This window comes from Lissotriton helveticus, chromosome 5_1 (assembly GCF_964261635.1).
Source record: "Lissotriton helveticus chromosome 5_1, aLisHel1.1, whole genome shotgun sequence".
NCBI lineage: Eukaryota > Metazoa > Chordata > Amphibia > Caudata > Salamandridae > Lissotriton > Lissotriton helveticus.
In genome coordinates this window covers 1,154,459,996-1,154,532,084 of record NC_136065.1, presented here as the reverse complement: position 1 = coordinate 1,154,532,084, position 72,089 = coordinate 1,154,459,996, and positions in this window count along the sequence as shown.

The following is a 72,089-nucleotide window of genomic DNA, read 5'->3' as shown; positions in this document are numbered from 1 at the left end:
AGTAAGTTAAAAGAAGGGGGTTAGTTTGTTAGTTTTAGAAAAAGTAATACGTTTGCAATATTTTCCAGGTAGTCAGAGGCCACAGACAACATAAATTGTTGCATTTGTACCAATAGTCTTTCTGACATGTCCTTACTTTTGGGGGATATACATGGGTGCAGACTACCTATTAAAGATTGTGCTATTCTCATTTCTTGGTAAATTTGCTCCTTCTTCAAGTTTTCCCAAAAATGATGAAGGTTTCAGTGGGTTTTACCGATAGATTTGTTGAAGAAGTTGTCTCATCCCTCAATGGCATTATGAATCTTTGCGCCACCCTCTAAGCAGGTCATGTAACAGTTCTACCAGTCAATAGGGGACTTTGGTTTCCTCCTGCGACCTGACCTGCTTAGATAGCCAATCCAGGAGTCTTCGAAATAATTTAGTAAGGGACCTTATTTCTCATTGGTTCATATAAAGTAGTCAGAATCAGTAATTGTTGTGTATTATACATCAACACAATTGGGTGGCACGAAGCATAAGGATGTTAGGTTCTTTAGTTGATATTGAAGTTCACTGTCTGACATATAATCTTCACCTAAGAATGTTTTTTGTATTATCCACCAATATGTCTGTGAAAAGTACAAGAAACATCCTTGAATGTGGGTTTCTGGGTATAATTTAGTAACAGTATTAATTATAGATCATTCAAAATCAATTATCACTTTCTCTGACTTTTGTTTAGTGTTTTAATTTTTATCACTGACAAAACTTCAGTGTACATTGAAGCTTGTTTATCAGGCAGTAAACTGTACACTAAAGGAACAGTGGTGTTGTTAAAGTTGCCATTTATATTGTATATTTGGCTGAAGGGATGGGGGGTGGATTTATACATACCATCAATCAGCCAAATATCACTACTCTCTAGTTTAGCAAGGTTACGTGGGGTGCTAAAAATTTGTATTAATTTTTAGAGGGTTTTCATTGTCATGCAAAATGAATGTTTCATTAGTAGAGGTTACTGTTAATTCCTCTGGAAGGTTGATGTCTGAGTAGATTTGTGGTGTAACATGTTGAGGGTTACTTGCCTGTTTTTGTCTGTGTATATTACAACACAGATTAGGAATAGTAGGCATGGAACTATCTACATGCATAGGTATGTTTTGGGAAACCTCCCTCAAAACTGAGCCACAATGGTTCATTATCTCGAACTTCAATCTCCATTGCAGAGAGTGGTTATGCTAGGTTGTTTTTTCATCATTGTCACCACTCTACCTATGCAATGGGATGCATAATACTGCACACACCTCCAATGACACCTGGGCTCAGGTAATCTCTCCTTACAATAAATGTAGACACCGTAACTCAGCAGTCTATTTCCCCTGCTTGATTTTAAATAGTTGGCTTGTTTCCTTGCTGCCATTCTTTTTCTGGATTTAGAAAGGAAAAATAGACTAAACTTTGTTTTAGTGATTTGGTGTATGATTTTTTTTTCAAATGAACCTATATGAAAAAAAAGAATGTTTATGAATTATTTTACATCCTATTATTTTTTTATTTTAACAAGGGTTTAGTTTCTTAGGCTTTGTGATGTTGGCTAGGAAATGTTTGCTGCGTTGATACCTTTGAGAAAAAAGGTTCTTTTTTTAAATTGTTGACTTTATGAAATATGTTACCTTTGATAGGGTTCTCTGTTGTTTGAATGGTAATTCCCGAAGCTGATGGTGTGGTGTTTTTGGATTCTTGTTCAATATGTTCCTTCTTTTTGGTGTTGTGTTATGGCTTGTTTGGTTCTGAAAGAAAGCAAATATATTCTTTCCATTTTTTGAATTTGACTAGTACTTTAAAAAATAGCCTCCAATGAAAAATGTTTTGTCATTATGTATTTGAAAAATTACATTTTTGAAATGGTTCCACAAGATCTTACTTTAAAGGCAATGTTATGTTTGCATGCAAATGTATTTTTTTCTTAACACCTGAGAAAAAAAGGTATTATTTGTCTTTATTGAATATTTTCTTCAATTTTACCTTGTATAGTATGGCTCGTTGTGTGCTCAGCTACTTGTGATGGTCTTGATTTGGTTGATTTTGTAGATGTGTTCCTTCGCACTGGTGTTGTGGTTTGGTTTGAACTGTAGAGAAATGAAAGGAAGAAATTACTGTACATTTCTCATTGTTTTGTTTTCCTGACGATGGTTGCTTAGCATTAGACCTGTAGAAATGAAAAAGGCTTTTTGTTCTGTAGTTAGTTGTGACATACTCCATTAATCCTGGTAGTGGTTTTTAATTTCAGTAATGGAGATTGGTTTAGGAATAGTTATACAGTTCCCTTTTTTTGGGGGCACAGTTTCAAAATCTTTTTGGACATTTTTGTATTAGATTTTTACCTGTCATTCTTTTTTCAATGTTCCGGCACTCCTGGGTTTTTGTTGCAGTGTGTTGTGGTGTCGTTGTTTGAAGCTTTGATTCTCTTGCAAATAATATTGCAGATCTGAAAAGAACTAGAAGAATGTAACAGTGACAAATAGGGGTCATTCTACATTACTGTATTAAATACCTGATGAAATTGATTTATTAATTTTAGTTCCCCACCACCATCCAGCACCGCCCCTGAGACAAGCACCTGTAGGGGTAGGAATAGTAAATTTGCCTGCACCACCATCCAGCACCTTTCCTGAGGCCAGCAGCTGTCAGAGTAGGAATAGTAAATTTGCCCCACCACCATCTAGCACATTCCCTGAGGCCAGCACTTGTCAGTGTAGGAATAGTAAATTTGGTTCTCGCAGCTGTCGCTCCTGTCTGTTCGGCCAGCTCTTTGTCTAGCGGCCACCTTGGCTGGGGTCCTGAGAAGGCAAAACCCTTGGATCCGACTGTTTGGTCTGAAGAGTCGGCAGTGGAGAATAGTCATGTCTGATTTGTGTGCACCGGGTGAATCCATCATGAATTCTTGGTAAGTGCGGCGTCATCTTTGTTAATTTAGTAGGTCTGCAGACCCTTGAGATACAGAGCGTTGTTGAATGTTCTGCCAGGCCACCTTGAAATTTGGTTTACCTTTGAAAAGGTCGGGCTAGAGCCTATCTTCTTGTCTTGGTGCAGTCTGAGGAATGACTTGTCTTGGCACAGTCTAGGGACTGTTTTTGAGAGCTATTTGTTTATGTGTGTGTTTGTTGATTAAGTGAATACGTGGATGTGCCTGATGGCAGGATGCCTTGTTGGAGTAAAGTGTGGTGTTTTGGGTGCTGATGCTGCTCTGTGGAACGTCACTTAGAGGAGCCGCAGCCTGCACCCCTGGAAGGCATTCCGAGTTTTGATATGTACTTGAAGCATTGTATTGGCCCTATTATGTTTTGTACATTGTGGCACTAGTAAAGGAGGGACAATGCTGAGCTTCAGTGGCCATGGGATGGTACCTTACCTTTGATGAACAAAAATGTAATTATTTACAGGATAAACTATTTGCTAGATTAAGTCGACAGGCGATATTTGATACTTCACAGGTATGGCAGAAGGAAGCTAAGCAGAGGCATATACGGGCTGAGAAGGAGTCTAAGAAGAAGACGAATGGTGGTGCAGAAAGTGGTAACTTATGATAAGGAAAGAACAGAGAAGGGTATTGAGTGTTCAGATAGGAAATTTCGATTACAGTGGCATAGGTCCTATGTTGTTAGAGAGAAAGAGGATTCTTTTGTGGAGGATTTGTTGGAAACTAACCCCCCACCTCCCCACACTCACAAAGAATATACCCTGCTGTTCTCCCATCTCAGTCGGCAGCTATTCCTTTGCCTTCCCCTGATCCCTCCACAGCCTCAACAGCTTCGGCCGTGTCCGTCTTTTCCCCGGTTTTGCAAATTACGAGTACAGTGACTGCGGGTACCCCTGTTGCAAGGATCCTGCTCATACACAGAACTGTGCACAGAGACCTAGGACATCAGTGAATTGTGGTGTACCAGAAACTCACCTCATTACCTAGAAAAACCCCAACCAGCTAGCATCAGTGTCACATTAGCTCTTTGTCCTATAGCAAAGAAATCAATGATTAGACAACCTAGAACATGCGATTTAGGACCATCTCAGGAATGGTGCGAAGTGAGAACACTCTTTTGTTATATCCTCATACCAGTCCACACCAGGAGAAAATTAGAGACACAGGTAAGGTTAAAATATTTATTTTAACGACGTGATCTCATGTGCAGTATCTTAGCCAACATAAGCAGACATATGATTAGAACTAATATGGGCAGCATTGTTACAATTCCATAAAATACAAAAGGAGAAATCGTATGACAATAATGATGAAAACAGGTCCTATAGCGCCTAGTTTTTACACCCTCCCTATATAGGAACTATGTATTATAAACTAAAAAAGGTCTCTTAGGCTTGTTTGGGGGACCCCATAACATTTCCGCTCAGTAAGAGTAAATCACATCTGGATCAGCATAAGCTCCCCGCATCCCTGGAAACGGAAAATCTTCCAAGTGTGTGAAATCATGGCAACTGTGCAATAATAAGGGCCCCAGAATCTCAGTTGGCTCACAGCTGCCAAATTGTTGTGTCTAAAAAGCGTTACTTGATCATGTCGAACAACAGCTACCATGTTATGATAACCTTGACGGCTTCAGCACTCACTGTGCAGACCAGGGGCACAATGTAAGTCTAGAGATGTGGAAAACAAACCTTTTTCCATGTGTAGGCCTTCACGAACCCTAACTTACAAAAGCAGCTATGTGCAGTGTTGTGTGCAAAAGCGGCAAAAAGTAAAATGGCGTTTAAATAATAAGCCATGCTAAAATAACATGCGTGCAAAGCAGGCCTTCGGCCACACTACACCCTCCCTTGATCGGAGAACGCACCATAAAGGGGGCAAGATTCATAGAATGCAGAGTTCAAGTTCGATTGAGACAGAACCAAGTTCAGAAATTTTGCCAAACTTGATAATTGGGAGTAAAAATCTGAATTAAAAAGTCACCAAGTCAGTAAATACATTTACGGGAGGCCATGTTGTGAATAAGACCTCAAAAAATAAATGGAGAAAATGTTAATACATCATTTAAATAAATCCACAAGTTCAGTACGTGTCAATGAAGCAGAAAAAATCTCACTTCAATCCAACAGCGTATAGGCACTGTATGTTGCACCCTCCTCCAACAGGAAGTCGTTGTTATCATCCGTGAACATTTCAGCCACCCAATTCAGTAATGGAAATGAACATACATGTTCTTCAATAGCCGGAGCCTCTAGCCCCATCAGAGGACAACTCAGGCTTACTTCCAGATAACTGCGTGCCAGAAAGTCATTGGCCGCAGTCCAAATGTTCCAGTTGCCCAGGACCCCATGAGCCGTTGCGCAGGCCAAAATCCCAAAACCAGAACAATCTATTTCGTGAGCAACTAAGGGACTCATTAGTAGATTAAAATCCGGGTCAGGAGACACCGTGATGCAGAGACACAAATCCAGGGCCCATGCAAATCCACAATCCAGGCAATGGAAAACAGGCTGCATGCAAGTGAAGTATGAGAACTGGAAAGATAAACCATATGCCACACTCAGAGTCGCCAGAAGTAGCGATCCATAGTATTCTAGCATCCGGTTACGAAGCTGGAGCAGCCAGGGCAGATCTTCGTGGGGCACAGAATGTGTATCCATTTTGGAGTAAACAAATTAACAGCAGTATACCCGCTCCCAAAGCGAGAATAAACGGGAAACCGCCGAAGACACTCGAAAAAATCGAATGAAAAAATGCTGGGATCACACCAAATATAGCTTGGAATGAGGTCACAAGGCCATAACTTACTACTTTAAAAAAGTGTGCCAGGCCAGTGGTTGATGAGGCAATAAAGATTGTGTGAATCAAAGCACCGAAATGCAGGGGCAGGTCTGTATTTAATAAGGCATGTACCTCAGTACGAGTGTTTGCAATGTGAAGGACGAATGTTTCACGCGCAGATGTAAGGGTGACTTCCTTCTGGGACAAAAGAGCTCTTATTTGACTTATCTTGTTGAACTGCTTTCAAGGTTGGGATAGAAGGCCAGATGGAAACATCGAGCCTCCCATGTGGAGGGGGAGACAGGACATTCTTACAGCATACTACACGTTGGGAAACTGTAACAATATATGGAATACCAGCAAGCATACAACAGCAATCTTCATTATTTAATATCAAATAACTACAGTTTGCAAGCAAAGTGAAAGTTGGTGTAATAGCCGGGGTGGGGGTGCCTTTGAAAACAGACGCAAGTTTCGGTGCCAGTGCATTACATGAAACGTGCAATTGCAGATTCCTAAAGACTTATGCGTGATCTGCTGTGGATGTGCAGTCTTCACCTTTAAAGTAAATTTCCTTTCCTTCTCTCAAGCACCTATATGTGAATGGGAGATTCCAGACTTCATAAGTATAAGCACCACCTAAAGGTTCAAATCTACCTATGGCATAGTGTTTCAAACATGACTCAAATTTAAACAGGGAAAAGGCAAAGTTATTAACCCATGGATGAGTCAAACTGCTGAATTCGACTCAGCTACTGAAAATGGTAACGGCTCCAGTTTTTCAATATGCAGCAGTAAAAACGTGGCATCTGTCATTGACATAAATTGTTGTGTAACAGTCAAATTAAAATGTAAAAGGGGGTGTGGCTTGGCTGCTGAGCGGAATGGCTACCTAACTTCGCAACTCCGCCGGCCGAGCACAAAATCCGTTACTATCCGATCAACGCATGCTAAATTCCGGACCTGCCTGGGGCCAGAGCTCGCTTGTGCACTCCGCTTTGATCTGTTGAGGTGTCGGGGGCATAGCGCTGACGGCCGCGGAGCTGTGGCCGTGAGACTGCTGGAGCGGAGGTGCGGCCCACAAGACAGAGAGCAACCGGGGACTCAAGTAGCGGAAGTCTCGAGGACAGAGTGTGCTGTAGCCCGGCGGTGACAAATGCTGCGCCCGTCTGAGTGGCGGAGAGTGACATCAAGGGAGGCTGCCCTGGGAGAACAGCTGTGGAACATTGAGAAACTGGCGAGCCCGCAACTGCGGTGCTGCCGATCGGCATAGCTGTGATCTACCGGGAGGAGTCCGCGAGGTATGGGGGGAGAATGCCGGCCAGCGAGGGCTGCTGCGGACTGTTGGGGAGCGGTTGAGAGGCCACGGCTGCTGTTGCGGGGCTGTGCTGGAACTCCAAGGACACCTGGGCACATGTTATGAATCAGTCACACGGGGGTCTGTTGTGGAGTGCAACTTTGCTGGCGAATCACCGATTGGGGTCATGGTTTTAGACCGCCATTTTGTGTCATCGAGGGCCGCGCTGCCATGAAACTTTATAAGGGGCTAAGGCGGCCGGACCAGTTGCTGAGGACATAGTGTAAACGAGTGCGATCCTTGTCAACAGGGCACTACTGGGTCTACGAGGAGACAGTAATACCAAGCGCTGAGAAGCAGAGACTGGCGTCTTGCTTTCTTGCCTGCAGGTGGGGAGGTAGCTTCTGCTACAATGGCTGCCTCGATCCCGCCATATTCCTATTTCCCTTGATATGGGACTCCATTTTGCATGGCCCCACACTTTTGACATCTACTGGTAGAGGGGCCTGAGCAGGCGGCTGCATTTGGGACCAGTGTAGTGAGGGGCCGGGGTGCGCGGTGTGTCACGAGCTCCGTCCTGCCGGTGCACTGCGCTTCCACAGGCTATACTACGGTGGCTGATTTATCTAGGAGAGGGTGAGTGGAGCTGCACTAGTTGGCCGCTACCACTACCACAGCTGTGGGGAGAGGTCTGTGCGGAAAGTGCCGCCTGTGAGTGTGTGCAACGGGGAGTGCAGAGAACTGTTGTCTGATCGTCAGCCCCACTACCTCTGTACTGTTTCGGGACCTGGCACGTGTCTGTAGTGGAGGCGAACCTGCAGTGCCCCAGAACTGTGCTTCGATATAGCTTTGTGGGGTACCTTGTGGCCGTGAGACATCAAAGTGTCAGGGCGGAAAGAAGTCTCCTCTACTGGTGAGCGCCAAGTGGATAATTCTGTATTTGACACGTGGACCCGCTCTAGAGGCATTGCACTGCGCCCCTGCAGTGCTGCCGGCTTGTGGAAAACTAGCAGGTTGCTGTGAGGCCAGGATATTTGGAAATTAAAACGTAAAAATAATGAAGTTGTGTTCATGTAATCCCAAGGCACCTTCCCAGATTTTAACGTCTGAAGAGTCCAGGCAACCTGCATAATAGAACGCAATTGATTTTGTCCATGGTACAGAACTGCAACGTTTTCTTGTACAATATCAACAACAGATGGAACAATATTATCTAAAGTGTGAATGCGGGAAGAAAGGTTGTTAATGCTATTATCTACAGCGGCAAGCACTTTTTCTAAATTGGCCTGATCAATAGCTCTGATTCTAGAAGCAGCTTCAATTTGGAACAGTTTCCAAACCTCGTTGTAATAAGCATATATCCATCTTTTCTATCTGCCTTCTGCAGGACCTTTTACAAAATCATTCAAATCAACGGCGTCAGTCAGTTTAGACAAATGTGATTTAACTGACGCTAAGGTAGAGTGTTTGAGCCAACTCTGACACAACTTGCCGACAGAATAGGTGGTGACCGAATGTTGACTCTCGAATCGGGGATCTACTCTAACCTCTGTATAGCCAAGGGTCAGACCCAGAAAACGGTGTTGGCAGGAATCAGCACTTTTTTGCCATAGCAATCAGCCTTCAAGATTAATGAGAGAAACAGAGGAATTTCTCAACAGGGCTTGTAAATCGCTAAGGGAACTACTGGTGTTATTATTCCAATGGGGGTATTCACCCAAATCAGGAAACGAAGGAGCATTTAAATTTTTTAGAAGTAGCCAATCCAAAGCAGGTGGTTTGTGAAATCATAGCATTCAGAAACAACATATGGCTCGGGATGAGACATGCACGATGCAAAGCCTCTGTGCCTTGCACTTGCCAACTTTTAGAACCCAAAATAGATTTAAAATCAATGGTATCTTTCACAGCACATAGCTCCCAACAGCCAACTGCTCAATAAAGGACTTTGAATCCAGTAATTTTGTGTGGGTAAGTCTAACCTTGGAAGAGGACTTATCAGTCGTCCTCGAAAATAAAACGCATCTGGGTTTGATTGATCAAAATCAGTAAAATAACACAACTTTTTCAAAAGCGTTTTAGAGTTGCATTCAACAGGTGTGGGGCAACGTGCCCATGTGTGTTGTTTACCACATTTCTAAATGTATTTGCGTTATGCAGGAAGTGATTTCCAAAATGCTGGTAACAGAATTATTCGCCATAGTTAGCAGAATCTAGATATAAATCTTCAGCATCAAAAGCAGCATAATATTTCAAATCAGAAAATAAAGCCTCTATGGCCTGGACATCCCAATCATAAAAGTGAATATTTTGTTCAGCTACATCCCCATAGAAACACGTAGTACATTGGGGACATTAATAACCTTTCTGGGCCCATGAATCTGGAACTTTACAGCATCCCATACAATCCCATCTAAAATGGGCCAAGCAGTTATATTAACAAATGTCTGGTCCCTCTTCATGATGTGCGAAGAGGAGTGAGGGTCTAAAAATCCATCAATTAGTCTAATTGAAGTTCTTTCTTGAACCTAGTGTAAAACGAAAAAATACACCACAAATCCGATGGACATGAATAAAAAAAGTGAAAAAAGTACCAGCCAAATGTAAGTCTAAGTGGGAATCAAAATATGTTTTTTAAACTAAGTAGCAAAAATTGAAACTTTTGAAGGGGACTTTGATGTGGTAGAGCCAGTGTCAAATGAAAAACGTGATTGATTAGCCCCACCGGGGTCTCCAAATCAGGCATAGACAAGTCAGTGGGGAATTATATTCAGTATCATTAAGAGGATCACCAGCAGGTGGATTCAATGAAGGATTCGCAACAGTATTCATCTCAATTGCAACATCAGGCCCGATGGCAGGATCCGGGGCCAAAACAGTGTGTCGCACCATTGCTGGACACAAGACCACAGGCATCATACTAAGAAGAATCGGCCACCCTGTGTAGTTTGACATTGTCAATGGAGATGTACCTGTTCCCCTTTCGCCCAGGAAGAGGAGGTAAAATTACTGTTATTGTACCCTGCACGCCAAGCAAGGGAACTGGAGGTCGATAGGAGGGACCAAATTCCTTCTTGTTGTCGATCTTCTCTTGGACCAGTTTTCCAACTTGGGGTGGCCAGCCGACTACCGGAATTTGCAACCCAGCATCAGATGTGGAGGGTAAATGTTCCTTTCCAAGACTGCCTCTGGTCTTTTGTAGGTTCTGTAAAAGATTAGAATGTTCATCTACGTAAAAGGATGCGGCCGCCGACACCATTTCTAGACCCTCAAGGTCCGGAACAAACATTTTGATGCCAAAGAGCATTTCATATGTGGTCCGCCCACCCAGAGACCTTCTAGAGAGATTATTTAGTGCGCGCTGTATGCTATTGAGGTGGGTTAGCCAGTCTCGGCCAGTACCCAATACCTTAGCTGTCAAGGGTTGCTTTAAGTCACGGTTCATTCGCTCCACAACACTATTACCCTCAGGCCGATATGGAGATGAAAATGTGACCTGGACCCTCAAAGAACTCATGGCATCCTTGTATGCCTAAGAGGCAAACGCTGGACCCTGTTCCGAATGGAAGGTACCACATGCAAAAATTCCCACAAAGACATGCAAATACCTTACGACTGTTCTGAAATCAGCACTGCGTTGCGGCCACAACCACACAAAGCATGTGCATGAATCAACTGCTGCTAAGATGTACTTATACGCAGTATCAGATGAGAAAGGACCGCTGTGATCTAAATAAACACACGCAAGCGGCCTATTAGATATGTACAACTGAGTTTGGGGCGGGCGAGCAGCAGTAGAAGGTTTAATTTGCTGAAAAATGCCACATTGAAGGACATAATCATGCGTTTGTTTGTACAAACCCCGCCACCAATATCGTTGCTGGAGAAGAGAAATTGTTGTGTCTAAAAAGCGTTACTCGATCATGTCGAACAACAGCTACCATGTTATGATAACCTTGATGGCTTCAGCACTCACTCTGCAGACTAGAGGCACGATGTAAGTCTAGAGAGAGGTCGAAAACAAACCTATTCCCATGTGTAGACCTTCACGAAGCCTAACTTACAAAAACAGCTATATGCAGTGTCGTGTGCAAAAGCGGTAAAAGATAAAATGGCATTTAAACTTCTAATAAGCCATGCTAACATAACATGTGTGCAAATCAGGCCTTCGCCCAAACTCCACCCCCATATTGTCAGCTGCTTCGGTTTTTGATTCTCCTCCTTCTCTTACACCTACCACACAGCCATTGTTGACACTGTCACCTACGTTGGCATCTGTCGTATTCCCCCTGACCATGTCACCCACAGTATTGAGTAGTGTTGGGACGCAAGTGCGATGGTCGAATGGAGGAAATTGGGCACAGGCATGGAAGCGATTAGAGGGGGTAATGATTCAATCTGATGTGGGTGAAGAAGAGAAAAGGATGGTTGCAATTCAGGCAACACAATGGGTCCGAAATGCAATTTATGTTTTGGAAGATATATGGAGTGTGATGAAGGATTTAGATCTGTTTGTGCAACAACATGCCCTTCAGCATATGTCTAATACATTGATTGGTCTGTGGGAACAGTGTATTGAAGGCAATGCTCCGCAAATGGTTTATGATATTCAAGATCGTGTATATTCTGCTGGTATGGCTCCTTGGAAGTTCACAGTAATGTTGGGACGTTACTCAGTTATCAGGGATAATTATATCACAGCACTCCAATTCCAGTATCCCACTTTCCGATTAGGGAAGTGCATCCCATTTATCACCCTGAGATTCCAGAGCAGCGTAATGCAGCAAACGTTGTTACTCAGCAGCGAGTAGAGGCTCTTTTTCAAGAGCAATGGGTTTATACCCTGTGAAAGAGAAGTGAGGTGCTTGCCCTTAGGAGTCAGTTTCAAGATCCTAGGAAAAATTCTACTGCATACTATAAAGAATTAATGGAAGCTGCCTCCTCATCAGTTATGACTTTAGCAGACATTGAGATATTTTTTGGGTTGTTAGTGCAGGTAGATCTATCGTGGCAGTGCATACACAGAATCACAGAGTGGAATTGGGTGGTACATGGGACGAGATCAAGGCATGGGATAAGGAACAGAAGCCTGGCAACAATCCTAGGGTGGAGATTTCGGCTTTACCAAATCGCATTATTACTTATATGTATTCTCTTATTCCACCCAGGCGAATAGACTGGGATAAGTTGACGGCATGTCGCCAGAAGAAAGAAGAGAGTGTGTCTGATTTTTTTACTCGTTTGAAGGGGTGTTTTGGGATTTTAGTGGACAGGATCTGTCAGTGGAAGGAGGGGTTTGTTTTTTTGTTAACAGGTTTGTGTTAAATGTACTTCTTGGGATTGCAGCTCGTCTGCAAACTTCTGAGAGTACATGGACCACTTCTACCCCTTCAGTGATATTGAGCATGGTCTAATATTATGAACACCTAGAAAATGAGGAGAAGGATAGAGTGGAGAAAAAGAGTAAGGAATTGAAGATGAAGGTGTTGTTGCAGCAAGTGGCAAGGACATCAGAAAGGGGTCAGGGTTGGGTTGGGGTTCTTGTCTGGCTCAGAGGTCACAAGGTGCTGGTAGAGGTGGTGTGCCCTTGGGGCTGAATCAGTGTGCGTTTTGTAAAAGGAGAGTCGTTGGCGAAGTGAGTACCCAGAATTGTTGCAGAAGGTTGCAGCACAGATAGGAAGGGGATGGAATGGAAGGGGTCATGAGGCAGGTAACAGAGATGAGGCTCAAGGGGATGCATCCTCAGGGGGTCGGTCTGATCAGAATTATTTTGATGATCCATGAAGCAGTCAATATTACCATGATGATTATGATATTGATGACGTTACAGGGATGTTCATGAACTATAGTGTGAGGATAAGCGCACAGCTTCAGTGTTATCAAAAACTTTTTGAATATTAAAGGTGCTCCATAGGTGGCGGCCACGTCCCTGGACGCCTATTGATAATTTACCACATGTGTCTCTAATGAACCATTAAAGGCATCCCTATGTGCACACAAAATTTCCTCAGTGTGAAATGAGGATACCAAAACGACAATTCCTTTAGAGATTAGTTTATTCTTCTTCTATATGATTTCTTGTCAATGTTATTTTCACATTTTGTTATAAAGTCTCCACATTTGATCAATATTCATACAGGCGACAAAATTCCTTTTTACTCCAATGCATTTCGGGCGTGAGCCCCAACGCCCTTCATCAGGGAATGAACACTACAAACAGAAAAAATGTAATGAGCAAAAAAACTGTGTATGTTTGTGTTACATAATAGCTGTTGCTTTACAAATCCGTGACGTGTCTAATGACCAGTAAAACCACAACATTCAAAACGTGTCTTTTGTAATGTGTATTTAGTGTCACCAACTATGCCTTATAAACCCGTGGCTACGTGTCAAATTCCAAAAGAGTCTGAACCACTTACGTGTCGCGTCTATAACAAGGTTCGGTTTCCTATTTAAACAAACTGATAGAAGAAAACACGATCAGATGCCAAACTATTACAATCATATAGCGATCTAGCTTCTCTCTCTTCAGTTGTAATCCATGTATTTTCTGAAACATACCTGATATGCAGTCTAGTTCGTAAGTAAGATCCACCTCTCTCCTAATAGCTTCCCGCTGAACTTCTGATAGTGACCCGCTATTCTCCGCCATAAAACTTGAAACCAAGTCAGACCTTCCGGATATCTTCCGGTCATGTGATCCAACAAAATAGAAAAAATACTCCGTATGGTATCTACCCTCAGAAAGTTTAAGAGATAGTGTTCCAGACTATAAATAATGTTCTACTACGATGACCTCTCTATGTCAGGTTACATAGAATTTAAATATGAAAAATAGCCGACCGGACCTAAAAGTGACGGTAAAGTGATTCGAACCCTACAGTGCAAGATTCACAAAATTCCGTGCAACGCGGTGACTGCGCTGTGCTATCTGAGATGTGTGTAATGCCAAGTGTGACTGTTGGCTTCATCAAATGAAACATACATAAAGCATTAGTGAACATAAAAGAAAACGTTAATACACGAACATAGGTACAAAACAATACGTGTTACACGCAAGATTCTCCTTCCAGATCAAGGAATTAACTGATAGTACTTTATAGGTAACAGGACAGTTCTAAACGTTCATTAAGCCCATTCGGACTTTGTGTTGCAAGTTTATAAATCCAGCAATTTTCTCGTTGTAGCATGTGTTTAGTGTGATCTTTACCTTCAATTTTTTAAACTTTCTCCAATATCATGAACTTGAGCTGAGAAATGTTATGTTGGGCTTCCATGAAGTGTGTGGGTATTGATGATTTAGGATTCTTCATACGAATATTGGACTTGTGCTCTGTCAGTCTCGTTTTAATGTGTCTTTCCGTTTTCCCCATATAGAGTTTGCCACACGGGCATTTCAGAGCATATATTACATTTGTCGTGTCACATGTCGCATTGACCCTTATTTTGACCTCATGGCCTTTCATAGGATGGTTTATTATGTTCCCTTTGATAATGCTGTTACAATTTCCACAATTGTAGCATGGTGTGGTGCCTTTGCATACTTTGGTCTCTGGTGGTTGATGTTTCAATATTTCACCCATATTTTGCGCTCTGTTGTAAGCGAATAATGGTGTGTGTTCAAAAGATTTTTGAAAATCTGGTTCCAACTTAAGGTTACAGGGATGTCCCATAGCTAGGACAGCAAGGGAAAGGGTAGGGGACCAGTTCAGATTCCTGTAGTTCAGTGTGGTCCTTATGTCACAGTGGACCTACATGGTTTGACGCAGACCAGACATTTTTGGTGTATACAGGTGCAATGAATAGCTCTGTTTGTCATTCGCTGGTCCCTGGGGCCATTCTGTCTGGCCGCCATAATGTTTTGGTAGGCTTTTCAGGAGTAACGATTGCGAGCCCCATCTCCTATCCTTTAGCTTTGACTGTTAGTCATTTTACAATAGTTTGTCCATTTTTTTACATCAAATTGTGGAGAAAATGTATTAGGGTTGGATTTGTTAAAGAAGTTATGTGCTACTATTTATTGCTCTCCGGATGGCGTTTATATAACCTTTGGACCTAATGTGGATGGTGCGAGACAGTGTTTTGCAAATGACGCTCCACTCCTGTTGTGTTTCAGGATGTCCCATCTTCTTTGTGGGCGACAGGGGACACTGATGTTGGGTTATGACAGATACCACCCGTTACCAGTAAGATCAAGGATAGTGCTGTGCTTCCTCATATTCCTTAATACAAAATATTGCATGCTGGGGAACAGGCTCTAATGCAGATTATACAGGATTTGATTAAGTTAGGGGTGGTGGAGGAGACAGTAGTGAACGTGTGTAATAGCCCCATTCTTTCTATTCTTAAAAAGGCCCCTGTGGATTTCCCTGATACACACTCTGATGTTTATCGATTTGTAACCAATTTACAGGAAGTTAATAAAATAGTAGTTTTCCCCGATTTCTGGTGGTCCCTGATATAACGGTCTTTTTCACCATGATACCTTCTTCAGCAAAATATTTGTCCGTGATCGATTTAAAGAATGCTTTCTTTAGCATTCCTGTTCACTCTGATAGCCGCTATTTATTCGGTTCTGCTCTAGCTGGAAAAAGCTTCCAAATCTGTAGGGTTCCTGAGGGGTATACAGAGAATCCTAGTATTTATAGTCAGGCTTTAAAAAGTCAATTGGACTCTGTCTCTTTTCCCCCAGGTAATGTATTATTGCAATATGTGGATGACATTTTGATAGCCTCCCACACCGCAGAGGGTTGTCGGGATGCCACAGTACAATTGTTCACGCATCTGGACAAAAATTGCCATAAAGTGTCCCTATCTAAATTCCAGTATTGTCAATAGCAGGTCACCTATTTAGGTCACCTGCTATCGAAGGAGGGTCGGAGGCTAACACCTGAATGAGTTGCTGTCATTGTTAAGATGCCCATCCCCGAGACTCAAAGGTATGTGCTTGCGGTCATAGGCATCACCTCGTATTGTCTGCACTGGATACCTGCTTACTCTTTACTAATACAGCGTTTGCTTTACCTAATCACTAAAGATGTGCAGGAACCCTTGCCCTAGACGCATGAATGTCAGCATGGTTTTGAACAGTTAATACTTGCACTTTGCTCTGCACCTGTGCTTGGCACGCCGGATTACAAGAAGCCCTTTGAGCTGTACGTACACGAAGCAGCTGGATGCGCACTCTCCATGTTGACACAAGCCTTTGGAGGTAAACAGAGGCTGTGTGCTTATTTTTCTGCTACGCTTGACCCTGTCGCCAGAGCCCTCACAAGCTGTTTAAGAGCCCCCACTGCTGCATCGGTCTCCATTCGACAATTGGCAGGGCTCGTTCTCAATCATGATCTCATGGTAATGGTACTGCATGCTGTGGATGTACTCTTGAATAAAACAAAGACACAGCACCTTACCAGTGCTCGTCTGACTGGATATGAATTGACATTTTTTGCACCTCATATTACTATCAAAAGATGTGCCACACTGAATCCAGCCACGTTACTACCCCTCCCTTCAAAAGAACGGGACACAGATGTTTATAATTGTTTGTTTCGCACAGACGAAGAGACGAAGGGATGGGTAGACTTAACTGATGTTCCCTTATCTGATCCACAAGGGGAACTATATGTCGATGGCTCTTGTTTTAAATTGCCAGATGGCACTACTACAGCGGTGTATGCTATTACCACGTTGCACACTGTAGTTGAGACGTCACGCGGTCCTTATCAATCAGCACAAGCTGATAGGCTGGTGGCCCTCTTGCAGGCATGTGAGTTAAGTGAAGTACTGACTCTTTATATTTTTTATGAACTATGCTGTCCACTAAGGCAGAACTATGGGTATACCGTACCGCAAAGGTCCGGCAATGGGAGTTCAAATGCCAGTAATCAAAAACTATGCGGTAAAACACATCAGGTTTGGATACAGTAAAGAGCGGGTTATTCATTGGCAATATACATGTTTCAATCACTACTTGATAATCCAACTAAGTGAGAATATCGGTGACAGGACCTTTTGCTTCCCGTGGCATGGGATATTGGGGTTGTGGTTAAGCATCGATAGTGATGGAATCTCATGTGGCGGGGAGTGTTTACACCAGCCAACTTGATTACGGTACACAGCCGGCACCAGGGTCAAAGCCCACTCAGCTGAAAAAGCCTCAGCATGGTCCTTGGGAACATAATGGGAAAAACTAGGAAGTATCACGTCCTCCCCGCGAGCCGCGGCCGGAACAAAAGGTGGGGGGCAGTCTTCCTCTGCCAGCAAAATGTCATAAGAAGTGGTCAGACTCTCCCAAAAGATCCCAGTGATCACACGCTCAAAGTCACCCTCTATATGAAAAAACTATTTTGCCCATCTGGGGGGGGCCACCCGGGTGTCAGCTGTTTCTACTGTAATGTAACCCTGGGCGTAGAACTACGCTCCGTTCGCGGAGTTTGCAAATTTTCTGCAACTTCGCAGCGAGCGCGAAGTTGTCGACTACTTCGCAATCTACAGCGTAGCATAGTAGTTTTTCTTCCTCGCGCGCTCAATAGCATTCTCGCATGCGCGGTAATGACTTCTGCGTTCGCTTTCTCGCTTTTCTCTCTCTGTCGCGTTTGCTACGATTTTTGGAATCCGGCCGCACAATCCCATGCGACTGTGAGAATGCGATAACGTCATTCGGACGCGCGAACATGTCATTAGGATGCGCGATCCTCCTTGCAGCGCCATGGTGGTAAGATCGCGTTTCCGAACACGCAGAAACTGCAATCTGGCACAGAATATCTCTCGAGCATGTTAAAATCTTCTCAAAAATGTTCAGTTAACCCCTTAGATTGTGATTTGGCTGTATTTTTCTTTGGGCTAGGAGTCCTCTTTTTGTTTCTACTCTTTTTTTCAAGAGAAAGGAAGTGCCCCTGAGTCTCCAACTTCCTGTTCCTGTCCACCAGGCTCCTCCCAGTGCTTTGTCCATGTGGTATTCACTTTCATTTGGATTTTGAGCTGTAGGGATCACTCTTTGTGTATGTCTGCTGCATCATAGCATTTAATTGGATTTATTGAGGAATTTTGGATGTGAACTTTTCTTTTACAAGTAAGTTTGAGAATTGAGAATTTGTGTACTGTAAATGTGCGTTTGTTTTTGGTTTTTTGGGTTTTTTTTTCTTAAAAATTATTATTGAGGGAGGCCTGTACTTTCATGAGGGGCCAAGTTGTATGTGTTTGAAATTTCATCCAGTAGGCCTAGAGGTACCCAAGGGTCCACCCATGTTTCTGTGGTGTCTGTAAAACATCATGGATGGCATTGGATTTAATTGCATACTCTGTTGTAGTGGAATTGAATATTTTTTTAGTAAAATTAGGTAACCCTAGTAGTTCATGTAGTTAGTGTAGGCCTGCTTGAGTTCATTTACTTTCTCTGGGTGGCTTGGCCAGGTGGTGGCGGCCATTTTGTGTTTAGCCACTGTGTTTTTGCCATAGGCCTCCAAGCTTGTGGCCTACTCTGCCAGTAGGCCCAAGGGTACTACTAGAGTCCTCATCATGGGTGCATGAAAGTTGTTCAACTGATTTTGGGGTGTTTAAGTTGTAAGTGTAACATCATGTAGGTCATGGATGGCTTTGGATAGATTAGCAAAATGGGTTTTTGGTGTTGAATTGAAGGTTTTGGGTGTGTGTTGAATAATATGGCTTTTTCTGCGCACTAGGTAACCCTAGAATTCAGCTTGCGTAGTTTTGGTAACTTTGCACAGTGCTACAACGCGACCTTACACATTTTGTCTTCTTCGCGCGCTCAATGTGCGTGCTCGGGAACGTGATAACGACGTTTTGTACAGGTCGCACTGCCGAACACGCCGAATTTGCATTCTCGCGAGCAATATCTCTCGAGTTGCATAAAACCTTCCCGAAAATGTAGATGCTGTTCATTTTGCTAAAGAATCTCCTCAGGTTGTCATTTGCTTGTAGTTTTTGGAGCATTGACCACCTACTGTTTCTGTCCTCTATGCACTTTGTTGTTTGAAGGTGGCCTGACCATGTGGGCGGCTTGGCGGACATTTTGTCAAGCCAAGCATTGTCCTTTTGCCATAGGAATGTATTGTCTGTCTTCTCTTTTCATGTTTTTGGGGGTGGCCAGGCCATGTGGGGGCGGCCATTTTGTGTGACCCTCCATCGTGCTTTAGTTTTTTTGGCGCAGGCCTACAAACTTGTGATTTTTTCTGCCAGTAGGCCGAGAGTCCCAGAGGTAGTCAGCGGGGATGCTTGATGTAGCGGGTTCCATTTTCTTTGTTGAATTTAACATCATTTAGGGCATGGGTGGCAATGCATTGAGTTAACTGTTTGGGTGTAAACTGTAAATGCCTTTGTTGTTTGTGTTGTTGTGTAACTTTCAAACCTTTTAGCCATGGGGATTTTCTTTTTTGCATTAAGCTGTGATGTGTAACAGGCATCCTCCTTTTTCTGGCCACATAGGGAGGGATATAGGCCTGCTTGAGTTTATTGTTTTCTGGCATTTACCCATGTACCTGTGATGAGAGTGCCCATGTGGAGCTGTTGTGGTAGTAGTAGTGTGCTGTTTTATTTTTGACAAATTGGCCTGTGTCTTGCCATTGTTCCTGTTGGCTTACTACTGTTAACATCCCCATTGCTATCTGCGGCACGTCACTGATGCTGCATCCATCCGAAATGATGCACAAATTAAGGATAAACAAGTTCCACTTCCACTACATTTGCATTTTAGTTCTTTGCTATTCTTTCTCTTACTGAGTGTACTAATACTTCTGGTAGTAATTAAAAGTAAAGCTAACAAAAATCCACATTCAACTGATGTTGTTCTGCCTTCTTTGCTTGTAGGTGCACAAAAGACTGAAGAGAAGGTGTCTGTCATCATTCATCGCCTGTTCTACTGCCAGACGGACGTTCTTCTGTACTACGTCACGTGTGGTGTGACTAACCTGACCAGACATTATTCTCAGCAACTTGTGCAACTGAGTGCTGCTGCAGACATCTGAAGAAGATGGGCCCAAAGAAAGCAGGTACCAGGTCCTCCAAGACCAAGAAAGTTGCTGAGAAGAAGAAGGAAGAACAGAAGAAGGAAGTGGCACTTAAGTCTGGTGTTGACCCAAAAACCTTTTTTGGGAAAAAAAAAGTACGCCTGCAGCAGCAGTGAGTGGGGTCCAAGCTGGGGCCAGCACCTCCGCATCAGTGGGCCCAAGCCACCAATCCAAGCCCAAGCAGATGAGTGGGGAAGAGGTAGCCAGCCTAATGGTGGAAAGCAGTGATACTGAGCCTGACCTGAACTTATCGCTATCTCAAAGTAGTACACATTCCACGCAAGAGGGATTACAGCAGAAAAGTGGTGAACAACAACCACCGCCTGCAATAGTAGATGTTCAACCTGAGCCACCGCCCGCAATAGTAGTTGTTCAACAACCACCGCCCGCAATAGTAGATGATAAACGAAAAGAACAACTACAACCACCGCCTGCAATAGTAGTTGTTCCACAACCACCGCTCGCAATAGTAGATGTTCAACGAAAACAACAACCACACCGCCTGAAATAGTTGTTGTTCAAGAACCACCACCGGCAATAGTAGTTGTTGTTCCTCCCGAAGTCGGGGCAGTTCAGGAAATTGAGCCTGATGCAGAGCAAGACGAGGCAGCACCTCATGCAGGAGATCTATTGTTTTCCAAATCCCCACCAAGGAAAAGGAGGGTTAGTCCATCGAGTTCTTCGCCAAGCATCCCTTCTGATGATCTTGATTTCAATTGGGAGCCACAACAATCTGAGCATGAAAGGGAGAGACATCCCAAGAAGACCAGGCTAGGGAAAAGGAAGGTTCCAGGAAGCCTACCACTTATGGAGTGCGATGTTGAACAGCCGGATAATGATGGTGATGACGAGTCAGACCCAGTCATCACAAGCATTACTCTTGGCCCTGAGGACATGGAGACCAACATTTTAATCCTAGCGAGAATGGCTGCGACTAGGGATGTAGCACGCATACATCCAACACAGGCAACACCAAAACTACCTCCAGCTTCCATTTTTACATTTGCACATAGCTGGCAGCCTCCTACATCAAGCACAAGTTCCACCTCAGCAGAAGTAGGTAGTGGTACTACTGCGCAGCCACATAGTGAAATTCGACACACAACCTCCAGTTCATCCGGCATTGGAAGTGGCACCTCTAGCAGGAGACAAAAGTTAAGCTCCCCAGTCTGGGACTGCTTTACAGTTAGCGCAAATGAGGAGAACATTGCTATATGCTCCATTTGTCATTCCTCTGTTAGTCGTGGTAAGCTTGGTACAAACTATGGTACCGGAGGCCAAATGACCCATATGAAAAAACACCACGCAATCAAGTGGAAGGACCACCTAGGTATCATAAAAGCAGGAACCATTAAAGTTGGTGGGGAAGCAGTAGAAGGTCCACGGGTCAAACAGAAAGAAGAGGGAGACATTCTATCTGGTAGTGGTACACTAAGTACCCCTGTCCGACTCCCCAGCACTGCAGTGGTAGATCCCACATCCTCCGCATCAGCAACATCTCAGTGGCACCAGAGTAAGAGTAACCCGGAGACACCAAGGAGTACGGGTGCGAAGTCTGCGACGCGAAGTACTGCATCGGGCATAACTGAAAGAAATACCAAGCAACTTACCATTGTTAGCATGTTTAGGCAGGAGGGAATGTACGAGCGCAACCACCCAATAGCACGTTTGTACAATGCTAAGCTTGCTAAAATGTTAGCTCTGGACCTTCTCCCTTTTTCTTTTGTTGAAGGGGTGGGTTTCCTGGAATTTGTGACAACCCTCTGCCCAAAATGGAATGTTCCCAGCCGCTACTATTTTGCCAGAGTTGCTTTTCCAGCACTACACCACGACGTGCTGGAATTGCTTGGAAAAGCCTTGCAGCAGAGTGCTGTGTTTAGTATCCACCTGACAACAGACATGTGGACCAGTTGCCAAGCCACTGATTACATGTGCATCACTGCACACTGGATCTCTTTTTCAGGTGTTAGAGACAAGATATCTGCAGGCATTGACACTACTGAGATTTTTAATGATACTCGCAGACATGCTACTGTAGCCATGTTTGCTATGGAGAAATCGCATCTGCTGCAAACATTTTGGATGAGTTCAACAGCAAGGTCTTTGAATGGCTGCGACCAAGAGGCCTTAACATTGGTTTTGTTGCCACCGACAATGGCAGTAATGTAGTTAAGGCCATGGAAGATGGTCGCTATTTCAGGGTCCCGTGTTTGGCACACTGCATTAACATTGTGGTTCAAGACTTTCTGAAAAATGAAAGCAAAGTCAGCAATTTACTGACCATTTGCAGAAGAATATGCACGCATTTCAATCATTCTTTTAAAGCCCGGAAGCAGCTACTGGTCATTCAACGTGAGTATAAAATGCCAGTCAAAGCACTCATCCAGGAGATACCAACACGTTGGAACTCTACTTATTACATGCTTCATCGGCTGTTTGAGCAGTACATACCACTTAATGCTTATGTCATGACAATGTCAAGAAGATCAGAGGATTCAACTGTTATTAAAGCCATGACAGTTGAGATGTCGCAATGGGACCTCATTAAATGCCTGACAGAGATGCTACTTCCTTTTGAGGACTTCACACGTGCAGTCAGCAGGGAGGACTGTACTATGGGCCAAGCTACCCCATTGTTGTACATGCTAGAGCAAGAACTGAAGGAGGCGTCTGAAACATACGAAGGTGTTGAAGGAAAACTTGAAGCATGTAATTTGGCGAAGTCCTTAGCCGGCCGCTCATCTGAGAATACAAGGATTCAAAATAAGATTGTGTCACATCAACATTACATTACTGCAACAATTTTGGATCCACGGTACAAATTATTTGTGAACAGTAATGCAGTAATTCCTTTTTCAGAAGGGGATGTTGCCAAGTACAAAACTGTAATAGCCGAGGAAGCCACTGATTTAGAAAACAAACAGCTCTCAATTAGAGGCCTGCCAGTGCCAGCCCAGGACAGTGCAAGTACTACTGAGCATCCTACAGAGTCAAGTTCTTCTTCACAGCATGCGAGCAGTGCGTTTGCTTCCCAGCAGTCACCAACACAACCAATAACAACAACCGCTCCAACAGGATCTGATTCATCAGACACAAGCAAAATAGCTGCTTGGTTTCTACAGAAAGGGATGGGTAAGTCTGTTTCTGTCGCAAAGCAAAAGGAGGACGAGCAAACCCGAGCACCAATGAACATTGAGCGATTGGTGCAAGCCTATCTGGATGACACAACAGAGGTGTTCATGGAGCAAAGCCCATTGGTGTATTGGTATAGGACAAGAAGCCAATGGCCAGTGCTCAGCAGGCTGGCGATAAAGTATCTAGCTTGCCCTGTTGCAAGTGTCTCTTCTGAGCGTGTTTTCAGTGCTGCTGGTGCCATTGTGTTACAAAAAAAGTGATGCCAAGGTATTTACTACAAGAAAGTTAATTATGAGAACAAAAAATATTAATTATCTGTCTCTTCGCAACCTAAGTTGTATGATATATATCTCTCATCTGTTAAGACGTTCATCCGATGGTTATTACCAAATTACAAATACAAATAAATAAGGAAAAAACACAACAAAACAGTAATTCAGTTTATGAATTATTTTAAAGATCCTTTTTCATTTTATGCATTCTTAATATAAATCAATCAACCAAACAATATTCAATCTTGTAAGGAATGACATGTGTGAGTCCAAAAAACAAAATTTATAATCTAAATCCAGATGGTCCAAATGTCTTATTGTTGTGGACCCTTAATCCAAGGTTTGTGTAAGGAGCCCAATGATTTATTTACAAGGAAAACATGGCATTGTCTTTTCTTGGCCTTATTTCCTTTTCGGACACCAAAATAGCAAGAAGCATAAGAAGCCCAAATGATTTTATGGCTTCAAAACCAAATGATGCTCCTAGGGAATATATCCACAAAGTCTCCAAATAAAAACAGGTGCCGAAATGAATGACTGTCGACGCGTTTCGGCCTTTCAATTAATTTTTAGGCCTCATCAGGACACAGGGCAACAAAATTCATTTAAATGATCCTACGAAAAACTAAAATATACCACAATTAATAAAACTCAATAATAATCTCCTAAAAAAAAGGTATAACACATTTTTCAGAATTTTGCAGAATTTAAACAGTCTGTTCCACGGACACAGGCACCCGTAGGGGCCACTACCACTATGAGAAGAAAACATCCTCAAGGTTTAGGTATCATGAAGGCTATTTGCACACCAGAAAAGGAAAACGTGATCAGAAAGCCATCACCACAGATCATTATATTTGAATACACTTATTAAATCAAGTAAAAACGTCATTCAACCTGCAGACCCTTTCATCACCGTGTCAAGTGCCAAAGTGTGAGGTAAAGCACGGAAAAACAAACAATTACAACTTAACCGAATTAGCTATACATACCAAATGTTGTTATCCAAATAACAAAACCAATAGGGGTATGGTCGTCCAATGTTGTTGATATAGTTCAAAAGTGTCACACAAGTCAGGACGAACTTCCTATATAAGATGTCGCAATGGGACCTCATTAAATGCCTGACAGAGATGCTACTTCCTTTTGAGGACTTCACACGTGCAGTCAGCAGGGAGGACTGTACTATGGGCCAAGCTACCCCATTGTTGTACTTGCTGTACTTGTCCAAATTTCATTAGAATCTCATGCTTGTGATGTAATCACCTAGATCAAAGGTAAAGCGTCGAAAAATCACAAACTGACCCAAGTCCGCTACACCAGATTAATGAGAAGATATAAGAGTATCCTAAATGTCGAAATTCAACCCTTATATTAAAATAGAGTTAGTGCTTAACATTAACGTTCACTCAGTTCAAAGGTTGCCCCATGTTACAAGTAAAGACCGAGTCAAGTATCACATGTCTCCAAGGACATCGAAACCGGAACCAAACATTCACAGATCTATAGGGTGAGGTCAAGCTTCGTATACAAATAAAATTACGCTTACCGGCATCCGCAGGGTATCTAAACCCAACTCCCATCTGGGAAACGAGCCAGAGTCTCCTGCTTCTTGCGTGTATTACAGCTAACGGAAGGAGTACGAACACTCACACCACTCAACCAACATGGCGGCCTTGTAATCTCACTCGTGACCCATTCATGTCGATTTATCTGAATATCTGCACACTCACTAATTCTCATAAAAATAAAAAATCATTCAAGCAAAAAAATAATAAATCAAAGTCAGAAAGCTCAAAAGAAAAAGAATTTTACAATTTAGAAAGCAAGTAAAAACGAGCAACCCAAGTACCAGTGTGATACCATATGCCTTTTCCATTCTAAAATTCAATTTAGTTCTATAAAAAACACAATATATATATTTTATACACTATTAGTGACTTTAACGTTCACTAAAACATACTCAGTCCTCATATATGTTGGAAATGTTACCAGAAGATCAGAGGATTCAACTGTTATTAAAGCCATGACAGTTGAGATGTCGCAATGGGACCTCATTAAATGCCTGACAGAGATGCTACTTCCTTTTGAGGACTTCACACGTGCAGTCAGCAGGGAGGACTGTACTATGGGCCAAGCTACCCCATTGTTGTACATGCTAGAGCAAGAGCTGAAGGAGGTGTCTGAAACATACGAAGGTTTTGAAGGAAAACTTGAAGCATGTAATTTGGCGAAGTCCTTAGCCGGCCGCTCATCTGAGAATACAAGGATTCAAAATAAGATTGTGTCACATCAACAATACATTACTGCAACAATTTTGGATCCACGGTACAAATTATTTGTGAACAGTAATGCAGTAATTCCTTTTTCAGAAGGGGATGTTGCCAAGTACAAAACTGTAATAGCCGAGGAAGCCACTGAGTTAGAAAACAAACGGCTCTCAATTAGAGGCCTGCCAGTGCCAGCCCAGGACAGTGCAAGTACTACTGAGCATCCTACAGAGTCAAGTTCTTCTTCACAGCATGCGAGCAGTGCGTTTGCTTCCGAGCAGTCACTAACACAACCAATAACAACAACCGCTCCAACAGGATCTGATTCATCAGACACAAGCAAAATAGCTGCTTGGTTTCTACAGAAAGGGATGGGTAAGTCCGTTTCTGTCGCAAAGCAAAAGGAGGACGAGCAAACCCGAGCACCAATGAACATTGAGCGATTGGTGCAAGCCTATCTGGATGACACAACAGAGGTGTTCATGGAGCAAAGCCCATTGGTGTATTGGTATAGGACAAGAAGCCAATGGCCAGTGCTCAGCAGGCTGGCGATAAAGTATCTAGCTTGCCCTGTTGCAAGTGTCTCTTCTGAGCGTGTTTTCAGTGCTGCTGGTGCCATTGTGACTGTGAAAAGGACCATTCTCTCGCCCAAAAGCGTGGAGAGGTTAACCATGATCAAAATGAATCAGCACTTCATACCACCAGACTACAAAATACGTGAATCAGAGCTGGAAGAGGAGAGCGAGTCGGAAGACATAACTAGTGGGTTACATGACCTACTTCTGTCAGAAGAAGCACCAGGGTTTGAGGACGAGCTCCTCTTCCCTGACAACTAGGCTTTTAAATTGTTACATTCTCCCTTCCTTTATTTCTCCCTTCCTTATTTGTGTGTATCTGTCTTTCTGGCTCAAACTTCAAAACCAACACCATCTTCCTTTCTCTTATAATTACCTATTGGAGTTGCACATCTGAGCGTTTACTGTGTACTCCACTCATCAGAGTCCTGCTCCATCTTCCTGACTCACCCTAAATACATTTCCATCTTGCCATACATTGCATGGATATCGACAATAGTGCAATATTGTAGCCTCTAACAGTCCCTCCATAACAAGTGAAACGTACGTGACTATAGCCATCTTCTGTTTTGTTTCCAATCTGAAATGCATCACTGTCTTAAGGCTATACCTCTGTCTGCTGGCATACACAACTCTTCAATATCAGAACTTGAGCAGGGCTCCAAAATTAAAGTAAACTCGTCATCACTTTCAGAAGGTTCTGCTGCATCTGTGATCTGACAGCCACAAAGAAGAGAAAGACAGGTATATGAAATGAATGATGCCATACATTGCATTGGATGCTTGCTGACTCAGAGCAAATGAGCATGAAGTAGAACTATACTAGTAGTTTAAAATAATAACAAAGTACTTGTGTCTCAAGTGATGGTCAATGTTTCCATGTTGTTTAATAATATGTATCCAATTGTACTCCTAGTACTGCAGGTGCAGTCTGGCCTTAATCATAGTCACTCACTACAGACTGAGTTGCTATTGGTGGTCTGTTGGAGAACACGTACACGTGCCACACTGGATGATGATGATGACCACCATACCATCTTTGCACGCTGTCAGTCAGTTTGATCTGAGATTATTGACGGAATATGTTCAGGAAGTGGAATACAAGGTAAACACACAACCAATCAACAGGAACCACAGCAGACCTAGGCTACATGTGTGTGCAGTGGTGGAATAGAATAGTGGTAAGATTGACTGACATTGGCGCATTGTTTTAATCACTTGTTTTGGAAAATGCTAGGTTGATGTATATGCCTTTTGTCTGAAACTGTGAAAAATATAGGTAAATGGAGTTTGGGCCACAGACTCACGGCCCAGTGCTGTGGTGTGGCCCTGTAACTGTTCTGTGCTGGCTCCTATCTTGTTGTTCTTTTTGATGACTGCTGTGCAACTAGAAGAGTAGAGTTAATCAATGTATCCAAGCAGCCTCAGTCTGAAAATCTTCTCGCTCACGAGTCTTGTCTTTTTTTGCACTACACCGTAATTGATTTTTATGTTTTCATTCAGTTAACTTATTTTGTAATACCCCATTTCTTCTTTCATCAACACTTACAGGCCGGCCTTTCACCCAGCGCTATTATACATGGAGCAACAACTCACACTTACCTTACCAATCTTCCTCATCATCCAGCCAGAGGCGCCCAAGAATGATATTCAGTCACAGTGTCCATGGAAGGGGGGACAAAGATGAATGACGAGATACAACTACACATTTGGCCCTGGATAATACAATAACTTTAGTATAATTTTCATATTTTTTCTTTGATTCCTTTTTCCTCTTCATTTATTTTACGCTTGTTTTTGGTAATTGATTGTTTACTTAAACTATCTCTTAATTTTCTTTGCTAGCTTTCAGCCCGCTACATCAAGCATTACGGTTTCTCAGAGGGCATACAGCCTAGGCAAAAGTCATATTCATAATATCATATATAAGAAATACTTCCTTTGAATTGTGTAGTAGTAGTTAAGTAATTACCACTTATTATTAACCATCAAGTTAATAATAAACCCTCATCATGCATCCATTCCGTTTTTCTTACTTGACTTTACATTTATTGGGTAGTAGTGGATCAGCAATCATCGTCTTCATTGTTTTGCTTTTGTTGTCTCCATGCGTACTGTTTTTCTTTGTCAAATCTTTCCCCAAACCCCCGTTCCCATCCATTCATCAAACCCTAACCCTCTTCCCCCGGGCTGTGTGGTTTTATATTGAGGTGTGATGTCACTACATTAAATCTACACCAACAATTGATCACACGCTTGCTGGGACAGATGTGGTGAAAGCAACACTAATGAAATCAAATGTCAATGAGGCAGGGCGAGGATCTTCTTCTGCTTGCCCACCCAAGCTCACTTTATGTACTAGTGTACAAGGCAATTAATTTCCCAAAGTGACCCAACGAATAAATGTAAATAATTGCTGCCATTTTTGTAATTTAATTTTAGAGCATTTAAGTTTACGATTTGTATTGTTTTTTAATGACTACAACGCAACTACAGTTATCTTCTTGTACTTGGCAGTCCCCAACACCATTGATTTCTTTTAGTTCATTTAGCAGTTGCAATATTGTTTGTATTTTTTTGTCAATATTATGTACTGTAATTTTCTACTTCTCCCACATTCTCTCTCAGGCAAATGACTGTCTCTTTGTTTTTGTATGCCAATGCTAGTGCCAGTGTCTAGTCTACTACTACCATCACACAACCACGGCATATTCTCCGTTGTCTTGGGAAACCATGCAGCCCTTGCGGTGCCAAACTTAATCATCATCAATCACAGGTAAGAAGAGAAGTTTGCTGGGAGGTATAATGGAGGAGAGGCTGGTAGTACTAATAGGACAAATATAACTGAGTGAGGGGTACCGCATCTATCTGTTTGCATGTTACACATGTGGTCAATTAATAAAGTATTTCAATCAAACACTGGCCGCTGCCCTGCATCTAGAGTAAACCTTGTGACGTACAACAGTAACCCCACCACAAAATAACATCATAAGTTGAAAATAAATAACATTTATTCATGTATATCCTCCTAGTCTTCCTATCCCACCCCTATCCCCACCCTAACCCCAACCAACGTACAAGTCCAAAGAATGTCCCACAAAAAAAAACCCAACACCCAATTCCCACCCACCAACAAAAGTATTAAAAAAGGGGCAAATCAACAGGGTCCATTACAATTGGCGGGTTTTGAGGTGTTTGTCCACTATAATCTTGACTCGCTCCTCTAATTGGTCCTCTAGCTTGGCCACCCGGAGGAGAAGTTGTTGCCAAAATGCACAGCACCTACATTTGCATCCATGCTGTGTGGGGGTGGCAGATGTTAATTGCCGGTGGTGAGCGGCTGCCTGGCCGCGGCGCCGCACTCCTGCAGGTGGGGCCTTGCTGGGACCAGATGCATTGGAAGAGGCAGCAGCCGCTGCCGCCGCCTCTTCCTTCTCCTCTTCTACCTCAGCCACCAGCTTGCGGTACTCCTCCACAATGGCCTGCAGTTTCCTTTGCCGGGCCCTGGCTGCCAACTCCTTCCGTGATGGTTTTTGCGAAGGAGTATGAGTATCTATAAAAAAAGAAACAGAATTGTAACTGAAATTCTTCAAAATTAATTCAACCGTACATTGTGGCATAGTAGCACTAGCAAGCGCAGTACATACAATTGGTGTCAACTTTTAGTATCTATCTAATCTATCCTCCTGCTTCCCCTGCCTGTAGCATTTGTTGAAGTTTTTTCCGGCATTATACTTGCCCTAGTACTATGGGTGGCCTTGAGTACACAGAAGAACACCAGCCTTTTTTGTATCTCCTTTTATATTTTCAAAGTAAGACTCAAAGCGCCGGGATGCTCCTAGGAGTAGCCGAGCGCTATAGAAGAATTAAATTAACATAACATAACATAACTCTGCTTCCAGTGACAGTCTCCACCTATGATGAATACAATACATTTAGGGGGCATCCACCCATTAAAAGTAAATGTCTATCATTCTTTATTATCGGCTTAGCTGGTTTCACTTTCACCAGCAACCACCCATGCGTCCACTCCTTCCTTGCCTTGGGTTTCATTGACACAAACTCTGCTCATGATTCTTGCTATCCGCTGTATCCATGCACCCATATTGTTTTGCCCAACCAGGCCTTCATTTTCTTTCACCTTCCAGTTCTACCCATCCTTCAACAACCCATGCATGGGATTAATATCAGCCACGTGCATGAACCTTCCAAAGTATCCTTCTATGGTAGTTAGTCTTATTATTACTTCTCTTTAGTCCTTCCTCCTTCCAACCTAGTTCACTTCTTTCCCTTTTTGTTCAACACATCCCTCAACGTCATCTGATCTGACTTTTAGTCTTCTCCATAACTTTCACAGCTGAGTTGGAGTCTGATAGAAGAGGCCTTGTTTACTCAACTCACACTGGTAATGCTACAAAGGGTGTCTTCTTCAACCATTGTATATTTTCGAGTACAACTTCAAATTCATACTTTCTTAATAAGTCTCAAAGCACAGTGAGGGAAATGTTCCCCTTACACCTATGCAAATAAGTAATGAATATAACTTACCACCGCCCACAGCTGAAGTTTCCTCCCCCACTGATGCTCCTGCAGGTGCCGCAGCCACTGTCCCCTCCTGGACGGCAATCGCATCGCCGCTGGCCCTGTCGGCACTGGTGGTTGGTAGTGATTGTGCACCTATAAAAGCAAGCACACCTTTTTAGATGCCTGCACACCTCCCCCTATTTTACTAGTTGTACTTTTTTCACCAGGAAGGAAGATTGAAAAAACAGTTACGTACAACATAAATCGTTGTAACTAGTCCAAATTGCATCCTACTGTACAGCAGTCACATTAGACAGAGTTTAGTTTTAATTTATTAGATGGTCCCTAGGGTCATCTAATCTCTACTCCTACTCTAGTCTTTGGAAAGTTAGCCTGAGCTATATAACCATTTTAGATCCAGGTCTACTGCTTTGCCGATGTTACTTCGCAGCTTGTTGCACAGGAAGAAAGACACCTTAGAGGCCACATGAGTGTTGCATACAACTAAAGAGGTTGACAAACCAGTATTGTTAGTCCCTTTTGCTTATCCATAATGTTGCACTTTTTGCCATGATTGCTAAAAACTGGCATAGTTATATTCACTGTCTAACATGCAACATTTTTCTCATAGGCAGATGAGAAGATTGCCTTCTACGAAACAAGGGATTTGCAGAGCTTTCGAAAGATGCATGTGTAACCAGTATACGTTCAACGGTGAGGGGTCTCCCACAATTCACACATTTCACTATCGTGCACTAGATGTACAAAATGTATAGTATTTCATCTTCTTCATTTTGCATGGTGGAGCAGGATGTTTTCATGGAAATACTTACAAGTTACAACAATACAAAGCTTGTTATTAAAAAAATAAAGTTTTTGAACTTGCACATAGACTCTATGGTATATTTTGAGTGTCCGGATTGTTGTGGACTGAAACGAGTGAGTGAGCAAAAGGGTGTTCTTCTGTTCTGGGTTGTGTAATAAAATCATTGGGTATATATATCTAACTATCTTCGTGTGGGGGTCGGGAGTGGGACAAATGACTATGACCGAGACACTTAGGTAGGTAGACGGTCATTGGATTGTGGGTTCTTCTGACTGAGTTCTGTGACTAGGGTGTAAGGTGTAATGTCCAACCTCTCTATCACCAACATCAACATCCTATTTTCTTGTGCATAGTTCTGTAGACTGGAGATTACAGAGGACAACGCAAAAGACAGAAATGGACCCAGTGGCTACAGCTATTCTATCACAGCTTTAATCAAAATAATACCTTAACTAAAGAGTGGCCAACAGGGCAAGCTTAGCTACACACAGTCTAATAGTAGTAGCACAGAGAGGCATAGGGCAGAGGCAGTTTAAAGGAACTGAAAGTCAGGGATGGCATTGGATACCCAAAATTTGGAAAACAAATTTAAGACCAAAGAAGGTTTTGCTAACATTGAATTAGGAAGGAGGCTTAATAGGGTGGAAAAAATAAGGTGCGTTAAAAAGTTAGGGAAATATAATTGTTAATAATATAAGCACTGTAGGACTTACTGGGGCCAGCAGCAGGATCCTCGGTAGAGGAGCGCTCCTCTTGTGGTTGTCCCGCCAACTCGGACCCCGTCTTCTTACCCCTGGGTGGTGCTGATCATGTAAGAAATAATAAAGAAAGAGAAACATTAAGTGCTGTGAAACAAAGACATCATTCAAAAATCCTCTCAAACATTTTAGGAAACAACAATTCCAATAAAATTGACTTTGAAGTATAAATGACTACTGGCTTGCAGGAGTCACAGACCGTCTAGTTATAAAACACTAATCAAATGTTCCATAAACATTCTGATTGCAGAATATACTAACGAAGCCAGTACCACCTGACCTACACCACCTATTCCAGAATCCAGACGGGCCAATTGTTCAGTAAGTCGGCATTTCCATTTTATTTTTGCCCGCAAACATGCATAGATGAGAAGGAAGACACATGCATAAATGTGTGCATACACGGAATTGTTGGTTGCTTGCGTCATATGAACTGCTACTGACTCACCTGACCATGCTATTGCTGCTAAGCCTACCACTCAGTAAACAAACTTCAAACAGGTTCTATGGAGGGGTGGGGTAAATAAGAACTAAGCATTAAGTGACAGAGGAGGTGTCATGCAGACCGTTAAAAAAATATGAACTAATACTATCCATCCACCACTATTTCACTAAAGGACAATGTAAGGAAGGACTAGACTCCAGCAATAGCATTAACTAACTTCAGTTCTCTAAAAACTCTAACATCAATAATCACCAGCCCAAGCTAGCGCAAAGTTACAAACCAGTAAGAGAAGTGGCGAGCAGCACCTGTGTCATACAATAACAGAAGATTTTGAGACGGAATTGATCTGCAATGTAACTATGCGCACCAGTAATTACGTTACTTATTCGTCCAAGATATATACACAATACTTATACTACTATATTATATATTAAATTATTAATATTACTAGCTACTCACCAAGCCCCACAACCTCGACACCTAGCAGGTCCAACAGGTCCTGCTCCCTGTCCAGAATGTCTGCCCACCGGTGGGCCAGCTGCTGGTGGGTGCGCCGGATATCCGAGCGACGGTAGACTGCCCGCCGCACCTTCGCCCACTGGCGGTGACGCTCCTCTGGGAGGTAACCGGAGCCTGGCCTGCTGCCAAGGTCAAGGTCAAGGGGAGGTGGCGCTGGATGAAAAAAACCAGGGCGGCCACCTCCGCCTCCCCGAAAAGATTCCGGGCATGCACCCCTGCAGGTCTCATTCTGCCGCAAGGCAGCCAGGTCTTGGGCGCAGGCGCCTTGCCCTTCGAGCCGGTTCTGCTGCTCCCCTTTGCCATGGTTCTGGGGTGGAGGTGGAGGTGGAAAACAAAAGTTAGAACAAAAGGAAAAAAAGTTAGGGGGAAGAAGTAGGAGCTTAAATAAAGAAGTAAAATAAAACAGTAGAGAAGTTTAATAAAAGGTGAAAAAGTAGAAAGAAAATGCAAAATATAAACTTAGGGACAGAGAGAGATAGATGATAAGTAAAAAAAATGAGAAAAACTGTGAAAATAGGTAATGATTGCACAGATATAAGGTGGATAGAAAACTAGGCCCAGAACCATAGCATAGAGTGTGAAAAACAAGATGGCTGCGCCCATCGCGACCATGTGGGTAACTTCGCGCACGATTTCACGCGAACACGCACTTTGTCAGCGTGAACAAATACTTGTGTTCCCGAACAAGACGTGCACCGCACGAATACGTTATATGCGACCCGGAAGAGGAAATAGGGGACGCGAGCGGGCGGGACAATTGAAAAAACAAGATGGCCGCGCCCATAGTCCACCACATGGGTAAGGTCGCACGCAACAATCCCCCGAACACGCAAACAGCGCCCCGAACATGCACAACGCGCTCCTGAGCAAGAAAAACGGCTCGCGAACGGGTCCAGCAAGCTACTACGCACGCTCGCGAAGCTCGTGTAGTGCGAGAACGTCTTCGCATAGCTTCGCGTAGCACAACTACGCGTACTACACTCAGGGTTACTGTAATGAAAGTATCAGATGCTGTCACCTCCAGACAAGGACGCAGTGCTTCCCACACTATGGTAAATTCTGCTGCGCTGTCTAGCAGGGTTACTGCCCAAGTCTGCTCCAGTAGTCGAGTTCTCACTGTCTGAGGCATATCTCGTTGTTAAAGCGGCGACTTTTTTCTTTTGAAAAGGGGCCCGGAAGCGTGGCTGTTCGTCCTGCTTCCCCTTGGACTCAAATTGACGAGGTTGTTTACGTATCCTTGCAACCTTTTTTAATCTTGCCATGATCCTGACGATCGCCACCACCAGCTTGTGCGCCGGATGTGTCCTGTGAAGAACAAGGATAACGCTGATCAGGGACTTGAAATCTATCAGGATTCAAAATTGCGCAGGTCAGAAGATTCATGTGTCTGGGCACTAGCACACAACCCCTGTTTCTGCTGTTGTTGTTGATCTTTATTTTTGTTTCTCCAGTTCTTTTAAGAAAAGACATCAGTGTCAGATGACACTTTTGGCTGTGATTCAGCCTTTATTTGCGACTGGGTAAAAGGTTTGTTCCCCAAACTATTGCGGCCAATGGATTTATAAGCTTTAGTAATAACTTTTGGTAATTCGCGTGGTTTGTCCATCTCAGGGACTGCTGTCAAGCTCACAGCATCGCACTTGACATTGGCAAGGATCATACGAGCCACCACGTCAAACACTCCACCAGACGCATCCCTAGTTCCACAGCCGCTTCAGCACCATGTTCATCCTGAACACACTTTATCACGGAGGAGAGGACAGTCATTGATGGTGTGCCAAAACACTTCGAATATACAGCTGCAAACACATTTCCCCAGGTGTTACAATCAGCTAACTCGTGAAGCAAATTTTGAGGCAAACTAATAGTTAAAATGTGGTGTTTTTCTACAGGAGAGGCGTTAGGAAAAACAGCTTTGATCTGTCTAAACTTCTCGGCAAACCACTGTAGCAGTTTATCCTTATTAGTCGGACGCTTGCCCATCACTGAATTAACCATAACAGGGCTGGTAGTCACTCCACCAGCCCTGCAGGTTGTGGTACAACACCAGGTGGAGCCACCTGGAAAGCACGTGACATGAACTGTATTACAGCCCTGTGTACTCAAATTAATGAAATATGCAACACCCGCAGTTCGTCCAGCATAGCAGCTGTCAACCCACGCTGGTGGTGTGCATACCCAGCTAACACTGGCCATGTGGCCCATTCGATTGACAAAGGACCTAAACGGACTGGCGTATACAAGTGCGAAAGGGCACCATTAAACCAAATACGGTGTTGCCAAGCAGGAAGTGGAACCTCAAGGGCCTGATAGGGAGGATACGCTACCGAAACAGCCGTTGCGGTGTAATAATGAAACAAATTGTCATCTGCGTTCACTGCCGGAAAGTTGACCCAAGAGTAAAAGACTTCAAACTGATAAGCAGGATCCGCTCCTACCACAAAAATCAAAGACACCCCTTCATCAGGGACACCATCATTTCTCAAGAAATCCCTGAATGGGGCACGATTGTGTGCGGTAATGTTATGTCCCATTGCAAAAGTAGGAAGAACAACTTACTAACAGGCAGCACAAGGGCAAATAAAAAAGAAACCTTTTTTATATCATCATCATCATCAGCAACATCAAGCTTGAAAGAACCTATAAAAACATCAATATAGGAGGTTGTCCCATCAGAGTCGCCTCTGGAGGCAGAAGTGAGGGTATTGTGAACAAGCACAAGCACTACTCAAGCATCTCGCAGATAAGAACCAGACCAAACGTTGGTGGCGCCATGTTGTAGGGAATCTGCACATATATAGAACTGTGCACAGGAAAACAGGACCTCAGTGAATAGTTGGTGTACCGACCTACTACATCCGTACCCAAACTACCAAACTGACAAGCTATAGTGTCTCATTTGTTCTCCGTCTACAGCGGAGCTACCAATGATTGGACAACCCAGAACATGCACTCTATCTTGGGAATCGCGGGAGCCAGACACTCTTTCGCTTACACACTCATACCTGTCCATAATGCGAGTAATCAGAGACGCAGTATAGTTTAAAATGCTTATTTCAACTAACGCGCTCTACGGTGCAGTACACAAGTGTTAGAAATGGGATTTCCGGTTGGCTAAGGCTGGCGCCAAAACCGGACAGAAACCACCACTCTAGTCAGGGCAAGGGAGTTACACGCCAAGATAACCCCTGCTCACCCCCTTTGGTAGCGTGACACGAGCAGTAAGGCTTACCCTGGAGGCAATGGAAGTTAAGTATTTGCGCACGCACCGACCAGCAACAACATCCAAGGCCCCCCAAAAAAGGAACTCCACAAGGTTATATAAAAATAGCCTTTGTATTATACCAAACATATTAGATAATGAACATACACTTTACAATGTGCCATCGGCACAGGCAGAATTTACCGGGGATCATATACATGGGAAAGGGTCACATGGCCCACTGTCAGAGATAAGCACTTTTTAGAACTAGCCATTGGTAGAATTAGCACTTTGTAGAAGTAACATTTTTAGAACATAGAACATATAATAACTGGCGGCGGGTACGGACGTACCTTCTGTTCGGGTTGCGCGGGTCAATGCGGGTGACCTCCTCGGCAGACTGGAGCGGGCGGGAGGAGGCCGGTACGCTACAAGCAAGCGGGCGTTTCTCACCTCCCAAAGGGGGCTCTAGACTTTTTCTGAGGCTGGGGCGACCCAAAGGTGTGCGGCTCAGAGGAGGAGGGGGGCAGGGTGTGGGCGGCCCAGCGAAGCGGACGCGGCTCAGAGGAGAGCGGCGCGGCTCGAGGCGGGGGCGGCCAGGCCCGGGCAGCAAAGGGGGGCAAGCGAGACACACTTTAGGCGGGGCTCCAGCGGCACCGGGAGGTCAGACAAATCCCAGCAACTTGGCAGGGAAGGCACAATAGAGTCCACTGGTCCTGGGACTCTGGTCAGGGGGCGAGCTCAGTATCAAGCCCTTGGAGATAGTTTTAAGCACCAAATAGCAAATGTAGCACACAATCAGTAACCACTGGTAAAAGGTAAGTACCACCTACGCAACCCTAACCACCTTAGAAAAATATCACGCAGGGAACCATGAACTCACTAGCATAACTATACTAGGAAAAACAACCACCTAAGCATAAACATATGTCTAGAGGGAGCAGAACAGGGTGCGTAAAACATTCTACACACAGTACATTTCCTAGCACCCTAAGAAGCACATAAATCACATTTAGCGCAGAAATCACCTTTAGCACATAACTCACATCAAAGTCCAGGTTGCGCCACTGTGTCAAAACCTAAACGTAGCAACTGCCCACTATTTGCTGGGCAGCTGAGGACAATAGCAAGGGGCCTAAACGCTGCAGCTGGCACTAAGTGCTGCACAGCTTTGGGAAGGCTAAAGTAGGGATGAAGGAGTGCGACTCACTCCTGAGTCAGAGACCAGTCCCCTAGAAGCAAAACCTAAACGGTGCAGCTGCCCACTACTTGCTGGGCAGCTGGAAAGCAAACTGAGACAGGGGCCCTCACTAGCCCTTAGGCACAAAACTGTGCAAAGTGTTGGAGCTCCCTAGGCTCTAAAAACACATAGGGGTCCTGGAGAAAAACTGCGCCAACTGTTGGAGCCATCTGGCTCTGGAAATGCATTTTGCGCATTCTGGAGCCCCACAGGCTCTGTAAATGAAGATGTCCACATGGAGCTCCCCGGCTCCTGAAATCATCAGGCCACACTTGAAGAAAAAGAACTGACCCTTGGGCAATAAGGCGTCTGCCCCTCAGGGCCCGGGGCCGAAGAAAACAATGGTGGGAACACCTCGGGCTCTAGGAATCATTAGGCTAGTGGGGGAGCCCTCTGGCTCTTAAATAAACATGTGCATTTGAGCCCTCTGGCTCTATAAATAACGATTGCGCAGAACGGTGGGACGCTCTGGCTCAAAAAACAACTGTGGGCATGGGAGCACTCTGGCTCCTTAAAGAAACAAATGTGCCCCAGAAACTACCTAGGCACTTAAAACGGTGGTGCGGCCCACTGCCATCCGGGGCCGCCCTGATTCAGCACCCTACACGGGTGCCGAACACGGACCCTGCTACTACGAGGAGCGGGGGGAGAAATGTGGCACGGTCCCCTGCCCAGCCCCAACTCACCAGGCTCCGGGGACTTCTCTAGCAGCCGCCGCTGGACTCCTCTGCCAGGGCTCTCTCCACTTCACGGGAGCCCCGGGCCGCGGGAGGATGTTCTCCTCTTCTGTTTTCGGTCGGCACGGCTCCCCCAATCGGAGCGTGGCGGCGGACAGGACTTCCTCGCAGAACCGGAAGCCCCACCCCGAGTCAGGCACTACGGTGCCTGACTTCCTATTTTGCGGCGCGAGGAGCGCAGCGGTGATTCAACGGGGGCAAAAAGAGGGGTGGGCACCCTCGGTTTTAAAAATAAACATAGAGGCGGGGTGGGCACCTGCTACGGTGCATATAAACGGGGTGGCACCCATAAATAAAAAAATGCGGGCAATATGCAGGGTAGGCTCCTGCCTGAGAACACGAGCAGGTCAGAGAGCAGCTCCATGTTGCAAAGTTCAAATAAAGCGCTCTCAATGTGCTGGGGAGTCCAAGGGGTCCTGGGGCAGGGAAATGGAGCTGGCAGCTCCTAGTAAAGAAAAAGTCCTCCAGTCCCCCCAGGCAAGGCAGAAGGGCCCCACAGGGAGAGCTTTCCAGGCATCCAGGATATCCAGGGGCTGGGCAGGGCCAAGGGAGGCAAGCCTTCCCCTAGGCCACAAGAGGTCACAGCCTCTTATTAGACACAAAAATCGCTTTGTCTCTAGGGTGCAGGGTGGGGGAAAACCAGACGCAGCTGGTTCTGGAGCACTTTGTTTTGCTCAGCCTCTCTTCCTATTCACAGGCTAGGCTAGGGTCATCAGTCGCACCACGGGAAGCCCAGCCCTATTCAGTTCCCAGGTACACTCCTCCCCAGCCATCAACATGCAGATCTCCCATTCACCACCGGGGCAGACCCATCCTGACTCCTGGAGCCTGGCACACCAGCCAGCTCCAGCCAATCACAAGCCAGCCAGTCATTTCAACTTTATTACTTAGACAGGCCAACTTCTAGAAGTGGCACTTCAACACTAGTCACATTCATGCCGCACACTTCATCGCTCAGCATTTAATCACACGAGTCCGCACATATCAAACTCGAGCCTGCACTCCCCACACATCAGAAACTAACATGGACACATACATTCCCCATGCATTCCTATGGGAGGCAGGTCAATCTCACACAGGCACTCAGAGAGCGCACGCACTTTACACTGCCCACAGTGCTAAAGTGCGCAAAGACCAGAAATCACTATAAATATGTAACACTAAAAGGCAAAGAGTTCAGGGGTGAACCTGCCAGAAGGGCCAAGTCCAACAGCAAGCCAATACTAGCAGCAGAATGTATAAACACAATATAGTCAGCATTGTTACAATACAATAGAATAGGAATGGGAATGTTATAAAAAAACTGTGGAAAAGGACTGAAGACCCTAACTACCCTCCCCGTGGCAAGAGATAGTTTATTATATAACAGAAGACCTCTGGTCTTTGTCAGCAGACCCCATACCTCGAGGCCTAGATGCAATGTTCACATCGCAGGACAAACATAGGTCTTCTCTCTGGAAAGGTATATCTCCGAGTGTGCAAAAACAGGTTGCTGTTGCAATATTAAAGTACACGATTTCCAGGAGTGCAGCTGTGTGTAGCATGTCATGCCTAAGTACGAGGGACTGATCAGAACAGAATAACAAGGGGCATTGTTGTTTAACCTTGAACATTGTGTGCAGACTAAACCTCAGAGCACAGCAAAGAACTTGCAAGGTAGACAGTTCTCATGTGAAAGGAGCACAAACAAAGTTTTGAGAAATATATGCATGCAGTGTCATGTGCAAAAGCAGGCTCATGGCAGCGAAGCTCATGCTAACTTAGCAATTGTCGACAATGGACCTATAAGCCTTACTACAATGCTCCAGCTCATCTTACCGCTAAGGGTATTTGCAAACTGTTAGATCCTGTGTGGGGCAATGACAATATTTCAAAGTCTGTCACCCAGTTGGTAAAATACTGTGTGATCTGTCTTAGACACAATCCTGGGAAGGGTATCCCTACACCTTCTGGTAATTTTGCACCTCCCTCCTTCCCTTTTGAGGTACTCCAAATAGATTATATAGAATTGCCATGGGTTAACAATTTGAAATATATACTAGTGGTAGTTTGTGCTTTTAGCAAGTGGATTGAAGCTTAGCTCACAAAAGAAAACACTGCCGTACAACAACAAAGGCCCTTATTAAGGAGTTTTCCCCCCATTACGGTTTGCCTTGCTTGAACAGGAGTGACAATAGAAGTCACTTCAACTCTAAACTGATCCAGCTGATATGCGACGGTTTGCAAATTCAACAAAAGTTTCATGTAGCTAACCACCCTCAGTCAGCAGGTTTAGTTGAGAAAGTACAATGGTACTCTCAAGTTAAAAATGGCAATGGTGAAGGAGAGTACTGGGTTTCAATGGCCAGATGCATTACCCCTTGCCTTGTTGTCCACTAGAATGACTGCCCATTCCAGGACTAGATTATCTCCTTATGAGGTAATTTTCAGTCATCCAGCGATTTGTGTGGGGTGTCCCTAGACCAAAGAGATTTTTTGATATTGAGTACCCTTTGTTGGTCGACTATTTGTACGAACTTACTAAAAGCTTATGTTCTATTCACCAACAAATACACGAGGCGCTACCTCCAGCACCTGAGGGGCCTGGGCACATGATTTGACTATACACTGATTCAAAGTTTTCAAAGAAAGGATGGCTCTGAGACAAGATGGAAGGGCCCCTACATGGTCATATTCGCTACGAGAACAACGGTGAGAGTGGAAGGTCGGAAGAACTGGGTGCTTGCCTCTCACTGTAAGAGGGTGCTCTGCCCCTGCCTTACGATGCCTGGGTATGAGAAGGCATCGGAGACCACTGAGAGGGTACCGCGATATCTACTGTTCTCGGATGCTGAATTGGTTTGAAAGCAAACAGAAGCAGAAAACGATGCTGTATTGAATGAAGCAGTTCCCCCGGAAATAAGGGCTGCTCAGGGTTCCATTTCATCTGACCCCCTGGGACCTGAGCTACAATGCTCAACGTCTCCTGAATTTGAGATTCTACTTCGAGATGAGACAGTGCCTGGAAAAGACAGGTACAATTTGCGTCCTCGACGGAAAGGTGGTGCTTCAAAAGAATAGTGAGTATAGTGAGGGATGGATTTCATTGCATAAAACAATTAAAAGGACCCTTGTTTTTGCATCTTCTTGTTAGATTAGGGATCAGAAGGCTGGTGCACTGCCTATGACGCAGGGCAGGATAAGCTGAGGGTATCTTCCAAGGAGGGAGAGTGCCCTATCCTGAGAACAGTGAACAATTGTCAATGAGCTACAAGGGTGTGGCTCCACCGCCGCATGCTCAATAGCACCACCGAGGATAGCCTGCCTGGGAGGCTAAGAAAGGACCCTGATTCTTGCCCCTAGTGGTTTTTTTCTCTTTTGTTCTTTCATTTTTAGTGTTTTTATGCCTTTTCTCCATCATTGGCTCAATTTTAAGTCGTTGTTTCTTTGACACTTTGATCTGTGAATATAATTGTAGCAAAAGTTATCTTTTTGGTCACCCTCTTGGAGCAGATAAACAAGGTCTGGTTGCTCTACACCCAGGGTGGGTTGGTTTTGAATGGTTGCTCAGAAAAAAGATATTTTGGGTTGTAGTTATGTTACTGATCCTATTGGGGGGAGGGGGGCTGCTTTGGGTAATGGAGTGTTCTGGGACTACATCGCCATGTCTCTTGTATCAAGCAGTTCACGCTAATCGACAGAAGCGCACTATGCACAATAATGTTTCCCGGGATACCCACTGAAATTTCTTTGTGGATAACACAGCTTGTTATCCCACTGATTCTGTTACCAGTTTATGGACAGCTTATCCCCTATCAGTAGTATACTACACATATGTTCGTCCCCCCACTTTTGTAGAGGTAAAAGGTGAATTTGGTTTGGGATACCCTGGACCTTGTCTATACAATAAAAAACCAAGAGGTACACGATATCCGGGATGCATGTACAAAATGTATTGTGGTGATCAATATTTCAATGCAAGAAATATCACATTAACAGGATGGCATTACCAAGATCTGACAGTTACTCAAGAAGCAGGAATATATCCTACGTCTTGTCCCGAATTAAATAGTACGGATACCCATTTGCATCTTAACTGCTCTGAAGAAATAGTATACAAAAACTATCCTACGTTTAGGAAAAAGGGATTACCCTAGTATGAAAGGAATCAGCACTAGATATGCTCCAATTAGATTACCAAGGTCCACTTTATGCACACCCAGGTTTCTATTTTCTCTCCAATGGCACATATTCTAATATGTACAATGGTACAGAGGACGTTGCTTTGGGAATGGTGTTATCTCTCGGGGTGCAGGCATAGCAAACCTAATATAAAATGGGTAAAAAGATCACTGACCAAGGAATTCTGTGAAGGAGTTACAGATTTGGAGGTTAATAATCATAGCAATGGTATTACTTTTGTGTACATCCTTTCGTCCATTATCTCATTTTGTGGTATGGCCAGAGGTGAACATGCTAGAGAGTAATTTGGGTGTAAATTATAGATTTTATGCAACTCAACAGTGGCAGCTTTATGGGCTATCACTACCCAATCAGAAAGTATGCACTGTCATAGGCGATCAGTGTGTGGTCGGCAACTCGAATATGGCAAAAAATATTACTCAACATATTTTAGACATTTTGGAAAAGGTTATGGGCATGGACAGCGACAACTGGAGTTGGTCCTTGTTTGGAGGTTGGGGCTGGATCCTAGAGAAAGTGAAATATTTCTTCATTATTCTAATTTGCTGCTGTGCCCTGATACAGTGTCTTCCCTTATGTTGTGACACATGTGCCACCTATCTTACACCCAACAGTAGTTTGATTCATGATACAAATGCTAAAATAATGCTTCAACAAGAGCTAGACACCTTCATGCAGTTGGATGAGGGAGTTTTTTGATCAAGTACCTCCCTTTCTGATTCTGTTTTTGATACTACTCATGTTGTTAATGATTAATGCTGCAACTCCTTTTCAATGTGCTTTATTATTATATGTGATCCTACTTGACAGATTATTGTTTATCCAATAAAATTGTCCTAGTTACTAGTATTTAAAGACCCTTAACTGATTGCATAAATAAAGATGATTTAGCATATAAATGCTAAAAGTAGGGTCTGATAGAATAGAAGACGTAATTTTAATATTTCATGTGTGTTTTGCTCTCTAATATGTTAGCATTCATATGGCTAACACATTGTATTTTCATAGCAAGTGTAAGACTTAATCAGTTGATACAAGTGTCACGTTAGGTTGACATCAGCTTTTCCATTTTAGTTAAAAGGATGTCATGTTCTGATGCAATAGAAACTGTTGCTTACCTACTCGAAACAGTATTCGGCTCATTTACGAGAAATAGTCCGTGGTCAGTTTTGTTTCTTTAATGCCCATGTTAGCTTGTTAGCGCATGCATTTCCCCTTAGATCAAGGCCATCTCCCACCTGTCTAGAGGGGGGGATAAGCCGGATAACCTTGAAATGTAGATAGTTTGTACCAGGCTGCACAAGCGAAACTTATGTTCTGTATCCCCATTGCATTATGACATCTGCCAGTGTTTTCCATGGTGGGCGGGTATTTGTGGACTTTGCAATGTACATAATGTAACTTCATGCTTGTAATGGTCAGTCCCTCGTCAGCCATCATAAGAGGCTGGTCCGACTGGACTCCACTGCAGTGTATTCTGGGAATAAACTAGTTTGCTTGTATTCTCCACTGTGTTATCGACTTTTCAGTCTTGGAAGGCTAGAGGAGGTTGAAAGTGGCCTGGGTGACCCTAGTCGGGTCATTTCCTTTAGATGGTGCAGTCAAGGTAGATCAAATCCAATGCAATAATTGTCATTGCTGTTTGTCTACTCCAGGGGTCTCCAACCTTTTCTGTAATAAGAGCTATTCATGAAGAATGAAAATCATTTCGAGCTACTGATATCTTTAGTGTTGTAATAGTGAACACATAAAGAATATGGCATTGCTAGCCATCCCATTCAAGATTACTAGCCATGATCACCTCAGTGCACCAGGCAGGCAAGCCTGCAGACAATTTAAAAAGTCTCTTCAGATTTGGAATGCCTTTATATAAGTAACACATAATAGCTATAGCTTGAATGCCACTGGAACCAAGGTAATACTTTTAGTAAGCTTTAAATATATCACTAAACATCATCTAAGGGTTCGGAAAATACATTTTCTTTTTGAATGCACAATTTTCTATGTTGCTATACAACTAATAATACAGCCAAGCAAAAAGCTTCTAATTTAGTAGGCTGGAATGGACACAGGAGAGATACTTACTGCTAGCTGGAGAACTACCAGTAGCTCTCGAGCTACTCGTTGAAGGAGACTGCTGTAGTGTGGTTTTGCAAGGATGTCTTGGACCTTTCATACATTCCTCAGGTTTTCTTAGCAAACCATGTTTTAACTCGTCCTGGTTGACTGTTTAAGTTTTGAGTTCTTGCTTGATTATAGGTTTGATGACATTATTTTATTAGTTGAGCTATTACTGTGTGCCGTTGGTGCCAGAAGGAGTAGCCGGAGACCTTAATCATTGCTCACGCATTTGTTCATTGTAGGTCTTGGTGGCTAGGAAACACTGGCTTAAGGTGCGTCCCTTATCTGTTAGATGCAGGCACCCCAACTGCACATGATTGTACAAAGGAACAACGCAGGTAAATATATTGCATGCCTTTACCACACACTTTTTACCTCACACTCCCAACTTACCTTAAATGCGTGGTAAAGGCATGTGTTTTAAAGGCATGCACGTGGTAAAAACATGCATGGTAAAAAATGTGTGGTAAAGGCACACCGTAGTAAAATCCTCGTTGTAAAGGCCGTTTCCCGCTGCATATTAATTGAAGTCAAATAAGGCAGAATCATATCTGGGCTAGCTAGTATTTCTGTGAAGGTGACACGTGGTCTAGCAATTCAGGTAGCACTGCTCCTTTGACATCAAAACAGATCTTCTTATGCCTTTTGCACCTCTATAACGGCATAGACAAGCGGAAATGATGCAACAGAATACTTCTCAAAGGAAGTCCCAGTGGTAAAAAGTGTTGATTCAGCACGCCCGCCTTTATTTTTGTGACATTTTTGTTTTTTACGCTATATTTGTAGAATACAAACTTAAATATGTTTTAGAGTCAAAATAAAGGGAATACAGCTTTTAAACATAAAAAGCAAAAATATACCGGGGAATACATAATTAGATCGTCTTTCTTTAGCTCTGCTTTGAAAAACAAAGTGAAAATACTGTAATCGGAGTGTCTGCTTATGAAGCAGAAAGTGTTTCTAGCAGGCTCCAGCACTTCATTAAAATAGAATTAGACAGCACGCCTAGCTGCCAAACCTCTACGATGAATCTGTTGACAGAAAGGGATACAAAACACATGCATGCATTCTCCGTCTTTATTGGAATATATTAAAACATCTTGGCAAGGTCGGAACTGTCATCGCTAGAGAAAACATCTTGGTACTAGCAAAAAATATACCCTTGGAGAGCTCTCTTAATTTTCTATTATACATGCAGCAATGATAGATGAAGCAGAAATATCACTTGGAGTTACTCGAAGAAGTCTGAAAAGTACAGCAAGCTGTGATGATCAGCAAGAAAAGGCGAAACGAACTACCTTGGATTGGCTGAGATGGCTGGATGCATGTAGGATGCGCTAGACCACATTTGAATGTTATCGGAGAGTAATGGACTAGTAAATCAAGAGAATGTTTACTGTGAACTTGGTCTTAAAACATCATAAAACCATATTATATACAAATTATTATCTTACATATAAAAAAGTTGAAAGACTTTACACAACTATGTTATGTTATGTTATGTTAAAATAAGTTTATATAGCGCACGGCTACTCTAAAAGAGTGTCCCGGCGCTTTCCACAGGCATCTCAATGTAGAATAACATAACAGGGAAAAACAGATACAAGAAACAGAAAAGACCCACCAGAAAAAAACTAGAGATTAAAAAGCCAAGTTTTCAAGCTCTTCCTGAACTGAAGCAGATTGGGGGTGCTGCGTAGCGCCAGTGGAAGAGAATTCCACAACTGGGGTGCCTTGCAGCTGAAGGAGCGGCCCCCAGTGCGGGCCTTCCTCACACGCGGAACCACGGCAGTAAAAAGAGATTCAGACCGCAGTGAGCGGACTGGGCGATAGAAGGCCAACCTGCGCCATAGGTACCCGGCCCCTGAGCCAAACAATGCTTTGTGCATCAGCGTCAGGGATTTAAACATAATCCGCTTCCGGATGGGCAACCAGTGTAGCGTTTGCAGCAGCCCAGAGGCTCGTGCTCGCCTATGCAGGCCAAAGATGGCACGGGCAGCAGAGTTTTGTGCCACCTGCAGGCGCTGGACTAGATAGTCAGGGAGGCCGAGAAAGAGGGCGTTGGCGTAATCCAACCTGGATCCAATAAGCGCCTGCACGGTAATCCGCCTATGCTCCGCAGAAAGCAGTGGAAGGAACTTGCGGAGCTTCTTCAAAATGCCAAAACAGGTGCCGGCCAGACCAAGGACATGAGCTCTCAATGAAAGCTTATTGTCCAGTTTAACACCAAGATTTTTGGCAACCAATGATGACTGAGACTTCAAACCCCTTTTAAAATGTTTCCTGAAGCACGTCACATCTAAAAAAAAGCATTCCAATTAGCAGTGTTGCTGCTTGCCTCGCTTCCTATGTACCATATATAAGGAAGAGTGGCTTTAGAAGTGCCTTCTGAGGTGTGTACATCCTCACTCAATCTGTAAGGATGTGCGGGCAATCACATTTTAATTATAACCCACAAGTGCATTTTCCACGCACATCCAACATTGCTGCCTTCACTTTGCCTCTAATGTGGCACGGGTTTATACCAGCTCCTAGTCTTAAGATCTCTGCTCTTAGTCTGGGGTTTGGTAGAACACATTGTTGGGTCCTCCGATAGGGTGGAGGAGCATTGCCCCACTACCGAAAAGGATCCTCAGCGCTCAGACCAATCACAATGCTGCATTGCGTCGTTGTGCTTTGCTGCCAGCTGGGACAGGAAGAGGAAGAGAACAAGGATGGAGGACAGAGGAGAGAGACGGCGGCCAGCAGTTAAAAGTAAGTCCTTTTTATTATTTAATTCCTCTCCTCTCTCCCTCCCCCGCCCCACCAACCCCATTGGGTAGCAGCAGCTGGTGGTAGAGCATCAATATACGAGAACTACTCCTCCTTCTGGTAGTACATCAACATAAATTGAACAGAGGATTTACTGCATATCCTGTTTTTTAGCTTGACTTTTTTACCAAGGTGCTCAAAACACCCTTTGTGATCCTATCTGGAGCTTCTCGTTAGAGCACTCTAAACCCAGGATCCTACATATTTCGTCCAGGTTTCTTTTGTCACTCTTGGCCCACTTCAGCTCACTGTGCAAGATCTAATTTTTACACATCAAGGTACTTTTTGCCCTTCTTCTGCCTCCAAACGTTGCAAGAATCTTACTGTATTGGCATATGCTAAGCAGCTTAAGGAAGTTGCTCCTGTTCCTACTCTAATTGCCTGGTTCATTGCTGACATCGGCCGTGATAGCATGCTTTCCAGGCATTTTCCTCTTCATTCTCCCAGTTCAGTTTGCCACTTATTCATAGTAATTCAGCAACATCAAGAAATTGCAAGTGAACTATGGCCTAGTAAGTGCTCAGCACCGGTCGTACAGACATGTCTCCATAATATTTGTTGAACTTTTTTAGGCTGCTTTTGATGCTAGGGTTCTCCCTTGGAAGATCTCAATATGTTTCTTTCATGTCAGACTTTTTTTTAACCAGATCTGTAGGGGATTATGGGCCATATGTGTGAACACATTTTGCCATAGACACAAAGGGCCATATGTAGGTGGCCAAATACCAGTCGGTAACACCGAAAAAGGCCACTTTTCGGCGTTACCGACCGGTATTTAGCCATGTGAGATGTATGTAATACCGAATTGAATCGGTAATAACGAATCGGTAAAAAATTACCGATTCCTTATATACCGATTAAAATTTACCGAAACAAAGAATACCGAATCGGAAATAACGAATCGGAATAATCCCCAAAAAAGCGATGCAGCAAACCTCGTTAATACCGAATATGGCCAGATTCGGTAATAACGAATCGGAATTTACCACTTTTCAGGAGCATGTGGTAATCAGGTGCAGTGCATACAAACAGGCCCAAAATGCATCTGTGTGAACACAATGGCGGGCCTCTACCTCATAGCAAGGCGGCTACGCTTGAGAGCAGCAGGAGTGAGGATCCGGAGACGGGAAGAGCAGGTGTACAGATTGCGCATCACATTGTTCCAATTGACAGAAGCAGAAATCCATGAAAGATACAGACTGCACCCTGACACCATTCTGGAGCTAATACAGGACCTAAAACCCTATCTGGAGCATCAGACACCAAGGGCCCACACTGTCCCCACCCATGTCCAGGTACTCTGCTGCCTGCACCTCCTTGCATCAGGAAGTTTCCAGGGTGTGATAGCTGCAGTGGGTGGAGTGTCACAGAGCTGTCTATCCCGTTTCTTCAACACCTTCCTAGATGCCATGATGGACAGAATGGAACATTACATTTCCTTCCCCAGTACACAGGCGGAGCTGCAGAGGACCAAGCTGGAGTTTTACCAAATTGCACACTTCCCACACGTCATCGGCTGCGATGGGACCCATATACCCATCTGCCCACCTGCAGCAAGTGAATACATATACAGGAACCGCAAATCCACCCACTCCATCAATGTACAGGTGACATGTAATGCCAAGTACATAATTACTGACATCGTGGCCAAATTCCCCTGGAGTAGCCACGACGCCTACATCTTCCGGAACAGTGGCATCCATACACGTCTGCTTGCAGGTGAATTTGGAGACGGATACATACTAGGTAAGTAAATGTGACACACCCTGATGTACACCCTGGCTAAAGCTGTTGGTCACACAAATTAATGCCACTTACATCTGTACATAGGTGACAGCGCATATGCCCTCCGGCCTTATCTACTCACACCATATCTCAACCCAGCAACCCCAAGGGAGAGGAGATACAATGTGGCACATAGGAGCACACACAACGTGGTGGAGCGCACATTTGGATTGCTCAAAAGCAGATTCCGTTGCCTCCACAAAACTGGAGGTGCACGTCTGTACAGCCCCATCAAATGTTGCAAGATAATTGCTACATGTGCAATGCTACACAATCTGGCCACCAAATAAGGAACAGCAGTGGAACTGACTGACTCAGAGGACAAGGACGAGGACAACCCTCAGCCAGAGCCCTGTTCAGCAGGTGTTGCTATTGAACATGATGGGAGACAGAGACGGGCAGAGATTACGGCAAACTATTTCTGAGTGAGTAACAACACAGAGCCAGTTACAGTTACATGTTAAGGTGTTTACTAGGCACACCTCCAGTATTGTGAGCAATGTCCAATTGGACATGGGTTACATCACCCATATCATGCATGGTAACAGCCATAGGTCCTTACTTCCTGCGGCCACGCGCTGCCCGTGAACGTTCCCTATCAACATTGTCCGGTGTGTTGGACTGTTCCTGTGAAGGCACGTTACGTTCACTACGCCTTCTGCACTCGGTGGGTGAGGGCGTGATGCTACCACGGCTGGTGGCCTCCTCACTGTCCCCCCCGTCCATAGTGGCGGCCTTAGCATTCTGCATTTGCTCTAGCACTGAGGTCATGGACACCATCCCCCTGGCCACATCCCTGCTACAATGCGCCATCTCCTCCTGCATGGCGATGGACCTGTGACACATCAGTGATGTTGCAGTGGCCAGCCGGTTCACCGACTTGGTATAGGCCTGGAGCCTCTGTCTCTCCCTGCGCCTGGCTAGACGGTCCTGCTCAAGCTGGCTGCAGAGGTTGTCCACCGAAGTAGCTACTCTCTCCATTCCTGCACACAAGTTCTCCCCCATAGCACTGATGGCCTTCTCCATCCTGTGCATATGCTTGTTTATGTGTGCCACCTCCCTGTGCATTGACTTCATCTCTCTCCATTGCAGGCGCTGGACCTTCAGCATGTTGCCTTCCAGTCCAGCAAACACACTGTCACCCTGCTCGGCTGCTTCTGGACTGTCTGGCCTTGCCCTGGGGCATCTGGATGAGATGTGGGCACCCTCGGATGCAGAACCAGACCTCTCCCTGTTGGATCTATCTCTTCTGGGACTTTGTTCGCCCCCTCTGCCTTCCTCCTCTGACTCCTCCATCTGCTGGAGGGTGGCGACGGCATGCCTCCTGCCTGACTGTGGTGGTGGGGGGGTTGGTGATCTTCGCAGTGGGGACTGTGTGAGAGGGGATTGCGGACTTCCCTGGCGCTGTGGTGATGGCTGTGGTGGAGGAATAGATGGCTGTGATGACGCAGATCTTGTGGTCCCTGCAGGCATGCTGACGTCTTCATTTTGCCTCCCCTCTGGCCTGGCTCACTTAGCTCGGCTGCTCTCTGCTGCACTGCGAGATGACTCGCCTGTAATGACACAAATGTAGATATACTCACTGCTCTGTCTGCTATGGAATTACATTAAACTACATGCCAACAGAGCACAGTGGTTGTCCTGACGTAGCCAATTGCTTTACCATGCTATTGTGTTTGCTAGCCTGACTGTCCTATTCATGAGTTCCCTCTGACTACATCACCCATAATGCATTGCAGGTATCCAGTAAGACATGGGGTGGAGTGGGAGCACCTTTGCCACTATGGGGATTGGGGTTGGGGAGAGGGTAGCACAGCATGCTGGGCATGCTTCTTACCTTGTTTTCTAGCTGCTCTGGCAGAGCTGTCTGCGTCTCCCATGCCACTCACACTCTCCAGCTGGATGGTGGACTCCACCATCAGTTCTAGTGGTGTTGGTGCTGGGGCTCGATTTTTCCCTCCTCCAGTTTTGCCAGCCTGCCTCTGTCTCTCTGCCATTCTCAGTTTAGCTATCTTCCTGAGGTCGTACCACCTCTTCCTGATGTCCTCTATGGTGCGCTGGGTCACACCTATGGCATTGATTTTGTCCCGGATGCCACTCCAGATTTGCCTCTTCTGTGACTCTGGCACTTGGTGGGACTGGGCTCCAAATAGCTTGTGGTGCTCTTGGCTGACATCCTGGATCAGGACCTCTAGCTCCTTGTCACTGAATTTCAGTTTTCTCTTTCTGTCGCCTCCCTCCTTCTCCCTGTCCTGGCTTGCCAGTTCAATGCTTGTTGTAGTATTGCAGTCCTGCTTGTGGCTGTGTGGCTGTGTTGCTGCTGGCTCCTCAGCTCACCTGCCTGCCTGCCTGCCTCACTGTGAGCTCCAGGTCCTGTGCACCTGACTGGGTGTGGCCACTTCCTGTTTGGGAGGTAATTGGGTGAATCAGGATTGGCTGATTCAACAAATTACGATTTTTTGAATTACCGAATCGGTATTTCCGATTCGGTAATGGATTCTGTAACACTGATTCGGTATTTGCCTTTCTTTAAATTATATTTTTTACCAATTCGTTCTGATTCGGTATTTAATACCGAATTTTAACGAATCGGTAAACTTTACCGAAATTTTATGTACATCGCGTTTACCGATTCCTTAATACCGATTCGGTAAAATTCGGTATTAAGGATTCGGTATTCTCCATTTACCTACATATGGCCCAGAATGGGCAAAACCCTTTGATGCATCTGCCCTATATGTACTAACTGTTTCTAATTTCTAAGGTCCCAAAACACATGCGTTTTTTGCAGATCATTTTCCCAAATGCCAGCACCTTGGTCTTATCCATTTTTAACATGGGCTTTTTCTTATTACAGTACTCCAGAAATGTGTTCAATTTGTTTTGTTGGCCTCTTTCCGTCATATCCATTATGACCATTTAATCTGCGTATAGGAAGCATGTGATATAGGTACCATCCATTTTTTGGCTGAGAGCCTTTGCTTGAGCTAATACAGCTGGTAAGTTGGCGATAAACAGTGAGAAGAGCAAGGGGGCCAAGACACATCCTTGGTGTAGGATAGATCTAAGTGGTATTTTACATGCCAATATGCCATCTATGTCAGTAATTACCTGGGCCCAGTTTTGTGAGTGCAGACCCTGTATGAAACGTAGATGACATGGAGAGATTTTCATTTTAATTAGCGTTTCCCATAGATATGCCTATCAACTGAATCAAAGGCAGCACAGAAGTCAACAAAGCAGCAGAACAGATTGCTGCTTTGTTCCACTACCTTCCTTGTGCATGCCCACAAGCTGAACCAGTGGTCAGTCATCGAGTGGCCTTCCTTGAACCACCCTTGTTATGGGGTAACAATCTTATTCCACCCAGTACTTTGGGCTTCCTAGAATGATCTTAGCAAGCAATTTTTCACCCACAACAAGGAGGTTTATCACTCCATAATTTTTGGGTTTTTTGTGACATCTTTCTTATGTATGGGTCTGGTGCTTGAGCCCTTCCAGGTTTCCAGGAGCATGCTGGTAGACAGAAAGCCCTGGAAGGCACAGTTAAAGAATTTTGCCTACCAGTCGATTTTGATTATAATTATAATGGCGGGTAGGTTGTCTGGGCCAGCAGCTCTATTTAGTTTCAAGGTCCCTATGGTATCTTTAATATTTTATGAGAAAAACTGTCCTTTAATCTCCTCAACTCTATCAGCCCAATCTATTCTACTCTCTTCTTCCTGGTCTGCTCCATACAATTCCTTTATATGTTTGACTCAGGCTTCTTCTCCTACTACACTTCTTAAGGAGCCTCTCTCCTTCCTGCAACCCTATTGCATGAGTTGCTAGAAGTTTTTTGTATTTTTTGTTAAGATTGATTCAAACATATTTTTCCAGCAACCTTCCATGTAGGCTTTCATTTTATCATTTATCAACTTTTTATATTTTCTGTTTAGGTTCTGGAGATTACTATTCCTCTCATGATCATTTTGTACTCTGAGATTCTTCCTTGCTTCTCTAATGAGCCTTTTTATGTGTCTGCAGTCTTTATCAAACCAAATGTTCGCTGTCCTTGCAGCTTTCTGGGCCTTTTTCTGCTTACACTTTTTTGCGTTTACCTTTTCCTTTAAACATCGTACCAATTTTAATATTGTTCTATCACACCAGCCAATATCAATGTTCAATATTAGTGCCATAACTTGGTTCTGTTTGAATTTCGCCAATTCTCCCAGATGGTACTCTGAGATCCTAGTGGTTATCTGTCTGGGATATTCTACCTCTACTAAGAGGACCAATTCTTTGTCGGGATCTGCCCCTATTCCAATTCCCAAATGCAGGCGGTAGTGGTCCCTCCATTCTGATTGTTTTGACTCAAAGCTTTTGACCTTGTCAAAGAAACAAGAATGCATGAAAATCTAATCGATCAAGCACAACTGCGATCCATACTTAAAAGTCTATCTTGTTTAAGCAAAACATCCCCAATGACCCCAGGTGCACCAGGACACATTTAAATAACATAGAGCAATGGACTAGTGGTTGCAGAAACATCCATAACAGACATACTGTTTCTTCGATGTGTGTGATTGATTGTGGGTATTGTGGGTATTGGTAGTGATGGTGATATTCAGGAGGGTTCCTTTAATAAAATATCGAACACAGTTTTTATGTTGCACAATATCAAGTAGAATAAGAGGCTGAACTATTGAAATATGATTACACTAGGTGCTGCCTTCAGCTAATATTTATTCTATTTATAGCTCACATAAATCCGCATAGCCAGCACCTTATGATGATGTTTAAACTATTAAAAAAATGTTTTCCTTCCTATTTCTTTAATTCCTATGCTAACACCCCAACTATTTTAGAAAAACACCCCAACATGGTATTTCCTCTCTATATATGATCATTTGAAAGAACTGTTCCTCTTAATACATTAGTATTGATTGCATCTAGTAAATCTAGACATATCTTCTTTAAAGGTCCCTGAAAGCTTGAATTAACCTGTGCTCAACCCCCTGGGTAGCTTGGCACAGTGCAGTCAGGCTTGACTTAACCACAAATGGATCTCACACTAGTTGTAGACAAATAGAGCACATTTGAATAAAGAAGACCAAAATAACAAAACGAAAATTAGTAGAACTTGAGATCTTCAATTTTAAAGATTTTAGTGAGGATAGTGCAAAAGGCATTAAGCATCAACTGGGGATTTCTGGTGGTGCAGGGCTGCGGCAAATTCACAAGTTCAGGTCAATTGCGATGAAGCAAGGGCCTGCTACAGGGACCCAGTCAGGCCCACTCAACAGAGTAGCTTAAATCCTGGTTTGATGAGTGTAGCAAGTAACTGCATTGAAAATGCATCACGCAGCAGAAGCGAATCATCGGTTCTGAGATGCAGCAAGGCAGCGGAGTGAAGTCCTGCTTCATTGTTGAGGACCCCGTCAACCACGGCTTGTGATGAGAAGTCTAGAGTTAAGGATGCAGTGGGTAATTAGGGTGATGAGTCAATTCGAAGGAGCTGAAATGCAGATTCCAGCATTGTCATCAAAGCCTGCCGTTGATGAGGGATGCGAGAACCTGTGCTGAGGATGCATCACGCAGTGGCAGTTCCAATGCTGCAAAGGGCTGCGATTTAATGTGTGTATTTGTGGTGGTTCCAATCTACACAGTAGCAGCAATACATTGGTTGTGCTCGGGCTTGCACTATGCATCAGAGGAGATGTCTCCTCAATACATTTTGGGCCCTTGTCTGTCGCGGGTACTTGACCCACAACGTGAGTGAGGTATCAGGGAGACCTTGGGGAACTCTGGGTGGTAGGAAATTTGTGGACACACGTAGATTCCAGAACTTTCCTACACAGAAATTTGAGAAAGAAGGGATTTTCAGCTAAATTTGAGGTTTGCAGGGGATTCTGGGTAGGAAAACATTGGAGGACCCATGCCAGTCATACCTCACTGGTCTACTCCGGGTGGTTAGTTTTCAGAAATGTGTGGGTTTTGTAGGTTTCCCAAGATGGCCACCGTGTCCGGGGCCAAAAACCCAGGTGACTCCCCTTGTAAAACCGAGTTGTTTTGTGATAGGTCATTTGTTGTCTCCTTAATACGTTTTGTGCCCTTGCCTGTTGCGGCTACTTGACCCACCCACGCGAGTGAGGTATCATTTTTATCGTGAGGTAAGGGGGAACGCTGGGTGGTAGGAAATTTGCGGATCCATGTAGTTTCCAGAACTTTCCCACAGAGAAATATGAGAAAAAGTGATTTTTTCAGCAGAATGTGAGGTTTGCAGGGGATTCTGAGTAGGAAAACGTTGGGGGATCCACGCAAGCCATACCTTGATGGACTCCCCAAGGTGTCTAGTTTTTAGAAATGTATGGTTTTGGTAGGTTTCCCAAGATGGCCACCGAGCCCAAGGCCAAGAACTCAGGTAACTCCCCTTGCAAAACCAGGTTGTTTTGTGATAGATCATCTTGATGTCTCCTCAATATGTTTTAGGCCCTTGCCTAACGCGGGTACTTGGGGCATCTACATGAGTGATGTACCATTTTTATTGCGAGACCTGGGGGAACGCTAGGTGGTAGTAAATTTGTGGATCTACGCAGATTCCAGAACTTTCCACACAGAAATGTGAGGAAAATGTGTTTTTTTTTTACAAAGTTTGAGGTTTGCAAGGGATTCTGGTGAGAGCCAGACAAGTCATCCCATCCTGAATTCTACTGGGTGTCTAGTTTTAAAAAATGAATAGGTTAGCTAGGTTTCCCTAGGTGCCGGCAGGGCTAGGGTTCAAAATCTACAGCAAGGCACTTTGCAAAAAAGGGTCTGTTTTCACTGTGAAAATTTGGTGTGTCCACGTTGCGTTTTGGGCCGTTTTCTGTCACGGGCATTACTCCTCCCCACACAAGTGAAGTATAATTTTTATCATAAGACTTTGGGAAATACGGGTGGGTGGAAGTTTGTGGATCTCCTCAGATTCCAGAACGTACCATCACAGAAATGTGAGGAAAATCTGTTTTTTTTACAAAGTTTGAGGTTTGCAAGGGATTCTGGTAACAGAACCGAGTGAGAGTCACACAAGTAACCACATCCTGGATTCCCCTGAGTGTCTAGCTTTCTTAAATGTATATAGGTTTGCTAGGTTTCCTTGGGTACCAGCTGTGCTATGACCCAAAATCCAGAGGTAGGCACTATCCGCAAAAAGGTCTGTGCCTAGTGGGCTTTCTGCCACCCTGGGGAGGGGGGAAATTGGGGGCTATTGCGCTGACATGCCCCCAATGGGGGCATAAAAACTATAGATATTTTGTTTGGGTGGGTGGGGACATTGGGATGCCCATTCTGGGCAGCCCCCACCCCTACGCATAAAAAACGCCCGGGGGGGCAGATCAGGGGCTTCTGCCCATCTGCCTCCTGGGGTGACAGAAATACAGTGGCATCTTTATTTGGGGGTGGGGCCATTGACATTCCCATTCTGGGCAGACCCCACCCCTACATTTTGAAAAACATTTACCCCTGGTGCCATTTGGGCTTTCTGCCCCCCCCCCCATGGGCCAGATAAAGGGCTATTGCCCCCATCTGCCTGGGTGTGGGGGCATTGACATGCCCATTCTGGTCAGCCCCCACCCCTATGTATAGAAAAACGAATCCCTGTTGCCTGGTGGGCTTTCTGCCCCCCTCCCAGGACAGATCAGTGGCTACTGTCCCCATCTGCCTCATGAGGGAGAAGCAGAAAGACTGCGGCGTTCTTGGGGGGGAGTGGGAGCATTGGCATGCCCATTCTGGGCAGCCCCTGACAGAACTTTGGAAAAATAAAAATCCCTGGTGCCTAGTGGGCTTTCTGCCCCCGGGGGGGGCGGGGGGGCAGATAAGGGGCTATTGCCCCATCTGCCTCCCAGGAGGTGCAGAAGGACTGTAACTTTTTTTGGGTGTTGGTATTTGTATGCCCATTCTGGACAGCCTTCTCTCCTATGGATATATAAAAAAGAATCCTGGAGCCTAGTGGGCTTTCTGCCCCCTGGGGGCAGATCAAGGGGCTATTACTCCCAAGTGCCTCCTGGGGGGGACAGAAAATCTTATTCCTTCTTTAGGGGGTAGGGTGGGGGCTTTGGCATGCCCATTCTGGGAAGCCCCCACCCCTGCCAGGAGAGGCAGAAAGACTGTAGCATGTTTTTGGCTTGGGGTATTTGCGTGCTCATTCTGGGCAGCCACACCCACTGGTGTATAAAAAAAATCCCTAGAATCTAGGGTGCTTTCTGCTGTCCCCCCCCCGGGGGGGCAGATTAGGGGCTACTGCCCCCATAAGCCCACCAAAGGGGGCAGAAAGGCTGTCTGGGAAAATTAAATGGGGAGAGCAGAGGCCTTGCCCGAGGGGCCGCTCCCCTCTCTCTGTGGGTGGATCCCTGCTTGGGGATCGCCCTCCTGGGGCGATCCCCGAGCAGGGATCCCTTAGGGAAGGTTCTCCCCTTTCCAACGATACCTCTACCATCTGTTTCGGTGTTCGGGGGCTGAGATAGCCCCACAAGCACCGAAACGGAGAAACTGAAACTAAGTTTCAGTTTTGTTTTCGTTGCAATGACGATTGCGAACCATGCGTGCGATTGTCATTGCAAGGAAAGTACTAAACAGGCCTGGGAAGGTTTGGGGAGCTCTTTCCCACCTCCCACAGCAGAAAAAGAGAGAAATCCCTCTGCTGTCTGCAGCAGAGGGATTTTTTGAGCATGTGCTCATGATGGAATGGTTCCGTCATGAGCACAGGAGCACTGGTGCTCATGACGGAACCATTCCGTAACGAACACCCAAAGGGGTAACTGAAAAATGCAAAAGTCTATGCTGAATAACACGCATAGAATAAATGCCAATTTTGTAATGGGTGGTCTTACCTACATGTTGCAAGCATACAAGTGAAGTAAGTAACTTTGAAGAAGCTTTCTGTTAAACAGATAATATGCATTTGTTTTGTATTAGACAACTGGTAGTGAGGTTCTCGCAGCGAGAAGAGGAGACAACATGAAGGACGATTCCTAGGAAGAATTGTCTGAAACGCAAAATGTGGAAGAAGTACTTTTCAAGGACTTATTTCTGTGTCTTATTGTGAAGACGTGATCAACTGGGGAGTTACCTATTCCCAGGAGTTCACTGAAATCCTGCCGGTGTGGTCTAATCCTTGTTTAGTTTTATTTTTGTTTTATTTTAGCCCACCATTGTAGAATTGGAATTACAAGCAATTGTTTTTGTAAATTTACAGCATTTACCCTGACGAAGGTTTATGCCGAACTGCATTGGGTGTTGAACAAACCAGGGATTACGCTTTATTGCAATTAAATGGATTTTGACGCGTGAAATTGTTGAACAATTCAGCGAAATTACATGGATTGAAAAGAAGTAAAATCAAGAAATGAAGATTTACTAATGAGTTGTCATTTTGTGAATTATACACGTTGATTTTTAAAGATTTGTCACATAATGTATAAATTGAGTCAATGCATATAAATTTGTGATATAAATTTGAATAAGCTTTATGGGCACCATGTGAATAGTGCGTCCCAACCAACAGGTTCTGTTGTTCTTTATGATTTTTTACTGGCAGGGGTCGGCCAGCATTTGGGACAGCACCATTTAATATATGAATACAGGAGATTAGGTTACAAGTAAAGTGTGGAGTGCAGGTTATCGCATCTTGTTTGCTTTATTAAACTCTCAACATATGGCATGACTCAATAAACGTTAAGTACAATTTATTGTGCAGCAACCTTACACCAGACGAGTGACATTGCAGTACGTTGTTTATGCATAGGTAGTTGGTTGTTTAATGAAGGGGTAAACCTACCAGACATAGCATTATCGGTTGGAGCTCAAGAGAAGAAGGCTATTGCAATGTTCTTGTAGTATCTTGGAGCTGTGCTGTCTGATTTCCTGAAGTGCCCAGATGCCATGTAGGCTCTTATTATGAGAGACCCTTTAATTTACTCACATGATCAGTGTTGTCCCACCAAGTCTCTAATGTCTTCGCCCGCATTTTCATAGGCGATTGCAGCTGCTTTCAGTACCTGAAGTCTCTGTTGTAAAAAGGATTTTTTTTCTGATGAGCCAGACAACCCCTGTTATCAGTAGGGGCCACTCGCAATGACAACCTCAGTTGTTAGAAGTATATAGAAATAATTCTTGGGTACCACAATTTGGAACATTACTTCCAGAGGTGTTATCTGTCTAATAATCTAGTTAGGCATTTCAGAAATGATGCGAGTTTGGAGTCCTATGCAGATTGTGTCGTCACAACTGGTCAGGAGGATGTTGTATTACTTTCATGATAACCCTGTGTGAAGCCCTTGATCTTAACAACAGATGCCAAAGGCTGCACTGGTGACAATGCTACTCGTAACATCTGAGAAGCAATTTAAATTTTATTAAATCCTTGTATGTCAAGCTGGCCAACAATTCAACTTATCCTGGTAGCCGAAGAGCAGGATGGCCACAAGAAAAAAACCTGCTGAAATAACAACCTCTTATGAGAGTTTAAGTCTTTTTAAAGCTGACTTTTAACATTTGAAGCTTATTTTCTCTCCAAATCTCCTTTCTTTGGCAGCACTGTGATAATATCCTGTCACACAATACACATAATAGAACAGGTAGGGTCACACCTCTATGCACTGCTAGGCCAGGAATAATTTCAAATTAAGAAGAATAAAAGAAGGAATTGTGTTTTAAGGTCAATTGGCTTACTCTCCTCAAGCGAGGGCAGAACAAGCTTTTGCAGAACATAATAGGTTCTGCGGTAACTCTTGAATGCAGTCCACAAATTAAGGTGTACTCTGGCTACCATATATAAATGTTGCTTGTAGTTTGGAGACTGTGACTTGAAACATATGAATATTTTTGGGAAAGAAATTATATTTTAATTTGAATGTTTTTTAAGTAAAGAAGTGTGACAGTGTTTTTGGTCTACAGTGGAATGGCGTTAACAGTGGTTGGTGCACTCAGGCTCTCAGAACCGCAGTTGTGATAGCAGGTTGTGACTTTGAAGTTCAGTTTATTTATTTAATTAATTATTTTATTTGTAGCTTTATTTGGCGCATAGTCCTTGGAGGGCTTGACTTGACTTTTGGCACTGGGGATTAGGTGAATTGGCCAGAATTGCAGGATGTTGATATTTTACCAAGACTCGAACCAGCTTCTCCATTCCAAAGCTAGCAGCTCTGGCTGTTAGGCCATATCTCCTTATTCAATCTTTCCAAGTGAATTTGACTGAAAGTATATATTCACAGTCAAGTTAGAAAACACATTTCCTGGCCCGCTAAATCAGTCCAAGTTGTAAACAACTCATGGTTTTTATAGAAGCCTCGTTATTACATAGACAGATGGAATTTCAGATTGGGGACAAGTTTTTCTGTTCTCTCAACAAATGTTGCAATTTCATGTAAACATCCTTGGTGGTCCACTTGTGAGGCGCCATATAATGCTGTGAGCCTTTGCCCACACTGCTAATTATTGAACTTAACAGTGTCCATGAACACTACCAATGTGCAGGTCAGCTCTCTCTGACTATACTCAAAGCTCATGATGATGGGAGGAGGCGGGGGCTGGGCAACCATCCATCTACAGGATGTTGTGTAAAATCACAGAGCACTCTGTAAATTAATATTTGAATTGTGCATGTGAAGGGCATAGTTGAACTATGACCCCCTCACACAAGCACAATTGTTTTTTTTAGCAGACATACCGCAAATTCCTCAGTTAGCAGAGTATATCTGCTACAAACGTGGCTACCAGGGCACACATCAGTACATCATCCCTGAGGCCAATATCCCACGCCTGTCCCAGCTTCTTATAAGCCTGTGCTTCCTGTACTATGAAGAAGTTAGGAGAGGATTTGTGGTGTGTCTTCCTTTTCATCCTGGCCCTTTTGCTCTGTCTGGCTCATTTTTGTGGGAATCATGGCTTGGTTCTAATGTTTAGTGCCAGATTACTGCTCTACTGCTGCAATGGAGACTATGAATTTCCAGCAATGGAAGAACGGTAGGTAAAAGAAATACAGTTTTGTTTCTGTGTGTGTGTATGATTGAAAGTGTGTTTATGTGTGGTTGAAGAAGAATGAGATTGAATGAGAGTGCATGTCTTAATTTAGTTTACTTGAGAGTGTCAATGAGAGTAACATAGTGAGAGAATAAATTAATGATTGTGAAAGTGACTAAAGTTAAAGTGATGGAGTGAGTAAAGCAGTATGAGAGATTGAGGGTGAGAATTGGAGAGGAAGTGGGAGTGAGTCATGGGTGCCTTTAAAAATGGTGTAGTATGTGCAGTTGCATCAGGGCTAAAAGTCGTGTATCTTTTCCTGTTTGTTGCTGGTCGCATTATACGAAGCGGGCTGCTGAAGTAACGGAGCGACCCCTGAAAACGCCGAAGCCGCCCCAGCGCCTTTCATCTGGTAGCGCATTCTGGCAGCGCTTGTTCTCACTACTTCTCGCGTTTCCCGCTTCGCGGGAAACACTCGCTTGAGACTGCCTGTGGACTGCTGGGCGCAAAGAGACTCCATCGACCAGAAGCCTCTGGTAATCAGGAACTGTACCTGACACGCCCCCCTCACCTGCCTTCATTAGCGCCCGAGGTGCGCTGTGGTGGGGAGAATCTTTTCCTGTTTGTTGCTGGTCGCATTATACGAAGCGGGCTGCTGAAGTAACGGAGCGACCCCTGAAAACGCCGAAGCCGCCCCAGCGCCTTTCATCTGGTAGCGCATTCTGGCAGCGCTTGTTCTCACTACTTCTCGCGTTTCCCGCTTCGCGGGAAACACTCGCTTGAGACTGCCTGTGGACTGCTGGGCGCAAAGAGACTCCATCGACCAGAAGCCTCTGGTAATCAGGAACTGTACCTGACACGCCCCCCTCACCTGCCTTCATTAGCGCCCGAGGTGCGCTGTGGTGGGGAGAATCTTTTCCTGTTTGTTGCTGGTCGCATTATACGAAGCGGGCTGCTGAAGTAACGGAGCGACCCCTGAAAACGCCGAAGCCGCCCCAGCGCCTTTCATCTGGTAGCGCATTCTGGCAGCGCTTGTTCTCACTACTTCTCGCGTTTCCCGCTTCGCGGGAAACACTCGCTTGAGACTGCCTGTGGACTGCTGGGCGCAAAGAGACTCCATCGACCAGAAGCCTCTGGTAATCAGGAACTGTACCTGACACGCCCCCCTCACCTGCCTTCATTAGCGCCCGAGGTGTGCTGTGGTGGGGAGAATCTTTTCCTGTTTGTTGCTGGTCGCATTATACGAAGCGGGCTGCTGAAGTAACGGAGCGACCCCTGAAAACGCCAAAGCCGCCCCAGCGCCTTTCATCTGGTAGCGCATTCTGGCAGCGCATGTTCTCACTACTTCTCGCGTTTCCCGCTTCGCGGGAAACACTCGCTTGAGACTGCCTGTGGACTGCTGGGCGCAAAGAGACTCCATCGACCAGAAGCCTCTGGTAATCAGGAACTGTACCTGACACGCCCCCCTCACCTGCCTTCATTAGCGCCCGAGGTGCGCTGTGGTGGGGAGAATCTTTTCCTGTTTGTTGCTGGTCGCATTATACGAAGCGGGCTGCTGAAGTAACGGAGCGACCCCTGAAAACGCCGAAGCCGCCCCAGCGCCTTTCATCTGGTAGCGCATTCTGGCAGCGCTTGTTCTCACTACTTCTCGCGTTTCCCGCTTCGCGGGAAACACTCGCTTGAGACTGCCTGTGGACTGCTGGGCGCAAAGAGACTCCATCGACCAGAAGCCTCTGGTAATCAGGAACTGTACCTGACACGCCCCCCTCACCTGCCTTCATTAGCGCCCGAGGTGCGCGCATCGCGGGACGCGCCGGGCTAAGCCCGGGCAAAGGGCGGGCCCTCTGTGGCCCTCAGTGGCCGAGGTAGGCCGGGCCGGGCCGTGTTATTTTGAAGTTATTGTTTCTTAGTTTGTAGCGTGTCATATTATATTTCAAGGATAAGTTATTACGCCGATAGGATTTTAGACATATAGCTCTATTTTCTGCAGGTTTTGTCACCCGTCTTTATCTCCTGTGACTACATATTATTTTAAATTGTGTTGTCGTTTTATTCGGGAATTCTGCTGTAGGACCTGTTATTCTTTCTTCTTATTGCTTCATGGAGGCTAAGAAACTTCGATCAGGGAAAGTTGTAATGGAGAAGCCTGGTACAATACCCGGTCCTATACATTTGAGGAAAAAACAAGCTAGCAATGATCTCATGAAAGGCCAGATGCAATTGGCTGAAATCTGGGAGAAAAGTCTGAATAAATCCCTAGAAGTTTCTAGGATAAGTGATACAGTTAAATCCTCTAAGTTGGATCTTTGTCCTAATGTGGAGGGAGTTTGTTTGCTGAAGCCTTTAGTAGAAACAAATGGGTCCTTGAGGCAAGCAAGTGAGGTAAGCCCCCCATTGTGCCCAGTATATGTGGCCGACGCTGATCCTGTGATAATATCATCTCAATCTCTGGGCCATAATACTCTTAAGGGAAATGATAACTTGGATGAAGATAAGGGTGATGTATCAATAGCTACCAGTATTGATTTAGAACTCTGTGGTCGCTATGTAAATAAGACATCATTATCCCATTTAGCGGCTAACAAAACTCCCTGTGGCGAAACTCCTTCTGGTCTGCTATTATATAGCAGCACGCCCTCTATTAAATCTACAGATAATCTCTCTTTTCAGAGTGGTGCGCAATCTCCGCAACTAAATTTATCGGGGATTTGCGCTTTTACATCATCTAGCTATCCAAAAAATGACAAACCCATCTCTGAGTCACTCATTGCCCTTGAGCAAATTTTGTCTTCCATATTACTTTTAATGGGTAAGTTTGCTGTAAACTCTGATTGTATTTTGTCGTCGGTTACCGAGATATTGCAGGCATTGTTGGTTCAAAATGCGAAAAATGTTGAAAATGTGTGTAATCCTCTGATATCCTCTGCTAACCCTGTTTTTCCTGTACAAAATGATGCTGATAATAACACTGAGGTGAGGGGAAATGTTCTTTTGGGGGGTATTATAGAGGCTGATATTCATAAGTCCCCTAATTTATCCACCTCATCCCTCTTGCTTCAGAGAATAGAACCATTACAGGGTGCACAGGAAGAACATGTGAGTGAAGAGCCTCACATGGGGGGTCAGGATCTTTTTCCTATTTTTGTACACGAAAAAAAGGAGCCAGAAGGTCCCTTAGGAACTCCCCAAGCTGCTAAAGTAAAATCAAGAGGAAAAAATAGGAAACTGATACGCAAATATAAAAAGAAAAAACCCAGACAAATTATTTTTCAAAAACACATTATATCGGAAACACCTGCTTGCATAGAAAGAGGGTTTAACCCACCTTCTGACATTTTGGAAAAGGTGGAAGTTGAAGGTATTATAAATGATGATTGCGGGAACTTCCCGGTTGAAGAAATTATGAGGAGGGAGGTTCCATGCTCATTGGAAAATGTGCCTGTACCTCAGTCTATAAGTACCGATGAAAATATACTTTCGTCGTCAGTAACAAGAGTATTTAATCCAGCTGCACCTATTTTTCGGCCCCAGAAGGAGGTAGTAAGGAATATAATACCTCAGAGTATTAAAAGCCCTATTCTATATGTGGATACTCTGTCACTGGATTTTCTCCCATTATTTGACTCTGATCTAAAAATGAATAGATCCTGGCTACTTAACTGTTTTAAAGAGATAGATAGCTTAAAGTTGATATTAACAAATGATATTGATTTAGTTCTCCCAATTCGATCTATAAACGGGCAAAGAACAAGGGTAAAGTTTTACTCGAAAATAATTGCTAACTTAGTCCTTCAGCAAGCCGAAGCCTTTCAATGTAGAGGAATTGACGTGTTACCCATTCTTAATAACAGTCTGTGTTTATCTACTATTGAAAGAAACACAAAGTTGCCTTCTGGACAGGATGATTTTTCTATGGGTAAAAACGATCTAAAGATTTGGCTTTCCAGGGGTAAACGAATGGTCTCCCAGGTACTCCCATTACCTGATAACACCGATAATACTCTAAAGGAAGACAATTTGCTGTGGAACTGGTTACCTGGAGTTCTTTCAAACTCCTCCTCGGTAAACCAACAAACAGTTTCGCATCTTTAACACCGGTTTAAAAATTGTCTCTTGGAATGCCGCTGGTTTGTCTAATTGCCCTGAGAAATTTGATTTTCTTCTTTCCTTGAATGCAGATGTGGTATGTATACAGGAAACATGGTGTAAAACTCTCCCATATGGAGGGAATGATTACTTCGTCCTAGAGGCCCCTGCAACTCCATCTAAAAAAGGCCATGCTAAAGGTGGAATAGCCTGTTTGCTATCCAATGCATTACAATGGCAATTCTCACATTACAAAGACGAGAGTAATCTTTTCCAAACCATAACTATATCCAACTTGGACCCTATCGCTCAACGGTCCTCGCTGATAATATTAAATGCTTATATTCCCCCAGAAGAGAAATTTACGATAGTTTTAAAACGTATGTTTTCCCATGTAAAGCAACTAATAGAGGTGGATCACCCCCCATACTTACTCTTGGTGGGGGACTTAAACTGTAAAGTGTCTAATACTTCATTAGACATGTTTAGAAACAAAGTAAAGGAAGAAGCTTATAATATACCTCAAGCTCTCCTGCCTATTAAAATAAAAACTAATAAAAGAGGCAGGACTTTACTTGGGGAACTTAGTTCCGTGGAGGGAATTATTATAAATGGCAGAATGCCTTCCGATTCCCCGGCTAATTATACACATGGTTCCACTAGGGGAGAATCTATATTGGATTATGTAATAACAGACTTCGATATGTTCCCTTTTGTTAAAGATTTAGTAATCTTACATACTCCCTTGAGCGATCATAAACTCATCAATTTAACTGTCTCATTAACTCCCCCTGAAACTAGCCTCTGGTCCCTAAAGCATAGAGGTTTTTCTATCAACTGTAATAAAGATAGATGTTTTTGGGGAGTTACTAACATTAAGAATGTACAAAACATTCTTACCCAATTACTAATGGAGCTCGAATACTGGCAAGGTAGGGAATTTTTGTTTCTTGATTGTCTCATTAAAAAAGTCACTGCTATGGCTAGAATTACTGGAAATCATAAAAAGAAATATTTTTCTCCTAGCCCATTATTGAGATTAAACAATGAGATTAATAAACTTGTCAGGGAGCAATACCGGAATAGATCAAGGGAAAATGAGGCTCAGTTAGCTCTACTAAAAAGAAGGAGGCTAAGATTGAAATCCAAGTTAAAAAGAGGAAAAGAAGACATTTTATGGATCAAGTTAAGAGAGGCATCAACTCGTAAAGATTCTAGAGAGTTTTGGTCCATAATAAGGCAAGGATGTGGATCTATAATAACGTCCACTCCTATAGTTATTACGGAAGATGCCTGGTCCCAATTTGTATTCACCTTATATGCGCCAAATGGGGCAGGAGAGGACGCATGGGATCCAGGGCTTAATAGTGATTGTAAGATGGAACTCCCCACTGCGGATTCCATAGCTTCCGTAATAAAGAGCATGCGCTCTTCCGGGGCTATGGGACCTGACGAATTACCCATGTCTTTAATCAAGCAAGATATAATTTCCTGGAGTAGGATTCTCCTTCCAATATTTCTGGCGTGTTTTAGGACACAAACAGTCCCCGAATCTTGGCGGGGAAGTATCCTAATCCCAATTTTCAAAAAAGGTGACCGGGATAATCCCTCTAATTATCGTCTAATAGCTTTATTAGACTCAATAGGGAAAATTTTTGCTAAACTTTTATTAGTGTTAATAACAGATTGGGCAAATCTAAATAATATTATACCCATGGAACAGACAGGATTTCGAAAAGAGCATGGAACGTTAGATAATTTAACATCGTTACAGGTAATTACGGATAAATATGCTCGTGTGCGGGGTGGTGGCGTATACGTAGCTTTTATAGATTTCTCCACAGCGTTTGACAAGGTGGATCGCCCAACGTTGTGGAGAAAGTTGTCGGCATTGGGTATGCCGGGACATTTATTGAATTTAATTAAGTCATTACACGTGAATACATGGTGTAAGGTGTTACAAGGCGGTGAAAGGGGTCTTTCCCAATCGATCCCTTCCCGGAACGGACTAAAACAAGGCTGTATTTTGGCACCCACATTGTTTTCCTTGTATATGGCTGATTTACCAACTACTGTTGCAGTTTGTGAGGGAATAGCTCCGAAAATAGGAGGGACAGCTATATCGATTCTAATGTATGCGGACGACATATTGGTTTTAGATCTGACCCCGAAAGGTCTCTCTAACCGTCTTCATGCATTGAATCAATTCGCCGATGCACATTTTATGAAAATTAATAGCTCTAAAAGTAAAATCATGTGCATCTTTGGAAAGAAGAAATGCAGATCTAGTAGCTATAACTGGTCACTTGGCGGGGAAAAACTTGAGGTTGTTAAATCCTACATGTTTTTAGGTAAACTAATCTCTGCTAATCTCAGTGAGAAACCACACATTGAACATAGCTCACGAAAAGCAATGGCACATGGAAGGGGACTATGTTCCTTGTATAGAGCTACAGGGAAGAGGCACTTCGCCTTATGCTTGGAGGTTTTTAGAGCTAAAATTCCTGCAACCCTCCTTTATGGAATGGAACTGGTGGACATGAAACAATGGGGTTTCATGCAGAAAATGGAAGGAAAGGTACTAAGGAAAATCTCCTCATTCAATTCTGCCTGCTCTACAGCTTCATGCAGGCTGGAATTCGGACTCCGAAGCTGTTGGGCTCAGGGGTTGGCTGCCCTAGTAAGATGGGTAGCCTGTTTGGCCAGAGGTAAACCGGGCACCTTACGAGCAATTTTAAAAAAGGAATTATTGGGCAACTTTAATGAGTTCTCGCAGCTTGTAAAGAATTTTAGAAAAGCGGTTTTGTTGCTTGAACTGGATGAAAGCACGTTATTTCTTCTTTCTCCATTAGAATTAAAGTTACAGTTAAAAAGTATGTCCTGGGAACTTTGTTATAAATCGGATATACTTGCCCAACAGAAGTATAAAGAAAAGGAAGCCCTGGTTAAAACCTATACACCAAAATTAGGCCAACAATATCTGAATTGGAATATACCTCACGGAGTTCGTAGATTATGGTACCTTTTACGTCATAATTTGCTTCCACTTAATCCACTCTTAGCAAAATGGTATGGAGTTTCTCCTCTATGCAATTTATGTAATAATGCTATTCAAGATCTCAATCATGTTTTGTTTATATGTCCGGTATTACGCGCTATGCGGCAAAAATGGATAAAACCAATTTGTTTACAATTGGGAATTGTGAATGTAAAAATGTTTTTCCATGCTCTCTATTGTCCCCCTAACGAAATGTTCTGTTTCAGAATTTTTAAATATTTTAAAGAATTTTTAGATATTTATTAATGAATTTACGGGAGATATTGATGCTTGCACCACTTGCAGATAATTTGTATCTTGTTCTGTTATCGACTGACGCTTTTATGTTTATTGTTATGCTAATATGTATGTACTTTTATGTGGCCCTCAGTGAGAGCCAAATCATAATAAACTTTTTGAACCTTTGTGTATCTTGAAAAGGAGATGCGATATGTAAAGTATGTTTTTAAAATGTGAGTCTCCTCCTAAACTAATTACCAATGTCAGAAGAGTCTGTATATTAACCCTTGCATTTATCATAGTTCTTGTAATTTAAACGTGAACGCATATCGCTATGAAACCTAGGGGCATATTATCAAGGGGGTTTATCTCCGCTTTTTTGGCTTTAAAAGCCAAAGAAGCGGAGATAAAATTATCTCCCCATTACCTAGCTGTCGCTAACACCAGTTAGCGACAGCTAGTAGGAGATAGCGACCATCTTGGGCCCCACTTTGCATGTCAGTGATATTTATCACTAATGACATGCAAAGTGGGCGTGCCAAGATGTTAGCGACTGGAAACAGTCGCTAACATCGCTATATCCTATTACAAACTTTTGGAGATATTCGCGCTAAGCGCGAATATCTCCAAAAGCTAACACCTGCCCTGAGCAGTTCTTAGCCATGTTATCCAATGGGAGGTGGATAACATGGCTAAGAGCATTAGCTCAGTAATGCATAAATATCGCTGACTTTTCAGCGATATTCATGCATTGCGGCCGATTTTTATCGCATTTGCGATAAACCTTGGTAATGCCAAGGTTTATCTGCGGTAAAAAATCGCCGCAGCTCAGCGTTAAATTTTGTCTCTAACCAAGCAATAGCGATAATTATCGCTATTGCTTGGTAATATGCCCCTAGATTTTCCTGTTTAAAGAGGGAATCTTTCTTCGCACTGCATTTGATAGGCAGTTAAAGCAAGTAAGCCGTTTTTTGCGCTTCATCCTGTGCACAAAGCCCTTCCCTCAGTCCAGCATTGAAGATGCTAATATTCACTGCCTTGAGAGGAAGTTCAAGGCTTGACTTCGGGATGGGCAGCGACCCCCATGCAAACACACACCTGCGCATAACAAAGGGACCATTGGCATGTCAAGAGGCCAGTGCGCCGGAATCTCCTGAAGTCGGTTTAGGCTGCAGACTGGGGGATGGGCCCCGTGCTTAGAAAAGACCTTTGAGAAGCCAGGAGCATCAGGTGTCACTGATCTGAGACCCTGACTGCAGCACGGATGGGGCTAAGGCCTCCAAAAAAGAGTCTGACTGATTGTAACCTCCAGCTCACAGCGATTTACATTAAACGCAATAATGCAATATCTGTAAGTTTAAGGCGCATAGTATATTTAAATGAGCCTGTGTTCCTCTCATATATGTACATTCACAAATAATTCCTTCTGTCCATGTCTACAGCTGCCTCGGTTGTTTTCACTTAGTAAAAGAAGCACATGTCTCTCAGATCCATTCAGAAGCTGAACATCGATATATTTTGTGGCCTATAAGGTGCTCACACTGAAGGTAATGTGCACTCCAAATGGACAGATGCAGGGAAGGCCTGGAGACTGGGATGTTTAAGGGTCAAAAAGGGAGAAGGAAGGGTCTTTATAAAGAGAGCATTGAAGGCTTGGAGAGTTTAATATGAGGATGCAAAACATAGGGAGCCTCTCAAATGAAGGAAGACGGAGAAAATGGAACGAGCAGAGGTGGAAGCAGGGTTAAAGGGGGAATTAAAAGTTTGGTATGTGGAATATGCGAGGAAGTAGAAATAGTGTGGTACAGGAGATAAGAGGATAATTTGCATACAACATTTATAAATGCAGGAAAGCATATTTGAGATGTCTACATCTCTACATTCGGAGCCGATGCAAGGACAGAAACCAGTATTACAACAACAACAAAAATCTCCTGCAGATGCGGACTACACTTGACACAGCAGCCATTATATAAAAGGCAACGCCTAATAATGTTCACAGTTGAAGCATTTCATTAAACATAGACGGCAAAAAATAACGTGCAAGGTGCGAAAATATTTGTATTTGTAATGTGTCCATTATAATAAGAACGGCCTAGGAAGGGAGAGACGGGAGCACGAGAAAGAAACAGACATGGAGGGAGAGAAACAAGACAAAGAGATAGACATATAACGTCAGAGAAGGAGAAAGAGGGGTGGGGGAGAGACAGCAAGAGGTAGAGAGAAAGGTCAGGGGGAGTGTGAAAGCTACCAGTATAAAAAGACAGGGAACACAGAAAAAGACAAAAGGAGAGATGAGAGAGACAGAAAGACTTGGGCAGACATGGAAAGAGAGAGACTAAAAATGCTAGGAAGAGGGGCAGAAATACAAGGATAGATAGCCAGAGAGACAGGGAGGAAAAACAAAGACAGATCATGAAGGCATGGAAAGTCCAGAAAAATAATAAGAGATATGGATATGAACAGAAAGATCAAGCAAGACAGAGAAAGACAACAAATGATGCAGAGAGAAAGGTGGAAAAGACAGGCAGAGATAACGACGTGGAGAGATAGTGTGAGAAAAAGCCAGAGAAAAACATGCAAAGGGATGACATGGAGGGTGAAAAACAGTGAGGGAAAGTCGGAAAAAGACAGGCAAATATAGAGTGATAACCACAGGGAGATGTAAAGGGAGATAGGGAAAGGGAAAAACAGAGAAAGAAAGACAGTGGAAGGGGGAGAAGACAAAAAAACAGGGAGGGGCAGAGATATAGAGGGATGATAGGGATACACACAATAGACAGGATGCCAGGGAAAGAAAAAATGAGGTAGGCACCCCCTGAACTCACTATTTATACCATTCATTCAGTCTGACTGTCTCTGCTCATGGTTATCCATTTATTGCTACCACTCTATCTCTTTTCATCTCTATTTATCTCATCATCTCAACCTGCCTCTCGCCATGTTTGTGTCTCTCTCTTTGTCTCTGCTGCCCTCCCACTGCCCATGCTCTATCTCTCTAAATCTGGGGAGCTGATTTAGAGTTTCGAGAAGAGGGTATTCTGTCTAAATGAAGACAAAGTACCCTCTCTTCCAAACTGCAGGTCCGTTTACTCCTTTTAGCACCTAAACTGCGCCGAACATTCCACGCTAGTGCGGAACGTTCTATTGCGGGGCGGGGCCGCGACGGCCAACGGACGTGCGCAGCACTCCACAGGTAGTGCACGCGACAGCCGTTGGCCGTCGCCAGCAGCCATGAGGTTAAAGTCGGGTGGACCTTCAGTATGCCAGTGACACAGAA